The sequence below is a fragment of the Vanessa cardui genome, chromosome 7, assembly GCF_905220365.1.
Source record: "Vanessa cardui chromosome 7, ilVanCard2.1, whole genome shotgun sequence".
NCBI classification, from domain to species: domain Eukaryota; kingdom Metazoa; phylum Arthropoda; class Insecta; order Lepidoptera; family Nymphalidae; genus Vanessa; species Vanessa cardui.
Window position 1 is genome coordinate 13,876,334 of NC_061129.1, and position 66,495 is coordinate 13,942,828.

Here is a 66,495-nt window from a genome sequence, read left to right on the forward strand (position 1 = left end):
CAAAATCAAGTAAATACAAAATTTTAACAATCATTTAACTTCAATAATTAAAAATATAGAGGGTAGTTCATAGATTTATTTGTTTTATTTACTATTGTCAAATAACAAAAGTGAAATGTAATTTTTGGACGAAGCAAAAAAATGTTTACATTAGTTATCAAAATTTTATTTAGAGACTTAGATAATATACTAACTGATGGTTGTTTAATGAAACAAAAGTTATATCTGTATTTAATGGTGTATATACATATACAGATATACTTTCAACCAATGATTGTAAAAAAAGCAGTATGAATATTTCATCCGATGCAACGGATCTCACACGAACGGAGAAAGATCACACGTAGGAATTTATGACTTACCTTATTCTTGGGATACGGTTATGTAGATATTGCAGTAGCTTAATAAAGACCATTACTATAATTTAACTTAGAACCACTGTTCTCATTAGAGAACACGCTGTATAGTCTCACCTAACATTACGAGAGGGTACGCTTTGTTTATGTTATTCCACCGTATTTCGCTCATAAAAGACAGCCCAGTTGTTTACTTTCTGCCAAATCACTACCCTAGTGCCAGGCACAATGATACCTATCAGTGCATATTTTATTAAAAAACATAGGGAGTCTTGGAGCCTACTGTATATACATCTGCCAAGGTAAAATAGATGTTAATTGTACACACATAAGGTTCCAACATGCATATGTTTATAAAGGTGCTTTATTATTTTAGCGAGCTTAAAAAGCGGAATGAGTGATAATGACATAATAAATAAATTATTATTTCATAACGTCTATGATCCTAAGTCAACATTTGATTATTTTTTAATGCTCGACGCAAAAATAATATGAAATGCGTTCTGATTCGGTTAGTATCACTGTGTGACAATATTCTATAGAGGCACGGTATGTTTTGATATAAAACTTCAATCAATTAGGAAGTTGGAGGAGATTATTAATTACTTTATTTCCATAGACAATTACGCAAAAACAACTTACTAAATAATAACAAAAAAGGCCTGTAAATTTCCCACTTCTGGGCTAAGGCTTCCTCCCCCTTAGAAGAGAAGGTTTCGGACATATTCCACCAGGTTGTTCCAATGCGGGTTGATGGAATACACACGTGGCAGAATTTCTATTAAATTAGACACATGCAGATTTCCTCACGATGTTTCCGTTCACCCCCGAGCACGAGATGAATTATAAACAAAATTAAGCACTTGAAAATTTCATGGTGCTTGCCTAGGATTGAACCCGCAACCATCGGTTAAGATGCACGCGTTCTAACCACTGGTCCAGTGGTTAGAACGTTAGTTAGTTAACTTACTAAAAACATAAACAAATGTATTTTTAAAGTCTTACAAACGTCCATGTGAATGAATAAATAATTAAATTTCAATTTATCATAACACATAAGGACGTAAGTAGCAAGTATTCCTTCAAAGGATATCAGACAATGATAGAGATTTAATGAGAGATGCTTATCAGCCTTCATTTGGTATAGAAAGGACTTTTTTGAAATTTTAATTTATATGATTTGATCCAAGTTAACACTCTCCTTCGCCGCTAAGCAAAAAACTCCACCTAAGATTGTATCAAAATTGTTATGTACTCGCAATCATCTTCACGTGCTCTTTGTTGCTGGCTATTATATAAAACTAGCGGCCCGCCCCGGCTTCGGACGGGTGCAAATCTGACACTAAATATTCAACACAATTTGATTATTTACGACATCACATTAGAAACATCTAAAATTGACAATGTTTATTTACTATATTCTCCATGTGTTATATGCAAAAACCTTCTTCTCCGCACCAAAATCGTATCAAAATCGGTTGTGTAATTTTAAAGATATAGACATACATAATGACAGACAGATATAGACATACATAATGACAGACAGCGAAAGCGACTTTATTTTATATTATGTAAAGAAGAATGATTGTTTATGTCTGACGCTGACATTTGATTAGTAAAACTTAAAATAACGTTTAATGTTTTCGTATCTTTTGTTATTTTTATTTAAATCATCGATTAAGCGTTTAACTTCTAAAAAATACAACAATATTTACATCAGCTGTAGCTATTACATTGCAAGTTTTACAGTGGATGCAGAGTAGTCATTATTCTAAATTGTTCACCCGACACAGACTCTTGAAGATACGAAACGAAAGCATTATTAATATTATTCTAATTAATCTTTTAGCAATTTATTGCCTTGCACTAAACGAAGTCAATTAGAATATTAAGGTGTTTTTTGTGTTTACTTTGCTAGGATTACAACATAGCTTCCTTGCAAACAACAAACAACAACAACAGCCTGTAAATTCCCACTGCTAGGCTAAAGGCCTCCTCTCCCTTTAAGGAGAAGGTTTGGAACATATTCCACCACGCTGTTCCAATGCGAGTTGGTGGAATACTACACATGTGGCAGAATTTCTATGAAATTTGTCACATGCAGGTTTCCTCGCGATTGCGAAACTAACTATTGAGTATTGATAGTCGAGATGGCCCAGTTGTTAGAACGCGTGCATCTTAACCGATGATTGCGGGTTCAAATCCAGGCAAGCACCGCTGTTTCATGTGCTTAATTTGTCTTTATAATTCATCTCGTGCTCAGCGGTGAAGGAAAACATCGTAAGGAAACCTGCATGTGACAAATTTCTTAGAAATTCTGCCACATGTGCATTCCACCAACCCGCATTGGAACAGCGTGGTGGAATATGTTCCAAACCTTCTCCTCAAAGGGAGAGGAGGCCTTTAGCCCAGCAGTGGGAATTTACAGGCTGTTGTTGTTGTCGTTGAGTATTGATATTTCACGGATGCTTGATTCTACTAGAATTATTTTATTTATGAAATCAATATTGGGAGACTTTCTTTAATTGTGATGGTGTAACACATACTTATCATACATGTTTATATAAAGAGTTTTCTATATATACTACATACATATAGGCAACGTATTCTAGAAATGACTGGTGGCTTATTGACAGTGTTAAGCTAACCTGTTGCAATTCCTTGGTGAAGTTTATCATCAGATTAATCATTAATTAATTCGCCTTCCTAATATAAATAGATAATCAATATAGAAAATGTATTTACTTTATGAAAAATACTTAAACACTTCTTATTGGTTACTTTTTTGCATTTTTGGAACGAGTTTCTCTTTGCTTACTACTGGAAGGTCTAATTACCTAAGGGCAATTTTTTACTGACCGGTTTAATATGAATATAAAATTAGTGGATCTTCCGCGAAAGTTAGCGACATTTATATATTTTCTATTTGTTTTTTAAAATATATCGAAATCCACTTCGAAAAACTCTTGACCAAAATATTTGGTACTAATTGTTTAATTGTAGGCTATTATTACTATTAAAATATTACTGGAATAAATTGTACATAAACGTAATGTAAAAAAATTAAACAAAAGATTGCGATTTTTCAAAGATTTATTTTAATTACGTAATTTTTCAATAATTATATATTCTAAGTCTCATTGTACATATCATATCGCTATACAGAATTAAGTCTATAAATAATTTACATAGAACGATACATCCTAAAGTCACTGGTTAGGTATGTTTTGATATTTCGTATTGAAAATTAACTATTCGTAAAATAAATGAATTTTAAACATTTAACCTCTTTTTTAAAACAGCCAGCTTAAAAATCATTACATTTTACGTTCCAATTTGAAATAAAGTAGTTTTAAATTCAGAATAATTAATTGGTTTAAAAAAGTATACAACAATATTTGAGTCATGATTTATTTCATAATGTGTTAAAAATATTTTAATGGCAACACTGTACTGTCGTCATAAATTGGAATACAGCCAAAAAAAGCATTTTTGCAACTGTCGTAGGTATATTTATCCCAAAATTGGGTAATTTAAAATTATTTTTCTTATAGTATTTATTTCTATATATTTTTAATAACAATGTTTAACAGAATACAAAAAGTATATCAATTAAAGAAACATGGTATTACTTTAAGCTCCTATTTCATTAAAAAAACTTATGGCATCTTATATTAAATGCAACGTTGAACGCCTCTGCGTCATTATTAATCGTAATGGAAAAAATAATTTGTCTATTTTCGATCTACTTATAACGAAACATTAATATAAATTTACTTTACAATATTAATTGTAATCCAAACAAAATATTTCAAAGCGTTTCCGATTACTACAATTTAAAATAAATCAGTCTAAAGATCTTGATATAAGCAGCCTACTGAAAAAAATATCATTTTTTTTTATAATAATTTTAATATTAACAAACATTAGTTCCTATTTTTCTTAAGGCTAGAATATTCGTCTATATACAGTATTTAAATTATAATAATTATATACGTAGTCGTTGTAGCTTGGACTTTTTTTAATTACCAACAATTTTAAGTGCTCATGACTGATCAAAACGTTCGGATACTTGTACAACATATTACAAGAACCGTCAGAATACTTCAACTGTACTATTTAACATAGTTATGTTTTAAATCGTATTTGATGGCATAAACACTTATAATCACTTAAATATATTTTTTATTATATTTACATAAAAATTTACAGTTAAAAGCTTTCATCAATGTTCTAAAATTACAATATTATAATTTAAAACTATAAATGAAATCAAGGAACTTTAGAAATCGTCACATCGTAAACACAAGTGTGTGCGTGTGGTTTTATAAAATTTTGTCGCGAAATAAAAAAAATACTATTAACAATATACGTCATATATGTAACACTTAATTAGATTCTTAAATCAGAAAAAGTGTAGGCTGAATAGCTACTGTCTATTTACAGAAAAAAAAATCTCAAAATCAACATTCGAAATTCGAATTCAAATTTCCGAATTAAACGTCAGGTCAGAATATGACAGTCAACGGTCTCCGAAATTCCGGGCCGCCTTGCGTGCTTTGGGGATACTGACCCGGATATTGGGGCATGAGGAGGCTGGACGAGGTCTGGTAGTAGGGTAGAGATGGGGACGGATTCGACCCTGACGAGGAGCTGCCTTCAGCGCGGTCCTGGGTCTTTTGGGTGTCTGGGGATTCAGCAGGGGACCTCGGGGATAAGCTGGACGCTGAATTAACCGTTGAAGTGAGACCAGCCATGGCGACTGAAGCGTCCGAGTACATCTTACTGATGTCCATCGGGTAGGAGCGTTGTTGTTGCTGGTCCATGTACATGTACGCTTTGGAGAGCGCGGCTGAATCGAGGTATCCCCGCGACGGGTCAGGGTACATGCTGTAGCTCCTGTACTTATCCTCGATTGAATACTTAGACATGTCCATCGTCGAGCCCACCTGTAATCAAAATGATTGGTTAGATAGAATACAACACTAATTGAGTATAAAATTAAATTGACTAAACATAGTTTTTGGTATATTTTCATTAATCAAATAGAATTTGTAAAATGCCACTCATGTATAAATTATTTAATTTAATTATAAACATTTCTAAATCCTTAAGTAAAAAGCACAGAATGTAGATTCTACGAGGTTTCTTACTAGTTTGTCTCAAACTAGCAAGAAACTCAGTAACAAATCATACTGTTTTTCAATAATTAAATTTTTATGCATCTACATCTATCTGAAAACCAACAAATAAGAGCTTTCTGCTTAACACGCCTTATGTATACACTAATATTATAAATACGATCTGTTTGTCTGTTACGGCGAAGATACTGAACTCAATTTGATGAAATGTATTATGACAAGTTTGAACCCTAAGGCAGGATATCCTTTGATTTTCATATCTAAGCCGACGAATTCCTCCTGCGAGAGACGACTATTTTGCAAGAATTAAATTTACTAATTGGCTACGTTTAATCACTGCGAAATTTTACATAAGAAACATACCTTGTCAAAGAAAAACGTATGCCTTTGTAAAGTATTTGTTACTTCAGTCACGTGGTTGTTATAAGCTTATCTTTACGTTTTACATTCTTTGTAAAAATATAATCGATAAGATCGAATAAGTGAAGCGAGATGCCGTAAATCAGAATCAAATGTAAATTCGATCACGCATAGCATCATGTTGATATATAATGCTGCGTTCACGCTTTTGCATTAAAAGGACTAGTAATCTTACTATTAGCTTCGTCGTAAGTAGGTATAGTTACAGACACACGGCTTCAACTACTCTATATTTTACCGTACGCAAAAACGTTTCAATAAAGACCAATATTTTAATAAACTTCATATGATAATATTTTGCATATAATTAGTTATTCCCCACGACTTAATTAGCGTTCGTTTCCATTGGTTTCGTTGTTTAGCCGCGATGAGTTAGTTTATAAACAGGCAAACAGATTTCCAATCACATTTATAATTTGTATTTCACATTTTTTGAGTTCGAATATAAATAAAAAACCGGTTTCAGAAATCTATATTCATATTATAAATGTGAAAGTAACTCTGTCTGTACGTCGCTCTTTCATGACCAAACCGCTGAACCGAATTTGATGAAATTTTGTATGTAGCGAATTTGAACTCTAAGAAGGGACATAGGCTACTTTTTTCCCTGACATATGACAACCAACACTCTAAAACGCAAGCGAAGCCGCTCGCGACTTCTAGTATACTATAAATGTGTAACAACAAAAAAGTCGGAGGCTATATTGATTTGAACTTGACACCATGTCGTCAAACGCGTAGGCGAGCAATATTTTACAAAACAATTATCTCTCTATGTTATAAACATCACAAGTCAAAATATTGACAAATCAGCACCTCTATTGATTTCGTAAGCCGATTATGATATTTGTAATCTATCCACAAATAAATCGAATCACTGAAAATTAAATACACTTTATGACACCGTATTGTCACTTAAAATAGAACCTTAAGCTGTTGTGATGTGAATGAGAATCGTATGATATATAAATGGACATGAAAACAGCGTATTGTGCTTCAAACGGGCAGACACACAAATCTAACGTAACAAAGCGTTCGTATAATACTTCGGAGTTTTAAATTTTTTAATGAAGTGAGTCGTACACAATATTGTGAGGAAAATATGCTTTGTGGGATACACACGGATTCCACCGCTTGGTAGCTCTTTGTATCATTTAAGTTACTTTTTAATTTAGTCGGATTTAAATTTAAGATTCTACTTGTATATATTAATAAAGTCAACTAAAATAAAATATTATCGAGTCAACGAATATAACAAGGTTAATCTAAGGCTTAATAGTTTTATGATTTATCATAAATGTACTGATTACCACGATCCTACTAATATTATAAACGCGAAAGTTTGTGGGGAAACATGTATATTTGTAACCCTTTCACAAAAAAGCTACTGATACTAATGAAATTTTGCAGTAATATAGGATATAACATCAAGACAACACAGGCTAAAATTTATAATGATTTTAGGTTATTTGGTCATAATATATATAAAGCCGCTAATAGATGTTACATCTATTATCATTAAATATCATAATGGATGGTTTTAAAGAAAACAAATAAGATATATTTTTTTAAATAAACGTTCGTATAAATTGATGTTCTCTATTGATATGAAAGTTATTTATTCTCGTATAATTCCATGCAGTTCTCCGATGCGAGCGCTCGTGTGTCGTTAAGGCATAACGTACGCCGGCGGGCTCGAGCACGCTAAATCAGGATTAGCCGGACACCGCGACATCAAGCTTCGGGTTTACGGCCCTCGCCCTCACTTCGCCTGTATTTTATTACACTTGTAAGAGTTCTTCCAATAACTATGTTTTGTAAATAGTCTATGATATATTGATGTGTATGGTGTAAATAATTTTTAAATTTATTTATGAATTATATAAAACCTCTTTAGTTCTTTATATGTATGGTGAAAATACTTTTTTTTATGATTAGGACTTAAGAATTCGGTGTTAAAGAGACTCGTCTATAGTAATTTATGAGTCGGTATATCTTATTTGTCATGTTGGTACTACGTCAATAATTATTCATTGGCGTATTACCCAAATCAACAATTTATTTATCGATACCAAATATATTGGTATTGATTTCAGTTTATTATGAAACGTCATTTGTACATTATGTTTGATATAATTTATTTTTTCATTAATTAACAAAACCGATTTTTTTGAAAATGGAACGTCTGAAGTATAAGCGTATCATTTAAGTTACGTATAAGACATCGTGTAGGTTTTTTTATTAGATTTACGAATTTTTTTTTACATTTTACCGGTATATTAACCGTGAAAGCTCAATAAAGCAAACTATATAAATCATCGATCAAGATAATAAAATACGAAAATCACAATGGTTCGTTAAAACGCTTCCATACCTGCCCGCGAAAATGCACTATCACCATTTTTAATATCGGACGAAGACGACGCAGACAACAGACAATACGTGCGCTGGTTTCGATTTACTTACGCCAACTTATTTATAAACATTATTTTTTGTTTCATATTATAACAAGCTTTCACTTCTGTCATTCATAGATCTTTAATAAAAAATAACACGTATTTTTATTACATTTTTTACAGTACTAGTTATTTCGACGTATTAACAATAATACAATTTAAATATATTCATAATTCAGTGTTTCTCTCTGAAGTAGGGTAAGAATAATTGTATTTATATGAGCCGATATAGCCCAGTGGCGAACAGTGTAGAACGCGTGCATCTTAACCGATGATCATGATGATTCATGTGCTTAATCTGTGTTTATAATTCCTTTCGTGCTCGGCAGTGAAGGAAAACATCGTGAGGAAATCTCTAATTTCAAAGAAATTATGCTACATGTGTATTCTACCAACCCGCATTGGAACAGCGTGGTGGAATACGTTCCGAACCTTCTCTTCAAAGGGAGAGGAGGCTTTGACCCAGCAGTGGGAAATTTATAGGCTGTTGTTGTTATTGTTGTTGTTGTATTGATATTATTAAATGTCAACTTAATTTTTTTCAGAGATATATCCATGCTGCATGTATGTTTATGTATCGTTTTTGTCTTGTCTATAGTCTGCGCCGCCCAAATAGTCCACATGTTGATACCACGCGTTGAATGGTAGCTGATTATATTGTTTTCAAGCGAGTTTGGGGTTCGATTCGACACGTTAATCGAAAAAATGCGTTTCACTACAGCCGGGAGTCTATTAAGGTAGCACAATGATCCTGATGGATCGGTCATCTATTACGGAGGTGATAATGTATAGATCGCTGGACTATTAGCTAGGTAGGGAACTGTTACTGGTATATATAGCCTTTGTACGACTGAAGTTTTGTAGAAAATTATGTTTCCAATTTTTTTATACTAATTAACTTATACTGCTATACTATAATATTATAAATGTGAAAGTAAATATGTCTGTCTGTCTGTCGCTTCTTTCACGACGAAAGCAATGAACCGAATTTGATGAAATTCGATATATAGCAAATTTAAACTCCAAGGAAGGAAATTTAATACTTTTTTGTCAAACACTTGAAAAACGACTCTCTAATACGCGAGTGAAGCCGCGGGCTACAACTAGTTTAAAATACTATAAAATACTTCAATCAGGTAAGGTTATAATAATTAATACATTGTAATTATACAATATAAATTGAATTTAAAGTTATACTGTTTCGTAAAGTAGAAAGTAACGACAAGAGTCATCAAGTACTAACTAATTTTTTATAAAGGCAACTTAATACTAGTTTTTATACCAAACTGCGAAATACTTTTTACTTAAAATTACATTACTTTGACTAGAAAATCCTTTCATCAGAGCTCTTTGGACACGTTAACCCCAAAGAGCAAAACGACACAGCTAAATATATCTCATTATTTTAACAAAATTGTATCAAGACATAAAATACCACGAAGTACTTATAAAACCCCATATAACATTCAATCAGTATTGGTACAAAATCAACCCTATAAAACGTAATCGATTAAATCTCTATTTGACACACAAACTTGAGCAATTAAGCTCCCCTATCCTCCCTTCCCTGGACCTCCTCGATCTTCCCCTGACGTTTAATCTGCAGTTGACATTGATGCGTTAAATACTAGGTTGCAACCTATCGTGAATAAGCGTCTCCTTTAAATCAACTTACATGTAATTTTTATGGAAAAGCAACGGAGAGAATGAATATGAAATATTATTCGTACAGATATTCATTTCGACTAGAAGTGAAAATGTCTTTTCACAAAGAATAAACCAATAACTATACGACCTTTTAATAATAAGCTAATAATAAATAATAACAAAAAGTTATAACGGCATATATTCCACGGCGCAGACATAGTATTTCCAAAGCAACCAAAATTTGCGTCAAGCAGTTAACCTAAGCCTCTGTATCAGACGATCGCGAGCCCTTTTTTTTAATGTACGAGTATAACGCTACAAGATATTTATGTATTAGGCAGTAATACATATGTTTTATAATATAGTCAGGTGCACAGAACAATATGCCACCTAATGATAACTAAATATACATTGTCAAATATTAACCATTTCTTACATCGCCAAAGCGTCACCGCTTTTGGGCAGCTAAGATATTATGCTTGCATGTTTTATATTTGTGCTTGTTTAACTTGCAAACCAGGACCCAACAATATTAAGTAATACGGGTAAAAATGCATAAAACTCTATCCAAAAAGTACAGCGTTTTTGTTAAATAAAAAATTTTAATCACTCTTTTGAAATAATACCTACTATACTATTAACGAATATTTATCAAATTTATTTTTTGTATCTCCCTCATTCTATCAACGCGCTTCAAAAGAGAAAACCAAATATTAATACAAAATTTAATATAATAAAAGAAACTTTCAATTAATATATAAAGTATTTTTTAACAAATGAAATAAAAATAACGTTAAACATAGATAGAGAACGCCCGTACCAGTATTTTAAAATTTCTCATTTATATAATTATTTTATCATAGCAATAAATGCCTTATAAAATAATTTCTTTTTTGTTTTAAATAAACATTTCTTTATAGGACTTAAACTCTTTAATCTATTTCTACCGTTTTATTCTAATCAGCCATTTCGTGGAATAGAAACCTGCTCGGTACCGGAAGCGACATCCTTCTTATGGGATATATTATCTTATAATACAGCGAATATAATAAACGAAATCACTTAATATTTCGACAACTGTTCGAACAGGTATCTATCTTGATTCATATCCTTAATACAACTTCATCTCGTCCGTGTTATTGGATAGGGTGACAATGATTCTAAATAAAAGATTAAACTACTACTATTAACGATACAGGTTGTCTAACTAACTTAATAATAATAAGATATATTAAGAATTTACTATGCTAGATACAAAGTTTATATTGATATCTTAGAAATGGTTCCGAGATGTGATTTATTGTTTAAAGCAATCGAAGTATGACATATGTGCAATCTTCTTTAATTAAAATATTGTACACAATTAATTATTAATCTAAGTTATAGAAGTAATTAAATTATAAAAAAACCAATACGCCTCATGTCTCATGGTGTCCCTATGGAACGAATGGTAATCTCACCGTACCAACCCCCACTCACCATTGTTTACGGTCGGGAGCGGTGAGTCGTCACAAAATAATTAGCGGGGGATGGTACCCTTGCTTCGGATTACATCGCGTTTGGTGTGAAGCCGCTTTACAATATGGGGGATAGTGCGACTTAATTACTTTGATAGTATCTCCAAGTATATATGAATTGATATGTCAATAGTAACACTATATGTTGGTATAAAATAATCTTACGTTTGTGCAGATTTTCGTTTCAAGATTACTATCTATATTAATCGTGGACCTGGGTTCGATTCTCGGCCGAGTCGATGTAGAAAATTCATTAGTTTTCTATGCTGTCTTAGGTCTGTTTGTGGTAACGTCGTTACTTCTGATTTTCCACAACACAAGTGCTGTAGCTACTATCATTTGGATCAGAGTAATGTATGTGATGTTGTCTCATCTTTACATTTATTTGTATTATATTAATAATTTCGTGCAAGAATACGATAGACCCGAACGAAACTATCCACATTTAAAGATCGTTGAGAATATTGATTTAAGACTTACAACATATATCCACTAATTCGTATAAGTAATCGAGATATTTCGATAATGAAACTATGAATTCAATGACATGACAGTTAAGCCGCCATGTTTGACGTTTACGGCTGCGTTCAGAAATTTTGTACCTGTGTATATCTATTATTCAATAATCGCTACTATAAGAGCATAATCTTGTATATTATATAATGTAACGTGGAGGCTACATCTTTGTTTCCAAATGAGCAGACGTTTTATTTAGGGCTGGACTGACAAATTGCTAATTAAATATACATAAAACTTATACCGTTGGAATGTCAAATAGGTCACAGATTTTATCAAATTCGGTTCAGTGATTTGGCCGCAAAAGAGCAACAAACATACAGTCATAATTAATCTCGCTCTTATAATATTAGTACACATATACTTAGTTACTCTTGTAGTGTTTGACGTTAGCCCTGGATTATATACATTAAAACGTTAAATTGAATTTTAAAGCGTTCTAAAATAAATATACAATTTCTTTTTATTAAATCCGTGCTAAACTTTTATGGCTTGTAAAATGAAATTACTTAGAAAATGTTGATACAGAGAAGAGTTTTGTAAGTTAACTTCATACTTGTAAATTATTTTATTGTAATTATCATGTTTATTTTCACATATAACTTTATGGATTAATGTTAAAATTATTTTTATAATTATTCAAAAGTTTCCAATGAACCAACTTATCCCAATTAATTTGTTATTAATATGCTAAGTATAATGAGCTACAAATGTTGTTATTTATTAAAATAACCCTTATTCATATCCATATACAATAATATACTGAAATCAAGTAAGCTAGCGTGGCGCTACTAACAAATACTCATAAGGAAATCCCCTAACTTTTTCTACTTAATTTAGACGAAGGTTCGAGATTTGCCGCCTAAAATTAAATTAAATAATTAAGCTACCGCCTTCGTAAACTTTTTTACAGCATATGGGCACATTACGAATCAGTTTTCACGCTTCGGTTCGGTAGGCGTATCGAATTCGTTTTTTTTTTACAACATCGAAATTCGCTAATGCAAAGAGTAAACTCATTGCCGCTTCATTACACGCGTGTTATTTTTTAAGCCGGCGCTTATTTCAAAATTGGAACGTATTAGATCACATGTTTTTAACGGTTTCATAATTTTTGAATTTCGACGTCTTATTAAAAGGGATGTTCGATTTTTTTGCGTACAAATTGAATTTGATTACCTGTTTTAACGGTCAATTTCGAATTTTGAAAATTATTTGTCTGTTTATGTTTCGAGGTTATTAGGATGATGATGAGGATTTCTTTACGCATATTACACGGTTATTGCAACGCCGTCTTTTAATTTCATATTTATTATATGTTATAAAGTTGTTGTGATATTATGTTAAATTCTTAATGTTCATTTCAGAACATAAACAACATTTGTAATTTTATGAAGAGATATCTAAATCTATATATTTTTAACGACACCAATTGAACTTGAATAAGCTATATTCGGATTATAACAAAAATGCATAACAATATATTACATATATAAATAATATAACTAGTGTAACATTTACCTGAGCATTTGGTGTGAGTGCCGCCGATATGGCATTCTGTTGTGCAGCTGCAGCGGCGGCGGCTGCCATGCTGGCTCCGAGCGGGCCGTATGCTGCGCCGTAGTAGCCGCCCATCGCTTGTGTCATACCACCACCGGCCATTCCTGGGGAAACACAATATACTGCAAACCTTATACATTTTTACAAATTAAGTACATGTATAGTGATATACTGCATCATTCGCAGTGTATTATAAATGTGTAGCACAAAGTATAGTGCAATATGTGTGTGCATACTAAGATACACTCTATTCCATCACTGTTCTAGTCTGATCGCTGATGAAACGGAAATCAAATGCGAATTGTAATCAGGAAGTATTCATAGTCATGACAAACAGCTTTAAGTGTAACGTGTTAGTAATGCTGACTTCCAAAATCGGATCCAACCAAAATCCAGTAACATTTGAATGGAAAAATCAGGTGTTTGTGTATAATAACTAACATACTGCTGTACTATTCTAATATATATACATCTTATTACGTAACACAATGTAATCTTTTAAAATCATAAAGGAAGCCTCTGTATTAATCAATATATGAAAACTACACGATTACAGAATAGGTAGCATAGGACCGGATGAAGACTTGCAATAAAATTCTTGGGGCCTTCCCCCCGTTAAGTAGATATATATATGAGTTGCGATCGAACCAAACCAAATTTCAATAACGGGTTTATTAAGTTTCAAGTTTCAGTAATAAAGTAATGTAGATACAATTGTTTAACTTTATAAAAATAAAGAAATAAGAAAAGACATGAATCTCACAAATATATATAATGTATTAAATAACAGACATATGTATTCTTATTTTCTAATTAAATAAACGACAAGAAATGAAATCGTTATTTATAAAAAATATGTGTGAACTAAAACGATACCTAATCAAGACAGAATATTTAAAAAAAAAATAAACAAAATAAGATGAGAAGAGATATTCTATTGGTCTGCCTGTCTTTTTGTTTCTTACGCTTCCACAGCCAAAGCACTTAATTGACTTTAATGAAATGAGATAAGAAGCAAGCTTGAACCCCTGAAACCTAACTACTGATGACCAACCCCTAAAACGTGAAAAAGCCTTGATTGACACTTATCTACAAATCTTCTGCATGATACTCTTAATCTATTTCATCTGTACACTCGTCCCCTCATTCTTCAACCCGGGATTATTATTATACATATATACATACTTTAAACTGACATTGTTTGCTAAATTACATAACCAAATAAAATTATTTGCGTCAGAAAGGTTTCACCAAAACGCTACACCAAAAATTGCATTCAAATTAGACTTAAAATTTTACTCTCATTGATTCCATAAATATTAATAAGAGTAAAAGATATCTAACACAATTACCAACTGAAAGATAACCGGCCATATTTCATCCCGTAACGGAACTAACCCCAAACTAAGGCGCATTTAATAAACACCTCTAAGGAACTGACCGTCAGTTAATAGCACTCGAGGGCCGTCGGATTATTCATGGCACAATGAAATAATTAATTGGTGCTCAAATCGGAGTTCCCTGCCCGCCATTATGAATGTGCCGAGCCGGACTCAATAGACCTCTGTCCATTACGGAGGCCACTTGCACACTGGCTGAGGTGTTAAGTTGAATACATAGTCTGAACCTATTCAACTATTTTGAATAATGAATTCGATATTACAGATACATAATTACGCTACATTGTTCGAAGAAATATTGTATTCGAATTTTAAAAATAATGACGTTTAATTAATATAGGTACCTACCTAATAAATACAGGTATTATACTTTTATTGGAAAGGTAGAACTTAGTGCAAGCCCATCATATAATCTAACGCCAAGTAGCTATACTATAGTATGCTTACTGTTCTTGTATTCCGATTTGAAGAATTAGTGTGTCAGTGTAACTAAAGGCACCAGGAACATAACATCTTAGTTCCTAAGTTTGGTGGCGCATTAGCGACGCAACACGCAAGGAATCGTTAATATTTTTTCAAGTGCTAACTTGGGTGATGGTGATCGTTTAAAATCAGATGGTCTATATTTACGTCCACCTAACTAAATACATTAAAAACAAAAAAGGTCTTATATTATTATGGCGTCTGTTTGTAAAAGGAACATACATATATTTTAAGAAAGTAAATACAATTTACATAAAAATGATGAGGGTAAACTGATAAAAGGAAACCGAAGGACGAACGTTTGCTTTATTATTACTTTTTTAAATTAGTATCATCACAGATAATATCTAATATCAATTTAAAAAATATGTAATGTTATTCACACAATACAGGTGAGTAAAAAAAAGTAACGAATTTCACTACAAAATACTTTACAGTTAATTTAAATGTGATCCGGAAATCGTTCAAAAAATAATTTAATAGTTTGATTAATTGCGATCCACAGCATCCATTCCATATTGATTATAAATTGATAGACGCAATTTACGATGAATGTAATTCAATTAAATATGTAGTCGTCATATAACGTTTTGAAAATTTGAATTATTAATGTATAACGCGTTAACATAATCTGTGACAGCAATCGCGATGTCGTTACGTAATCGAACACTCGATGTCTTCCCGCGCAAAAGATTCCAATTTTAAATAAAAAAAAATATATGAGACACCCTCATTGTAGTGACGTCAATCGGACCTACAACATATTATAAAGCGCACAAATCTTATTCGAAAGCTTTATAATACGACAGGAGCTGTATTGTAACGGAATTGAGTTCAAAATCGCTTAGCAGTTCTATTGTGGACTTGTGGGAATAGCGTGGCTCTGGAAGGGCCGATGGAGATTTTTTTTTTATTATATTTATAATTAAATTCGTTGTCATCTCTCGCCGTATTCTGATGTCTTCGTCTGGTATTGGCGTGAATAACGATGAATTTTCTCCCCGGACTTTTTCAAGAGTTTTATTAATTTTCAACACACGCTCGACTCGGTGTTTTTTTTTTAAATATTTTTTAAGAATGACAGCACCATATCCTAAATAATGAAACCTCGTTTGGTGAGTGTAGATAGATGTCAATGGAAATCTGTTGAGGGATCATTATTGAAGCTTTTATATTATATTATTGATTGAGCGATTTGGAAAACCATAAATTTACACACGAACAAGAGGATGTACCCCATAAAAATATAATTTGCTCTTCGCCCTTTAATTTACCGTTAAGTACCTAAAGTTACTTATAAAGAATTGTAGAATGACTTTTAAAATACATATATTGAAGGCTAGAGGCGGCACCTTTTATTTAATATTGGAAGGCAGTTGGACCAATGGCCTAATAACTAATTGATAATAAGTAGTAACCAAAGCCTATAAATATCGGTGGTTTGTAAATTGTAATCATTTATATAGTGCCAATGAACTAAGAAGTAATATATTATACACACTATGATATACTGGTTAATTCACCAATCACAGCAAGAATTATTACTATTAGAGAGATTAATAAACGATAAATTGTAAGTTCGGAAGTTTATGTTAATCTGATAACAGTACATTTCAAGGAATGAAAATTACTGAAAGGTATCAAATGTCGAATTTCAAAAATCGAACGTAAACAAACCCTTCGGAAATCTTGAAAGTATAAACTGTAATTTCATCCGTCGTCCACCCTAAGTCACATACAATGCGTCCATTTTCGCCGGCGCCCATTCAAGTCCATAATGACCTTCCACAAAATATATTAATACGTGGATATAGCCAGGTATTGTGCATACAAGATCGATTCAGAAAGGTCCGACACGGAGAAAGGGATTTTCGTTCAGCCCTCGTTTTGTATATTTCAATGTGTTAAATTTCACGGAAAACTAGTCATTCTTTTGCCTTCAGATGTTTCCATATGGTGATTTGGCGTTACTTTAACGCTAAAAGCGTTTCGTGTACGTTTTTTGTCCGGATATCATACAAAAAATATCCTTAAGGTTTTGCGCATCGTTTATTATTTGTAATAGGAAAAGTAGCTTACTTTATTGTAAGGATATATGCATGTCTTGCGTTCTTATTCCAAGGCTTTATTGTTGGCATCGGGAATTATGTAATTTATAAATTACTAGCTGTGTCCACGATATTGTACTAAGTTACTCAAATGGTGGTCAAAATCGGTCTAGCCGTTCCAAAGATTAGACAGAACAAACTAACTAAAAAAGACAAAAATAGTATAAAATGTTATTTTGGTATACATATGTACCGTGAATACATTCATATGCATTGAGTAAAAAAAGGGCTATTTTAATATTACAAACCGACACTCTAATTTTATTTTATGTATAGATTAGTCCTTGAAAGGAAGCACTATGAGAAATAATACACACAAGACGTGAAACGGGTAGAGATTTTTGTAACCGTTATCATCAACACAGATATTACCTATATAGGCTATTTAAACAACCTTAATCAAAATAGGGAAAACGGTAAAACTCAGTAGGAAACCCATGTCCCTTTGAAGAAACTTTTTCAACTTCACATAGAACTTTCGAAAATAAAAAAAATACCGTTTACAAAATCACAAAGCTATTAGAGGTAATAAGTTGAAAGACGTACAATAATTACACAGGTAAGTTAAGTCTAGCGTTAATCAAAGCCAAAGGTAAGGTAATCTTAAAAAAGGCCACGAAAACACCGATCGAACGAAACTGACTTAAACTTTTCGCCGAGCACTCTCCCGGGCCCTTTACAAAGTCGGAACACAAACTTGCCATCGTTCTTGGCGAAGTCTGAAGCGTTTAATTAAAATCCTTTGATGTAGCATTTTTGCGGCATCGTCTATAGTAAATAACCCTTTATTGAGCGAATTAATTGACTTTTTGTTGCGTTCGCTATTTTCGGCACGGTAATGGGAGTGACCCGAGCCGATACGGCTTCATTGATTACATTGTTAAAATTGATGCAGTTTGTATAAATAAACCATTTATATAGTTAAAGTTATCGTTAGCTATATTGTTTATAATCATAATAGCTTAACATAAGTTTCAAGAGCATTTGCGTGATTATTTTGTCTCGTTATTTTACCGGTCTCCTTATTTAGTTTCGATTTGAAGTTGTTATCCAAAATTAGAACGACAACAAGTATTCTACGAAGTGACGAGGCGTTATTTATGCTACATCATAGATACACCCTACTTGTATACACGGTCCGAATTAACAAACTGTGGTTAAATTGATCGATTAGCCTCAGTTTCGCAAATCACCTGGCTCAAGTTTTAAATGGTCGCCGACCCTTCGTTTTTTTTGACGCAAAGTGCTAATTATATCTGATCTTTGTTAAAATAAAAGAACCTTATTACCTATATAATAGTGTCACTACGTTATCAAAAACCACACGATTTATTTGTCATTTATTTATAATTCAACGCTTTATTTATTTTCTAAAGATACTTATTGAATTTTTACTTGGTGATAGGGCATTGCAAGACAGATTGAGTAAATTGTACTCAGACTGCCTTGACTTGATTCTGAGTGGGTACCATCAGATATTCTATAGCTAAGCTGTAATATTTAATATTTTTGTATTCCGGTCTGGAAGCTGAGCCAATATAACTAGAGACACAAGAAATATCAGTTCCCAAGGTTGGTAACATTGTTGATATCAAAAATTGTTATAATTTTCTACGGCGGTAATGTCACTAATTAAAATCTGGTGGGCCATTTCATAGTTCGCCAACTGAGGCAAAAATAATAAAAATAAGTTTGTGTTACATTTTTAGATAACGCTTGTGTATCTACAGACTCTATGAGAACCGCGGTGGTGATCAGGTCGATAATTTGAAGTAAACCGAACTAAATATAACATTAGAAAGAACATCGTTTAAGTAGTCTAAAGCATTTTAAGTCATCGTTTCATAAGATAAATTAAATTAAAATGCCACTAGCGGATTAGCATATGGATTATAACAAGTTTTTAAGAGTCCCAACTAAAAATTATTAAACCAACCCAAACTATAAATAAAATTAGTTAATAGATTTTATTACCAATTACCGTAAGAAGATAATAAACGAATGTATTGTTGGATTATATTTATAGTTTGATTTGATATCATACTGTGTAGTTACATACACACATATATATATATATAATTTTCAAAGATTTATAAAGACCTCTTTTTCAATGCAATTATAATATTCAGTATAATATTTTCTATTTATCAATATTATGATGACACAGAAATATAAAAGTACAGCAAGTCATTTCCCGAACCAACAAATCGAGCGTCCACACTCTCGTGGGCCTTGCGCTCGACTGTCATGTAAATGACGTCACGTGACCGGAAGCAGTTCGGCGCAGGGGTGGGGCTTCCGGCAGCGCACGCGATTGGTCACTTCCGTTCAGTAACAAACTACTGGTATAATATGCTAATCGTGATGCAGCGATTTATTGGATTATGTCCATGTATTAAGAACGATAACAACAACTGATACAAAAACAATATTTGAGCGTATTTTCCTACTTTATTATCGAAAGAACCTTCACATAAGTTTATACGGTGATTTATTTTCATTTACATGACGCAATAGAGTATCAAGATTTTTTTTACAAGTAGCGATTACAAAATTAATACAATTTAACATTGCCTTGTAACAACTTTTATATATATATCTCTTTCTTCAATTCCTAAAATCGACACTACCGCTACCTTTATATCAATAAGAAAGAGGGGAATTTCAGTTGGGTAGCTATAGCTGTAAAGTATTATGAAGTGAGTATGAAGCATTTAAATCGAGTAATGAGATATTAGACGAAGAAATTAATGATATATGAATTTATTAAGATTAAATATAGACAAGTCGGATTCTTAGCAGAAAATACAAGTTATATCTTGAAAATAATTGTAATGTTTCCAATACTCGTGAACAAAATAACCCAATGGAAACGGTTATTTTATATTATAGTGTTCAGTGAAGATGGTTGTTTGGATTATGTAAGTAGTTTTTTTACGGTACGAAAGGTGACTTTTAGATGTCTTGTATTTATTGCGTATGACACGCGAACTGGAAATAACAATTGTAAGTTCGACATTTCACTAAATGCGTGTTTTATTATACGCATAATTTTACCCGAAATAAATTGACCTGAAATATTGGTCGATTATTTAAAATAGTGTTTTTTTTTCAATAAATAATTCTCTCGTGAATTGGTCTCCTTTTAAGTTTTATAAAAAGTTTTTTTTACAACGTAATTTATACTAAAATTAATCGGTGTTAAAAACGCTATGTGACATTACACTAATAATGACAATAATATTCTCCTAGTTTTCCTTAGAAAGACAAATTCATACACAAAGGAGATCATACGTACTAGATACAATAAGATTGAAGGTAGTGAAGAAGGATGTGAGAAATTATACATGTATATAATGATTAAAACTAAAATTTTGAGGGATATGAGAAAGTTCGATATGAACGATCATGTGACGAATATTAGAGAAGAGTAGAAGAATAGAAGAACATGCTGACCCCCCCCCCCCCTTCCAAAACATTGGGACAAGGGAGAAAAAGAAGCGCAATTAAAAGTAATAAATTATTTTTATAATGTCACGATTAAGAATGTAAAACGTTGGCAATATTAAAAAACTGTATTTTTTGTAATGTTTTCGCTTTTAAAGGTTATTTTATTTAAAAAGACGTATAAAAATCCATTATGATATCGACAAATATTTACAAAGTTGTAAATTACTTGTTACGTTATTACTGCAATAATATATTATAATAATATATGTATGTTTTACTTTAATTCAAGAAACAATTGTTATAATACGAAAGGCGATTACAAAAAATCGTTATTTTTATGACTATTAAACATAAAAATATTTTCGTTATACATAAGAATTGTTAAAATTAAAGTCATATTTATACTTATAACAAAATACGTTTCTAATTATTATATTCATTTAGAACTATTAATATATTAAGCAGCGCCACAACTAATATTCATATGTAATTAATAAATTATTATTTTCAACCTTGCATCCTGCAGATATTCAATCAAGATTTCTCTCTTTCTAACCCAATTGAATAACATACAAAAGAAAGAGATACAAGATTGTTGTTGATCATTTCTCATTTACTCATTTCAGTTGTGATCTTACGTATTTTTCACAGTAGCAGTCCACTGCTTCGGGTACGTTATTTTTGGTTAAAAAAAAACACATAAATAAAACATTGATTTATTGACGCGATATACTAGTCCTGCCACTTTATGAACTGCGAGGTACTTAATGACAATACTTAATTTGTAACCTTTGTGTGCTTAAATAAGAGCATGATTGAATAACTAATTAGAAACAAAACTTAGGGGGTACATATTGAAATACATAGCATTGAATGTACTATATCAAGTACTGGCTGCGGAACAACTGATAAGGAATAACTACGTAGCTACTATGTATATATGAGCAGAATAGCCTTTCGTGTCATTAATGTTTTTTTTGTAAATTTCATAACTCAACATGTTATAATAAGTAAGTATGTCGTATGTTAACCCAATTATGTGGTATGTCACAATACATGGCTGTGTGTTCAGTTGTTCCTACTTGTGGAAATAATAACATAATTCTAGTACGGAGCCGTCTCATGCGCGGTGAGCTGTGAATAGAAGATTATTTTATAATCATTTTGAATAAGTTACATTAAAAGTATTATATATAATCTTAATAATTTGGCTTCGTTTGATTGCAATGATTCTAGGTATTTTGAAAAATATGTTGATATAAAAATAGTATCTTATATTGTTGTGCAATTTTTTTAAATCATATTTAAAAAAAATCTAGTTGGACTTTTTCCTTAAAGCATTAAAAATTGACTGAAAGAAAACGTAAAGTCCACGAAACTAATTGCGTCATTTTAATATAATTTAATATTTTACATAGATTTACATTTTTTTTAAGTATGAAATCATAAAAATATTTTAATACATGCGTTTAATTATAAATAAAATAAATAATATATCAATGGCAACCCTAATCGAGTAGTCGAAACAAACAAAATTTTTCGTACGTGAAAATGTTTAATCATCTGTGTAAACTTGTACAAGTTAGCTCGGAATACAATCACGGGGACAATAACTATTGTAATATTTGACCAAACCTTGTAGGTAATTAGCATAATTATTAAATTCTTTACTTTATATATTTAGACCTCGAGCTTCGTCGTTGTAACATTTACAACGCAATCAAGGAGAGTTATGTTTGTAGGTTATTTGACATTGAAAGGTGGGTTGGTAATTGGACCAACCGATAAGTGGGCACTTTAATATATTAACCATCCCTTCGTCAAAGCGTCACCAATGTTGGAAACCAACACATTGTTGGCGTAGTAGCACTGGCTTACTCGCTATTGCAACCGAAACAAAAATGCTAAGTTTTGCTGTTTGGCGACAGGATTTAGTGAGTAGGTGGTAACTTACCACAACTTATACAGACGTTTTGTACAAACAATACCCACGTTTGCATTCGGTACTATGAATGGATGTTAGCCCAGTTTAAATGATGTTGATTAATGTGATCCATATATCTTTAATATATTATTATTGTTATAGTCAATATCGTATAAACCTTAGGTACATATACGATTCGGTCTATGGTTTCGAGTAAAATTTCGTATCATTGTATCTTGTAGAATGGCTTTGCTGATGTTAAGACTTGGTGTATCTAATATTTGTGGAGCGCTGGAAGTTGATTATTAGTTTAAACATAATTTTTACTAAAGTTTTTGGGGAAAGATTTGTCTTAAAGTGGGAACTGTATTAGAGATTTGAAAAAGTCATAACATTAAATGGTAAGCTCACATTATACTGTACCTATTTTTCTAGTAACTGGACGGTAAGTTCTGAAGTACTGGTATTTAAAACTGAGGTTAGGCTGATAAAGAATTATCGAGTTCTGATTTGTCAAAAAAATCTCAATAACATAGCGTAGTATGAAAGTTGGAAGTGAGTGAACGCTCGTAACTCGGGAAACACGTGAATTTGTCACATCAACTTTTCATATTTATAAAAATATAAATATAAATATGAGACAACATCAAATACATTACTCTGATCTCAATGTAAGTAGCTAAGCACTTGTGTTATGGAAATCAGAAGTAACGACGGTACCACAAACATACCAGACCCAAGACAACATAGAAAACTAATGGTAATCTACATCGACTCCGCCGGGAATCGAACCCGGGACCTCAGAGTGGCGTACCCGTGAAAACCGGTGTACTTACACACCATTCGACCATGGAGGTCTTCAGCCTACCCCCCCGGATTAGGACTATACAGTACACCTGTGTTTGTTCTCGTTTGTACTATAATTAAAATTATTCGTTACTCGGACGAAGTCAGGACGGGTTGCTAGTAATAAAAATCTTTGCCGTTTAACCAAAATAGGATCATTAGTCTAAATTAATGTCACGAACGTTACCCCCGATTGGCAGTAGGCGGAGACGTTAAGTGTGTCGCAACCCTGTTTGCGGGCACGTGACCGCCGCGTGTTAAGCCCTTTAGTAGACCTCTCGACGACCTCTTATATTTGAACTTATAGATTTTTAACAGACTATTGTTTTTTTTTTATATAAATACAATGTACATTAAAATGTATATTTTTTCTTTTAATTTGGTTATTAACAATTAATGCTGGGTCTATTTTTCGAAATTATCAAATCTATGTACCTACATATATAAAAATACCCATCAAAAGCAATTGTAGGGGAAGGTTGCTATCATTGGACCGGCTCTTTCATTGGACCACCTAATTCTTTCAAAAACTATGCGTATTACGACCAGTTCAATACCATGCTAGGCAGCAGTACCGCACCCGTTGCCCACCCGCCAAACTTCATTGCGTTTGCGACGTGTCGCTCGTAGTAATGCTTACACCTGTGCCTGTGGCGACCATGATATAAAAACCGAGCCATCAACAAACTGATGTAAATAGCATTGTATTTATTTATGTTTGATGATTGTAATAGATCAATCAGGATAGCAAATTTATCTGCTTTTACAGAGATGATGAAGTTTTTTACCTTATTTTACATATTTTTAAATACCCGCATTCGTTCTGTGGACATACCTAGTTGCCATCAATGGACCACTATGGTGACGCCATTATTGGACCGCTCCAATCAAAGAAACTCATCGAATTACTTATTTTCACTTAATAGAATTCTAAGAAATGTTTTTGTGTGTATGTATTTTCCGTATGAAAATTTGTGTGAAATTCAATATGATTTTTTTTCTATGAAAGTCCCTACTCGAAATTAAAGTCATAATGACTGGTAAAAGTTGTTGATCTCGTGTAAATTTCCTAAACAGATATTTATAATATTCGTTTACAAAGAAAAAAATATATGTGATTATTATAAAAAAGTAATTCTTATTTTGTGTTTCACTTGAGTCACCTTCATTGGACCGTTAATACAAATGTTTCTAAGTCCAATGATGGCAACTTAGTGGTCCATTCAAGGTGACGGTGGTCCAAAGAAAGCAACTCCTCATTGAAAAGTTATTTTAGTATATTTTTAAAATCTACCAACCGTCATTGCCAATAATTTAATTATCATTAATTTACATAAATAGCATTACATTAAAACATTTGGTTTCTGTTTGTCGATAATATTTCATGAGATATGATGTCATAAAGTTAAGTGGTCCAATAATAGCAACCTTCCCCTAAGTAATTATGATAACATATTAGGTATGTAAGTATATCACAAATATTCTCACTATATAAGCAGACTTTACTACATAGTTAACGCAATATTAGATACGCCAAATATTACGAGATATAATCGAGGATGTGTAAAAAGCATTTGTATTCGTTTAGTTTTATAAACACATATAAAGAAACCTTCCTGAATAAAATATTTTTTTTTTATTTGGACCATTTACACATAAACACAACATACACAATTTACCTTAAAATGTAAGAAACAGAAACCAAAAAACCACATATATTTAAATTATTTGAACTTTGTCCGAAATCGCGGACAGTTAGTCCACCAAACTCAATAAAACTGTTTTACAATATCAAAGCCGTGTTTAATTCACCCCATTTTAATTCCACCATAAATTCGCGGTGGTAATTACGTTAAAAGCTATTTGGTTTCGTGTGTCGCGACCCTTAGTTAAGGGTAGGTCCACACGTGTCGACCACGCCTACGTTTAAACCGCAGGAATAAAACTAAATTGTTGAGTGCGAAAATTTATATCATGGAATTGTTATTTTGGGAATCAGACTCGCTCTAGTTGATTTAGACAATTTCTATACCGGTGAGATGAAACTATGGTCACAAAGGTTTTGAGTTATACCTACTATCTATCATTGTAAATATTTATGTCAAGAATGGGAAGTTCAAATATTATAACATATTTAATTTCTTTAAATATAATTATTATTTATAGTTTTTACTACGCTCAAACAGTTCTAACAGTTGAAATAAGAAATGAGGTTGTAAAATTTTGTTAAACCTTTTTTCTAAAAATTATAGAACTCTATCACATCCATCTATTTTGAACATCACCATCACGCCTTAAAGGCTTTAATAAAACTTTAATACTCCTAAACATTGAACACAGCACTAAACGCTTGAATGATTGCACACAGAGCATTATTTATACCGTGCCTACAATACCACAAAACATCCCTTAAAATTCAATAACATCCCTTAAAAGCGGCATCTTTCAATAAACATAATCGCGTGTCAGCAGCCTAACCCCGCGTAAGAGCGAAATTTGACGCACCCCGAAGTAAGGGTTAGTTTTTCCTATTGTCGCCTCCACTTTGACAGTGAAAACTGTCAACTGTCAAAAGCAGTCAAGGAGGTTTAAACTATGCGTTCTATTTTCGAACGCGTCTCATATTTGAATCTTTTGTGACGAGCGACGGGGGGCAATCTCTTAGTGCGACCGTTGGGTCAATTTATTTCAAGAACAGTTTTAAATCTATATTCGTATGTCTAATGCAATTTTAGCGAAAAATCGATTTTTGATTTCGAACTTGGGCGAGTTGAACTACATTTTTAAATCAAAACACTATCGAGACAATCGCTACCAAAACAAAATCGACTTTTTAATAGGTTTCAATGACAAGTACGAACAGCACCACGGGCACTTGTCACATAGATTATTCGATCTCTTACAGTCTCGATGCTATAATCGAATCACGAGCCTATTAGTAAATACATCGAATAAGGAAAAAGGCTCGCTTTTATAACAATAATAATAAATGTTCGTTACAATGAGACTTTTTATAACTTGTCTCCAATACTTAGTTTAGAAGTCACGGAAAAAAATCGTGACCGAGGGCGTTTTTGTCGCGGGGCTAGTGACCGTGCTCTCTTTACACGCGACCACTGCTTGAAACCTTAGCTTGCCTGCACTCGCATCACATTTAACATTACAAGATTTCCTCAGTGATTTCACTCTGGTGTAATATGACTTAATTTTCAAGTCAAATCTTAGTGCAGATTTTGATTCAAACTATTCTGATGAAAAGGTTCGTTTGTGGTAGATCACACGAGCTTGCACGCACTTTATTTATTAAAGTAATAAAATTATCTATGCATTTTAATGTTAGGATAACTTTTAATAATAGTAGTCGTATAATACTATGCAATCATTGGCTATAGTAGACAGTAGCGTCACGGCAACAAATTATATAAAAAACGACAGAAGTGAAAAAAAAAACATCAAAATCACAATTAAGTAATTTTTTAATTGAAAATTTTGTTGTGAATTTTTATCTTATTTAGTGTTGTTTATTTATAATTAATAAAAAACCAAAGGACATGTACCAGTATAAATATTATTCGTTTAACTTTGAAATGTGAAATAATATCGATTTTTTTTATATCTATTATAAGTGTTGTGTTTTTTTTTTCGGTTTTGCAATAATAATATAATAATAAGAAAGAAGGCGTCACACAGTCTTTATTTTTAAACAATTTTAAAAATAGAATCAAACGAAGCATGACTGTTGGGTAAGTGTCGGTACCACCGCTGTTATAAGATCAGTGACGTCGAGTGTCATCGTTTATCGATTTGATATTTTTATTGTCGTTTATATTTCGATATCTCGTATATAGTAGACAGTAAATAAGTTACAAAAGCATAAATTCAACAAAGGTGATTTTTTGTCTATATGTTGGTACAGTGTAAATTGTAAGCGTTTTAATGCAATGTATAAAGTTTGCAGATTCTTCAAGGTGAATTTTCAAAGTTGTTTAATTTATAACATTTGCTTTTGGATGTAACTCACTCTCTTCTTTTTACAGACTTCATTTTTTTAAGCAAATAGATTCTCATTTGGAAACAAATTCTTTAGATTATTTGTGAGAAAAGTATTGGAAAGATTATTATTTTTTTGCGAGCCTTACGATTCTTGATGCGTCTATCGGACACTATAAAACATTTTGTACATTAAGGAAATTGTGTCAGCCAAATTAGAAATATATTTTAGTTCCAATACCTACCTGTGTATCAACGGTGATACTTTATTATTCCTAACAATATATATTTTGTCTAGTAGCTTATTTACACAAACCACACGATTTCCTATCAACTACAACACATCATTGTTTAAACAATTTAAATAAAACCAATCATAGCAAATCAAAGTCAAATTCAGATACCGAATTTTTACGATTTCTAATTTAACGGAAGAAGAATAAATACGTCATATTATCTGCTATTTCAACCAATCACGTCGAACCGTCATCAACAAGTGAGTTTACGATCACTAATGATAGCTTCGTAAAACACTATGTATGGTAACATTGTATTTAGAAATTGGAGTGAATTAAAATATTTGATATAACTTTGTTAATGCAGTTCTTAATCCCAGATTATGATATGGTACGCCTACCGGTTTTGTCTGATGAAATTGACGATAAATCTATATATCCTATAAATGATAAGACCATTTTTGTAATGCTCGACCGATAAAAACTGTTTAACAACTATACATATAAGTTATATAGGAAGATGCAGCACGTTTCGGAGACGGTTTTAGTAGTACAATGTAAGTTGCGCCACGCAGCGTGATTCCATTTTCTTGTTTAATATATAATAAGACCATGAAGTCTTTTTCAAAAGGAAATTTTCAAAGGGAATTAGAAAAAACATTTAATTTTCAGAATTTTCAAAGTTAAATCATAAGATCGTCTCAATATTTTAAGATAAACTTGCTTTGAATACGCTTTAAGGACAAAATCCTAATATAATAATTACATTGTTTCAAGATCACAATCACCATTTATATTAAAGTAAAGAAGAATACATTCACATAGAGTAAGTAGGTACATTCTTTTTGGTAATAATTGAACCCAAAATAGCAGAATCAGTTTTTACTATTTTATATTACATAATAATCTCGATTTTTTTACTATTGTGATATAGACGAGAGAACAGAGTATTCATTATTAATAGTTTGACAATAAGTTTAATGGGTTTGAAAGTGACTTACCAGCTCTTAAGGCGTCCATGGGCACACTGGGATAGGGAATGGAGTAGGGGTATCCCTCCTTCCTCAGGGTCTTGGGTTTCCTCCGCGGTCGGTACTTGTAGTCGGGATGTTCCTTCATGTGCATCGCCCTGAGCCTCTTGGCCTCATCGATGAACGGTCTCTTTTCATCTTCTGTTAGAAGCTTCCACTCGGCACCTGGGAGTTAATTTATTTATTTAAAGCATTGTCTTGGAAGCTAAGGCACTATAAAATAGGAAAAAGAAAGTAAAACATGACATCCGTGCATTTTAAATTAAAATTAGAATTCGTCTTCAAATTATTGTTTGTATTAAACCTTTTTTAAGCATTATGATATAATTAAAACGAGAATAGCAATGGAGTAGTATCCAGCATTGTCACCAAATGTTATCCCAAACATTTTGGCGACAAACAGTCTGAATGCGCCATTCAGTTCGCAACTATTATGACAGGGAGACAAAAAGAGAAAAGTAATTTGCTCTAACCATCCCTCATTGCGGAGACAAAGCCTTTGATCGATACAATATAATCGAAAGCACGAACGACCTGTCTCCCAACTCGATTCAAGAGACCAACCCTTTGTCTCCCCCCATTTATAGAAGGCTGTATTCATCGCATCGATACCGTGGAGGGGCGCCACCGACCATTCAAACAGACAAGACAATCCTGATTCAGCCGAGTATAAAAGCGAAAACAATGTCGCCAACATAGAAAGGAACAATCCGGTCGCAGGACCAAGTTTCGTCCCGTTCGCGCACGTCCGAATTAACACAAGAGCGAGCAGGATAGCGAGAACAATGGCGGAAAGCGCCGCCTAATGACGAATTTGCGCTTTTCATTCCGCTACAGAAGTTTTTCCCGGTTCCTCATTATTGTCGATACTTCGGGGAGGGTACTGTTGCTTTTGTCGGCGGGAATGATAAGAATCGTGTACTTGCCGACTTATTATACGTTCTGTCAAACGAGACGCAGCTCAATGATACCGAGATGCGGAGGTCCTTTGTAATTTCCTTTCAATGACGTTCATATGTACCAGAATCAGATATTTATATTAAATTTCTTCTTTAAACTTTTGTACGTTTCTTTCCATTTAAAGTATTAAATTGAATTTCGGTGCGGAATTATTGTGACAGAAAGCAACGCGATAAAACACAAAGCCTTAGAATATTACGTTGGACCAAAAAACACGTTACAATTTCCTATATTCCAGACCATGGTCTCTGTGTGCACTTGTTTATATTACATAACTTTTATGTATATAATTTAAGAGCCATTTATTTCTATTACTCGGATCGCGACTGATATTATAGTTACGTAATTATATCGTAAATAAGTTAACATTCGGAAAATGAGCTACTTAAAAGTCTACAATCTGCAAATTATTAGGTTCTCCTAACAGATTTCGATCAAAGCGGCCATATTCAACAAAGATTAACCTGCGCAAGAGTTATTAAATGTGTGAACAATTAATGTATAAATAAACCGAGGACCAACCTTCTGTGTTTTTTTGCGCGGCGAGGTAAGTGCGGCCTCTTTCAATTTTCTTGTCAGAAAAATCCAACAACATTTTATTAAGATTTTCGACATGTTTGATAAGTTTACTATATAAGTACTTAGCCAATGCTAACGTACGTAGAAACAAAATAATTCACTTGACCCTTTTAAACAAACGAGGTATATTTAAATCTAAAAGCATTCGGAGCTTATAAGAGAAATATTATTTTTAATTTAATTAACAATCACCGATCGCGAGCGGCACGTGCCTCGAGTGTTGCCACTCTACAATAATTATTTCCTACATCCCGCCTCTACGATAAACAAAAGCTGGCAACATTGAATAATGATCGCAGTATGCAGTAGAAGCAGAATATGAAATGTGTTTCATGTTGTTTTTTTTAAGAAAATAAAATATTGTTCAGAATTCAATTTAAGTAATTTCGTTTGATTTGCCTACATTTAATCAAAACCTTAAGGCTAGTGTAAATGGGCAGGTTGTTAATATATCAGGAATTAGGTATTGAATTCACACACTTAAAAGAAACCTATGATAAGGCGACCAAATTTCACATTAAAATTGTAATGTGAAAATGAATTTAAAAGCATTCCAAAATACGAGTCTTTAAAGAATGAATATTAACGTAATGAAACCATCCCGTCCCGTACCATTAAAACTCATCAAGAAGTCGCAGAACAGCGTTAGTTACGTTTTACATTACGTACCATTGTCAACGACAATCGTAAAAACAAAAACGCGAGACAAAAAACAACGACGCATGTGACACACTCGCGTATACAACAATACACATCGCGACAAAGGAGTTTCCTCTCAGCGTTGTATTAAAACGACCATTGTGTTCAGAATCGGACGAAAATGCTCTTCATTACGCTGAAAGCTTGTGTGCCTTGCGACAATGGGGTGGGGGGAGTGCCCCAACAAAGACGAAGGAGCCCACCCTTTCGTCCGGAAAATTGAAATGGTAAGATGTTATTTAGGTCATGATTTTATTAAATCTTAATAGATTTTTTTTCGGGTGTCTCATCGAGGGGATATTGTGTTCAAATTGAGGTTTGCATTAGTAATGGACGTCAATGGATTTGTAATTTCAATTAGATTGTTATATATACTCTGATTAGCTTTTATGTTATATTAAATTTTGTTTCTCTTTTATATTGAGTACATAGACTTGAATTAAACTGAACAAGGTTTACTAGCTTCTATCTTTGTTATCAATTAATTTGTATTGTATATTTATTTAATTGTATATGTATAGAATACACATATATATTAATTGACTTTTTATAAGTTAATGGCTCGCGGGTTTATCTGCGTTACATGTGTATTATAGATAAGTAATAAATAGTAAATTTTACTAGATTGATTTATACTTCGAACCGTCGAATTATGTAACCATCCTTCTTAAAAAACATTGCCTAACTCAAAAATTATAATTATTGACGATCAAACTGGTCGTTCCTGAAGTATATTCGTTCAGCCAAATTCTCCGCGCGGTTACACCCGCCAAACGATCGTACTCCGCCCTCGTGAGTCGTAGCGATGTGTTATTCAGTCAATAAGCATATAGGCTATTGTATTTCAATTCTACATTTATAGAAATGTATTTAACCACACATAAATATGCTTTAAGTCTGAATGTATTGCTTTCAAAACACAATAGGTAAGTTTGTTGTAAGTAATTTTACACATAACAACGTGTGCATTTGAAAAAGGATTCCGTCGAAAATAAATAGCTTAAAACGTCACTTTTAGGTTTAGTTTATATTCATGAGCGATATTAAGAGAATAACTGTAGTTACTTTTTAATAATACTTGAATTAAAAAAAAATGTGTACAAGTATTTAAAAAGGCCTGTAGATTTGCCACTGTTGGGCAACGGTCTTTTGAGGAGAAAGTCTGAAACACATTCCAGCACGCTACTCCGAAGCGAGCTGATGGATACACTTGTATTTTCCTACACCGAAAACGAGACGAATTGAAAAAATACTTATTCGTTTTAATACCGTATCTTCAATTAAAATCCTCGCTCACTATTCACCCAACAATCGTTTCTATATAACAATGGCTGAAAAATATTTAAACGAAATTCATATACTTTAGCAGTCGGACCACGTCAATGTAAGAGAATACAAAAGGCTGTAGTAATTAAACAAGGGCAAACAAACGCCCCTTTTAACAACAAGGAAACAACAGTATTTTTGTTGCGTGCCCCTGACAGCCTGCGTCGGCGTGATAACGCGCCCTTAGTTTGAGTACCTATGTTACTGAATACAGTAATAGCTGTACTTGTCACGGAACTATAGATTGTCGAAATAGCATCAAGCGATGTCGGGAAAACAGAACATTTTTATTTATTTTCAAATTTCATTTTGTTTCATTTTTAGTGGTCACTACCGCTCATACATGTTAGAGCTGTAAGAAATATTGACCATTCCTTAGATCGCCTATGTGCCTACAATCATGTAAACTAAAATGTTATGTCCCTTGTGTTCATGTGTATATGTAATGTAACTATGATCCATATAGGTACTATGTAGGTATATTTTTGATTAGTTAAATAACTACTGATATTCTTATCGATGGATTTAGATGACCTTTGATGGATGATTTTAGACCCATGAATTTTGTAAAATGGCAATTTGAAAATTTTAGTAATGTACGTAAGCAAATTCTAGGATCTATCAATTGTAAAGATATTTACTGACATAAAAGAACATGTCTAAAAACGGACGAACATACTTCCATGAAAACGAATAACTAATGTAATTCATACTTTGTTTTGGTACCAAAAAATAATTAAATATAACTTTTTTTATGAGCATTTATGATACCTAACATAGTCATTTTGAGTACTGTTTCAAACAAATTTGTTATTAGCCTTTCCCTATCTACTAACACTAGTCTATTAAAATCTGTTTTATAGACAACAATTACACTTTTAATTGTTGTTTTGTCAATGTATGAGAAGTTATATTCGAAGCATTTCACTTCTGAGGTTCCGTCTCATCTGTGTAACGAATACATGGTGTTTTGATGCAATGCTCGGTCGGAAAAGTTACAATACACTTTTATTATGTCCGACTACAGTTTGAATGTTTTAGTACTACTTGTAATTCAGAGTAGATTAAACATGACATTTTGTTGAGTCTTTTTAATGATTTTAATGTAGACTACATTATAATTTCAATGTATTTTCAATTTTTTATAAGCGGAAGCCTTTGTTTAGTGAAAAAGCTGGCAAAATCAATGTATATTTTATTCAAATAGGATTTCACAAGTATCTTGAGGATTTAACATTTTACAGGATTATACTTAATACAAAGTCCCGAAAAGTGAAATGTACATTCAAACGGGAATAGGTAACCGGCAATAATATTCGGCTACGATTTTAATTCGACAGATCACTTGTTAGGTAACCGGCAATAATATTCGGCTACGATTTTAATTCGACAGATCACTTGTTATCCTGATATTAGTGGCAGTCTAGATCGTAGATGTTTGCAGTGTCTAAGGAATAACACTTCTTTATAATGTTTAATTTCCTTATTGATTCATGTCTTATCATAAATCGCCTAATGTAAATGGGTAGATATATGTAAATAGATGTAAGTAAATTAAAAAAAATCCTTTATTTTGTCGCATATTCGTAGACGGACGACCAAATGGGTCAACTCACGGTTAACGATCGCTGCAGGCCTTAAAAAAAGCATTCCTCATATCATCAATTCGCAATCGTAATTACACTGACTCACTAACTCTTCAAACCGAAACACATTAACTCTAAGTATTGCTGCTCGACTGTAAATATATGTAATATTTTAGTCTATTCGAATCAAGGAAACATCTTTATCGACACCTTATACATAATAGCATGTAAGTACATGACAGATTAGACGCATTCCGATTACAAAAAAAAAAAACATATTATAAATCGTTTCGGTATCAGTTACCAACATAAAAGTTCATTATACCGAAAACAGCTCCCGTTCTTACCAAACAAAACATCTATTCTATCAGAACATCCGCTATAGTGTATTTTAATAGATTCCTAACACACAATACCCGGTTATTTGAGTCGGCTGTACATTCTTTACGTAAAAAATGAGACTTTTCAGAGATGTTCACGGGTTTCTTTATACGATTATAAGCTGGCTCGCTATTGGACATGCCTCTGCTCCACATCGGATAATAGCCAATGACGTTTGTGATGCCACGGTGTTTTAATTACTGCATCTGTTGTAAAAAATCGTTGAGAACGTTTGAAACAAAAAATCGAAAGTAAAAAGCTACATAGAGCGAGGAAAATCGTCGTAAATTGGAAATCGACATGTGTTATGTGGAATTATACGGGGCGCGGGTGAACGTGTAACTTTATAACGATGAAAAAGTTTACACAATGAGAACGAAGTCTTGTTCGCGTATTTTATATTTGTATGTATGGAATTATTTTTTTCGGTGTCTAGCCAGACGCTGTGATAATGTTGTACATGTTGTATATTATAATTGGAACTGCTACAACTGTTCTTTACTAATATTATAATTGGAAAAGTGCCGTTTTAAGATTTTTTTTTAATAGTAGAGGTACAAAGTAAACGCCCATAGACATTAGCTCAGATATATTAAGCATTCTTTACAGCGGACGAGCGTATAGGCCACCTGATTGTAAGTGGTCACGATTTCCCATAGACAATGACACTGTAAAAAATATTAACTATTCCTTACATAGTCAATGTGTCACCAACCTTGGGAACTAAGATGTTAAGTCCCTTGTGCCTGTAGTTACGACGGGCTTGCACAAAGCCCTACCACCAAGAAAAATTTTAAATATTGATTTTTGGCGTTAGTATATCTGATGAGTGGGTGGCACCAATCCTGGCGTGTGTGCACAATGCTTTGTTTAATGGTAACAACCATTAAACAAAGCCCTACTACTAAGTTTGCTCCAGGGACTTAGAAAATGACATTGCCCCCCCCCCCCTCACGCAGGTATTATATAAAACGGGCAGGATGGAAACTACCAAATAATCTAAACAAAGAGTTTATTATTTATTAGAATACAAAAAAGTGGTTTCAAACTATTGGAATCACAGAAATCAATAACATATGTATATATGTAGATAGGTACATTCGATTCGCAGAAGTGATACAGACAAATGATACAATGGAATCCTAATATAACAACGGCTATGTAATAAATATCCTTTTATGTATACCGCTAACATATGTACCTACCTAAAATTTACCACAAAAAAATTAAGGCATACAATGACACGGGCTCACCGTTATGTAGCGATCTTTCAGATAAGTCAATACGATATAATGTAATAATTACAATAAATTATATGCAATATTAGGTATGTATATAGATTTAAATACATATTGACGGCCCTCTTGGTCTAGTGACTGGTTTAAAATTCTGCAGACTCCTTATCCTGGATTGATATCCACTCACGGCAGCTTTGTATATATTTTTAGTAAATATATATACAAAGCTGCCGTGAGTGAATAGAGAATGAAGTTATAGGTTCATAGGGTACTCACTCTCAGTAATATCTCCTGAACATTAGACCAGTCTTCGTTGAGAGTGATTTGATAATCAAATATTTCAGAATATACAGTAGGTACTATAGTATTAAGTGTGACGTAACAATTTACTATTTATTAGTAACTTTAAGTATTATATACTCCGTTGAGTTTCTTATAGTAAAGGCTGTATCTTATCCGAATTGATATTTAAGTGGAATGCTTCTATATTGAAGAAAGGAATTTGAGTTTGAGTTTATACAACAAACATTTTCGATTATAACTTATGTAGCCCCAAAGTAGTTAGCAATTATACCCACTGCTGGGTTAAGGCCTCCTCTCTCTTTGAAGAGAAGGTTCGGAACATATTCCACCTGTACCAATGCGGGCTGGTGGCATATATATGTGGCAGAATTTCTTTGATATAAGACACATGCAGGTTTCCTCACGATTTTACTTTATCGCTGAGCACGAGATGAATTATAAACACAAATTAATCACATGACTATTCAGTGGTGCTTGCCTGGGTTTCAAACCCGTGATAATCGGATAGGATGCACGCTTTGTAACCACTGAACCACCTCGGCTCGTATAATGATTATAAGAAATTATTTATTAACTTGACTCCAACAAGGGATTAAACAAAATCGAGCATTAATCGTAATCGTCTCACGTGCAAGGGTTACCAGTGTCGATAAATGAAAACCAATTACACGAACTACAATCACCGCCCCCGCCTTAATTAATATTAACTAGTAGACGTACGTGTAACGCCCCTAACAGTTGGCAGTACAATCGTTGAGGGTAGGTAAATGCAACAGACAGCAATGAAAACAAATACCGCTACACACGGCCGTCAAGAACGACGAACTAAATGTTTGTTGCAATTCGAGAATATTTTATAACTAAGAATTTTTGAAGATTTTTTTTTTCAAGATCAGATAAGCGTGATACAGTTTTATTAATGACTAGAAATCACTCAGGTGTAGTAACAAAGAAAATTATAATATAATTTATACCCTTTATCACTCAGGATTAATGTAGGTTTATACAAGCGTTTTCTTTTGGATTGGAACGGAATGATGACGATGATTCCTGAGATTACCCCCAACATACAAACAAACTAATTTATACTCGTTACAATATAAGTATAGACGACAATTATTTGTGTCACATAAGTGTACTCATGATTATAAATCTTTTAACAGTCTGTAATTTTCTAGTATGATAAGACTTTAGAATTTAGTAAGAAAGACTTTAGAAAGCGTTGTTAGTTTGTTATCGGTTATGTAAGGTACCTCCATATATACCTAATGGGTTTCAATAGTAAAATATAATTAACTATATTTGCTAATTTTATAGGATCTTTGTCTGGTAATAAAATTTGATAAGTAAGCGAAACCCTCCAAGCATAGTAGGGCACTTTTGTTACCCTTCAAGGGGGGAAAATTGTAAATAATGTATACACTTTCTTAGAAGATTTTTATCACAATCTGAATTTAACGTGGGCGATTTCGTTCAACTTTTCTATAAATAGGAGTTAATATGAAAAATATATATATCTGAAAGTAGCACTGAGTTAAATCGCATTGTTATTAGTTTCCCCATTTATGTATTAATATTATATTATTTTACTTTACAAACGATCCGTCCGTGTATCTCTAACGTGCTCGGTAAAAAGATACGCCAGCATTGTACTGCGATACCTTTGTTGAGCGCATCGACATTTGTCGGGCGACATTTCGATTGGTTTCGTAAACAAAACGCGTTTTGTGCGTCGATTTATTAATGCCAATAAACAATGAGCCGTACGCAATACGCACCCGATTATTGACAGGTACCGAACAAAAGCACGACATTGTTTAGCTGATTTTATACTAATGAAATATCCACCAATAGGGGCTCATGGATATTTAAATTCAACAAATAATAAAACAAGCTTATAACGTAACATAAGAATAAATTAAAAATGAGCGTCACCATTGGTCAATTTGTTTGATAAAGAATTAAATATTAAAAGTATACGTTTATACGTTGGTAACAATATGAAAGTCTTTCGGACAAAGTTTTCCAATTCGACCCATCCCTTCAGCTTTCAGCAGAAACAAGTAATTTCTGCCTACAAACGTCGCTATTCAGTATCCAAAACACATTGTATGCATAAAACATGCGCTGTTTGAACAGGACAATACAAGCACTGTCGCCCCAGCTCCGTTCGTTAAAGAAACACAATACTCCATTCCAACTACAGTTAGAAAGAGTACAATGTTCCGTAACGCAGGGTATTTTTGCAAGACAGTACCGACATGGATAATTCTAAGGAGACTACACAAAGAGATAAGTAGGTACGTATCGTGAAACAAACGAATTAGATTTTATATAATGTAAAATCTAGATCACTTCACTTTTATATATGAGAAACATAAAACGTCTTTAGACGATGATAAATACAGTTATGAAAAATCATTGTCGGAAAGAGAAACAAAAAGGTTTTATTGCATAAATACTTTCCTATGTAAAAAAATGTGGGTGAATTGAAGTTTTAATTATGTAAAGCTGTTCTAAAACATATACATTGAGCTTCACGTAAACCTGCGAAATCATGCTACATAAGAGTAGGTAGTGTTAAAAAAGGAGGGAAAAATAGAAAATGGCGTTTCCTCTCGCCGTCACCGCCAGAATGGCGGCCGCGGTAGGTTTTATTTTTCCATACTCTTCCGCCCGTGTCTCCCCTTTTCTGAACATTTTTAAATTCTCTGTTAGACGGGATTTTGCTTACTTTTGGTCGTTGATTAATTCGGTGGCCGGTACCCCGCTGTGTCGCTTCTGCCGGTTGATTGCGCCTTCGCTTTTTTTACGGTGAGCACATTTTTTTTTACTCTCCGTGTTTTGATCACGACTTTAGAAGACATTTGTCAACTGTGCGCGTCTACAGCCGTTCTTTATACCTTTTAAGCATTCATTGAGTTCGCAAAAATATTGTCGCTTTAACCATGAAGGTCAACTGTATCGTAAAAGTTATTGAACTGCGCGCAGAAATACACGTCGCCTTAGTTTGACTCATTGAGGTATTGTTATTTTTGTAATAATCAATTACTTCGTTACATTTCGTTTACGATGTCATTTAATTATAAATAATGACTAAAATTATTTCATTCGATAACAATGGCAGAGTCTACTCGTAACTCATTCCGAGCCGACGAATCTTTGAAAGAATTCAATTTAGATTTTATGTTGACAGTTTTAAGTGAAAATTATTTTATAATAAGACAAATATCGGATCGTAAATGTCCTTAATTTACATATATATTGTCTGAGAGAATTGAACTGGGTGTTCTAAGAATCCTATTCAGCACAAAGGTGAGATGTAAATGATCAATTTGCAATCAAAATGAAGCCTATATAAACTCGAGTACAATGAAGGATGTTATTCAATTAAATTAAACCAATTTATGAATATAACTTCTCGATTTCAAAGGATCAGTAGCTTTGATTGGTATTGAAAACTGGTAGGATAGGTTTAACAATTTATACATCCGTTTTGTGATAAGATGTCTCCGATCGTAATTCCATCTATGGATGTTGGGTGTGAAAACATTACCAATATTCCAACCTTTGGTACCAATCTGAGCATCAATTTGTTCTAGTCTAGTAATATCGTCCTCACCGAATTTCCACAATGACAATCTTATAGGCTACCAGAATTATACTGTACGAGTGTGACTAATAATCTGCGGCCGGCATACTGACACGACCGGAAACAGTACAAACCCAGAAATGAAACACTGCCAAATTTATATTTTTAAACTGGAAAACAAATATACTAAACATCCTTGTTTGGCATTGGAATGTATGATGATAAGATTTATCAGGATGAGATGGCTTCAACAGAGCCCTTAACTTAGTCAAAATTTGGTCTACTCAAGATATTTTTACAAAGACACTTAATAAAATATATCTCACCCAACTTAAAACCTGTGACTTTCCTGTCTATAGCCTTAGAATAATGAAACAGTTAAAAAAAAGCTTTTTTACTCTAACAAGAAACATTTAGTTATAAATGATGCTTAGATTATTTTCACGCATCACGAATGATATAGGAACCTATACTAAATATATAACATGTTCATTATATTAGGTATGTTCAGTTGTATTTATGTATTACAATAAATATATTGAAATCCAATTTACCAAAGATGTAGACAATACCACGGTATAAAAAATAAGCAAAATTAATTTATAATATTGATAAAAAAACAATAATAAGCTGAAATTAATTTAAAGTCAGCGAAGCGGTACCTACTGAGCGACATTTTAAAAGCAAATAGTTTTAATACAATAAGAAGTAATAAAACATATAAAAACGCGTCTGGAAAATATTTAGGTATTTACGATTGTCTAGTTTTATTATTTAACTATTTACCTGACCCGGCTCCGCACGCGTACTTTATTTATGAATAAAATTATTTTATAATGTTGATTACCATTAGTTTTCTATGTTGTCTTGGGTCTGGGTGTTTGAGGTACCGTCGTTACTTCTGATTTTCTATAACACAAGTGCTTTAGCTACTTACATTGGGATCAGAGTAATGTATGTGATGTTGTCTCATATTTATTTATTTATATAAATATTATTTATATTCTTCACAATTTTATACCATTTAGAACACTCAGGAATAACACATACCTCTTACTTTTTCTCCCTACATCAATCTCAGCAACAATAATAGCAACAAATATGATATTGAGCTGATAGGTTACTGAAAGGTGTAGATATCTGCTAAGAACGAATTTTAGGAGACTCCACTCTAAGGGGGTAAAAAGGGCTAAAAGGGGGGGACGCTGGTTAAGCTACTATTGCTATATGATAGAAAAATAAATAAATTAGATCATTAGCTCGGCAGATTTTCAGATAATACCTACATACAAACAGATATTAGCTCTGTATAAAATAATTATACTTATAATATCGAAAAATCTCGTTCAAGGTGTCTCTGACATTCGTTTTAGTGTTTATTACCTTCGTCTACTGTATTTTTATGTATATAAAGACATGTCATTTGTCAGGAGTTGATTCAAATACTCGGTACATATAGGTATGTACCGAGTATTTGACTCAACTCCTGATGGTAAGTTTTAGTGAAGTACAAACGCGAAGACGCCGATTACAGTACAAGCCAGTATGAATTTATACCAATTTATGATATAAATCGCGGAATATATCAAGTACCAACTACGTTTTCATGTGTTTATAATATACCATGTATTAAAAACGTGAGGAAACTTACATGTGTCAAATTATATTCCGCCAAAACTAATCTTAAATTGTTTTTGTAGTTTAACATTGAAGTCTTAAGAAGAATGTGTGCTTTAGGAAGATTATGAGCCGAGATGGCTTATTGCTTTGAAGGCACTAATCATCTTGATCCATTTTATCATGTTGATTAATTTCATTTGATGATGAGATTCGTATGTCGTATTCGTGTAATTCGTGCTCGGTGGGAAGGAAAACATCGTGAGGATACCTACATGTGTTAAACATTGGAATAGCGTGGTAGAATAAGCTGCTTACTTTCTCCAAAGAGAAAGACCTAAGGTCTAACAGTGGGACAATTAGAAACTGTAAGATAAAGATAGATAGATAGATAAAACACTTACCTAATCTTTTTGAAATCTCAGAATTATGCATTTTGGGATTATCCTGTGCTATTTTCCGCCTTTGCAGCCTCGACCACACCATAAAGGCATTCATGGGTCGTTTTATATGTTCTTCTTGGGATTTCTTCTGATGCGTCTGTCCGTTCATGGCGGATATCGCTCCCATTGTACCAATAGCTCCCATAGCCGACATGTGGCCCATTGGAAAATGACCCATGGTGCCTCCATATCCAGCCCGGTCGCACATTGCACCAGCGGCACTGTGAAAATAATACAATTTAAGTATTTGTTTTACACATATTATTACAGAATGTTCATGGAATAGAATTTCTACCTATTATTATATTTTTACTATAAATATATTTACATAGTAGGTACTACCTATAAAAGAAAGTCACTTCCCGTCATTTGGCTTCGATCGTTTAAACTACACAACGGAATCGATATCCATGAGTAGGTAACATACACGGAGTATATTTGAGATGCAGGTAGATTTTATATGTAGGTATACATTCATAATATAGTAGAGAAACGCTGAGAATTTCAAAATGATGGAAAAATAATATTTTCATGTTTATTATTCAATCTAAAGCTATAAATAGACAATTACTGTGCCCGTGTGAAAACATTTCGAGGAAATATGCACGAGGCGTAATGTGCCGAGATAAAACAAAAAAAAAAACATTTCAACTTTTATTTATTTTTTAATTTAAACTTATTTTTTCATTAGAACATAAACTAAGACCTTTTATCTTAACACAGAATACCTACTGTTTTTCTCCTATCCAAAACCATAAAAACATAATTTTATCATTTCGTACCTAATATTGTAATAAGAATTAGAAGCAATAATTATTTGTTCATTTATTCTTTACAATACAGGTGGCTATAGGCATAGGTACTTCAGCTGGATATCGCGAATAAATAAATAAGTCAAACTGTTCGAAACCTCGGTGCAAATTTCGAAATCCATGGTTTTAAAACGATTGAAAAACTAATAATCCATTACTGATCCAGTACACGTTTCGGGCATTGTCGGGAGCCGGCCCCCACACTCTGGAGATCACCACGTGCGCCGTAACAATTGCAACTTTTAATATTCCAGCGACAATTACTGTGATCATAAAAGTGGAAAATATTAATATCATACGCATTAGAAAGAGGGCCCTTTACAAATTGGCTGCTTATGACACGGGAGGAATACTTGTTTCTGATTGGTCGGATTTGCGTTTTAATGATTTACCTGTTGGGGACTCTTATTCTAATACCTTTAAGTAAGTCGAGTTCTCAGATTTTGAGGGTAAAGTGTAACTTAATTGAGTGAAAAGGGCAGAGCAGAGAAATATGTATTTATACTCGTTTAAGTAGGTACTTCAGTAAAACACGAACTAATGAATAAAAAATAGCCTAATAATAATACCTATTTCATGTTAAAGTCACTAATTGGTTTATCGTTTCACAAGATGTAATAGAAAATCGTAATCTTCGTTTTATTAGTTATAATCTTAAGTGAAGGCCTCTTGAAATTATTTCACAAGGCAATTCCAAATTTGATTATTATTAAATTATCTTTAAAGAATCATAATAAAATTTGGCCCTCACCGGATAGTTATGAATCAGCGTAATTGATGAAATCCGTAAATTAAAAAAAAATGTTGAGTTCCATAAAATAGATATACCTATTCATCTAACTATACGATAAAACAAGACTGCATAAGAGAGCGTCGTGTCGTTTGCCGTCACGGCATACCAGTCAGTGCCCCAAAACGCACCAATAAATCTTTCACATAAACAAAACTTAACTAGTAAAGATTAATATAAATCACTTGACAACCCTAATCGATGGAAAACAATCAAAAACATACAAAACAACATATAATACTTAAACATTAACATCTTAGTAGGTATCCGTCCCGATTCCTAACTAAAAGTTCTAAAAGTTCCAAAATTTCCAAAAATCTACCCATGTAATCTTTCTTAGTCTAACTCTCGAAAATAGTAACTAAGCTAAATTCCAAGTCAATCGAGCCTATGTTTCCGATATCTTGTGATGAGTCAGTCAGAGTTATTTCACTTATATAATACATAGGCATAAATTAGACAATCAAACCAAACCTCAGATCGCTAATATAAATCGGCACACCACTAATTAGATTAGCGAAGCCATCAAGGATATTATAATTAATTAAACAAAACTAAACAAATCAAGTGGTTAAGTAAAACGTGTTATAACTAAATTAATGTTGAAACCGTGTGGGTGTAATAAATCCCCTGTGGGAGTCGAAGGCACAGGCGCTACATAACAACCGAAATGTATTATAGCATATGCATAAATATCGTCACCCTTCAAGGGTTGAATCAAACTAATTACTCATTCCGAGGGAATTACTATTTGATACGTTATGTTTTCTAATAGCTTTAGGAGGTAAATTTATATTCTGGTAACTTCAAAGTGTTTATTAAGATCGTATACGATCTATTTAAAAATTAAGCTTGCGAAAGTTGATCAAAAATAAAACAGACGAATATATATTATATATTTAAATAGTATAGATGTTTTAATTATTTTTTGACAGTTTCAAATAAAATGTAAAACGTTTTCGAATCTGGCAATACTCAATTAAACAAATTGATTTTGAAAATCGAATCGATTCTAATTAGATTCGAAACGTGTAGGTACATCTATAACACCATAAACGTTGCGTGTATCGTTTGCTCCACAATTTCCTTTTTGGACTTCGTCTACCCATTTTACTTTTCTGAGAATAATGTATTTGGGTCAAAAAGGTTCTGTTTGTCCACGGAATATGTCAATATTTGTCACCTGCCTCCTGTGCGATTCCGTCCCATGCTTATGTTTGGGAATATGAAATGGAGGATAAAGTAACTACGACAGATTCCGTAGAACGTACACTTAAAATCTTCCATAAATACGTATATACCTAAACTAAATCTAATTTGTAATTGAGGGCGCCTTGATATGTATTTCTGTATAGCCCGTACATTTAAACTTTTGCTTAAAAAATTTACTGACTAATATTATGGAATTTGAATGAATCTTATCAGTTTACCGTTTTTATATTATACAATACGATTCAATTGTAATAATTATCTATTAATTATCATATGTTACAGTTAAAAGGTCCAAGGAACCCTGACACGAAAACAAAATGCGATAACTACTCAAAGGCCGAGTTTGATTTTCAAGACAAGGCACGTAACGATTTTACAGTAGTCCGTGAACTCCTGGGCAAACATTGACATCGAGTGACGCGAGATTATGTTTATATTGTAAAGCAGGAAGATGTTTTGTTTTAAACTATTATTATGACATAATTATATTATAGAAATAACTATTGTTTTTGTCGTGTTCCATAAGGTTGCTCATATAACTGAGATTTTAATCATTGTCTCTTAGGCTTTAATACAAATTAATACAGGTATATATATTTAAAACCGTATTGGTTCGCTACAATTAAATCGTAACTCATTTGTTTAAAATATTCACTAATTGCAATTCATGTAAACGAATGCCAATAAAATATCAAAATATTACACAAATTATAAACAAAATCATACTTTGATTTTATTTATGTATGTACATCTATTATTTTCAAGTTGTACATTTAAGGCTTACAGAAGAATTTTCTTTGAATCGACTTTGTATTGTCATTTTACAGAACTATATTAAAAATAAAGCTACCAACAGTTCGTAGTGTAGATTCTACTGAGAAATACTGGAAAGAAACTCATTTCCAATATTTGAAATAAAAATATATATTACTTAAATGCATTTAAATAAAATATATACTGCCTGAAACACGCTCGCCTTTTTATCATCTATATAATTGTGTTGAATAACATACCTTACTCATTTAAAAAACGATTTTAATTTACGAATCGGCAAAGTTCAAAGTTAACCAAACACATTACTGCAATCCTGATATACATCTAAACAAAGCTAAATAAGGTACAGATGAGGTACGTCTGCATTGAAAGCCGTTTAAATATGCTCACAGTGAGTCTTGTGACCAAACAAGCTACTGTAGTTACTGAGACAGCAGACGCCGCCTTCGACCGCTCTCTTTATGTAACCAATTAACAACCTCGACATACCTCAATTCTGGATACGAAACATTCGTAATTTTTTATCAATATTTATTTATCTCATTTGGATCTGTTAGTGTGGACATCATCGTTTTCTTTATGGATTCTGTTTTACCGCGGCTTGTTAACAATTTCAATTCAGGTTACTCAGAAACAAAGATTTTTGTATCATAGTTAGTTGAAATTATTATTAATATTTGAAACATTATTTTTTCTAACGACAGTTAAGTACATGATGCAAAATTATGTACTCACTATGGATGATATACAATTTGAAAGACAATTTGTTTTAATGATAAATGCTGTTGTTAATGAAAATTCAAATCCGGCTCGAAGGATCAATGTTAGATGACGAATGAAAGAATTATTGATCCAGAAAACTCAAATTTTATTTTGAACAATGCCTTACATATCGTAACAAAACGAAGACAACTATAGCGCGATTTAAAATCCTACTAATGCCATCTATCAATGACAACTAATAAAAATAATTTGATTAACATACGAACACTAACAATCAATCTAACGTATTATATTAACTTTTAATTAATTTAACTTATGCATAGATTAAAACCCGCAAATTTTCTCATCACACTGGAATTTCTAATAACCATTGTTGGTTAGCGGTAAACTATCTTATTGATAATTTGAATTAAACAACTAACATCACTTAAATAAAAATACTTAAACGAAAAGTAATTACAAATATTAAACTTTCACTAAAGTAACAGTTGGGACATATCCTATCCTACTATTAAGGATTGTGTAACATTAATTACATAGGATATAAAGGTGTATTTCGGTTTGAAGGGTAAGTGAGTCAGTGTAACTACAGGCACAATTGTCATAACATCTCAGTTCCCAAGGGTCGTGACGATGTAAGAAAGGGTTTAAATTTCTTCCATCGCCTATACTTATTGGCAGTGGTGACCACTTACCATAAAATGGCCCATTTGCTTCCGCCTACCTATGCAATAAAAGTTATCAATCTTTTAGTTAAATCTCAAGATAAATGAGAGCAGCAGTAAGTGTATTTGTTACAAAAATATTCCAACACGTGCTAGGTTTTTTGCTCTCAAGTGAAGTTTTTTCCATCGCCGATCTAAAAGTAACTTCAAGACTTATTAGATTTGATACATGAAAAAGTAATTGCTGAATATCATGAAATTTCAATTAAGATACAGTTATATAAACCAATAGGTTATTTATTTCTGATAAGTAATAACAACTTGAACTGTGTGTCCAATGATCAAGTCGCATACCTAGTTAATGATTGATATAATGTAACAAAATTATTTTCAGATGCTTTCGGGGATTCCTTGTGGCATTTTTATGTAGGTTCTAGATAATATGATAAATGAATATTCATCCTAATGGTTCATCTAATTCAATAGACTATTAGGATCAATCTCGGATGACAATTAGAATCATCCGAGATTACCCAGCAAGAAGTACCCAATAAGAACATTATGGACAGTGGAAAAATCATTGTAATATATAGAGTACTTATGTGTGTGATTATAATTTATATTAAACCACGTGTTTTTCTACCTAAAGCCAAAAAGGAGACGCAGTCTTTCCCCAGCAGTGGGATATTTATTTCAATATGTAGTTTCAATACAATTCAAACAAGATTATATCCAATCAATCAAGTTGTTATGACACATTGTAATCGTATGAACGTTGATCGTATTAGTGAGTTCGAGTTAAATCATGTTGCTGGTAATCCGATGCGCAAACGCAGACACGATCTATCGATGTTTGCTTTCGGCGAGTACTGAAGCGGCGGCACACAGATTATATCCACTAATATATGTACTTATAGCAATCTGGCTCGGCTACACATCAGTGAGATTTCGTGAGAAACTTACCAACTTCAAGTAATTGGTAAAGCAATAAAAGTATAGATGTTTTTGTAACTATTGAATAGTTCCAATTTTATATTGTAAATAGTTTTGATTCAATATATACCATACATTTGAGTATCTATTATTCATATCTAGTTAGTAAAAGCCCTTAATCCGGTAGGCAGTGGGTAGTAGGTACAAATTTCCATTTGAATTGGCTTAAGGAAGTTGAGATGTAACCTGATGATTTTTATCCCGAATTATAATTTGTTAAAGATGTTTTAATAATATTTTTTTTATTTGTTATTAAGATCGAAGGATTTATTACAAATTACGTCATATTATTAGGTAAACTACAAATGCTGCACTTGCATTTTGTACTTTCTGTTCTGTTTTTATTTTTAATGTAATATGTCATTTATTTGTATTAATTTTAAGTGGAAACTTGATTGATTTATGTTGTTCTTTTATTTGTTTTTAATCTTAGCTGTTATTATAATTGTTTGTTTCCCAAATAAATAAATAAATAACAATTATTCTAATGTAATTTTTAAAAATCGATTTTATATATATTTTTATTTAAATCATTGAAACAAAATTCTTAAATTTACAAAACATAAATTCTTCGAACAATGCGTTATTTAATAAAGCTGAAGAAAGACAAAGTTTTAGTCAACATTTATTCTTCCAACAAAAGAGATTTTTTTGTTCACTCGTTCATTTTGTAACACCAGACATTACAAATAATACATTATATAACAGACATACGTACAGACAAGTAGCTGAACGAACGCCATATGTCAGTCGTGATCAATAATTATAAAATAAGTTATATATGCTCCTATTACCGTTTAATACCTTATCAGAAGTTTTAATCCTTAAACTTGTTATGAGGTCAATTTGTTTTGAGTTTCGTGTGAAACGAAACAAAACATAATAAAAAAACCCTAACTACTATTAGCTTTAACCAAATACTAAAAAACCCTAACTACTATTAGCTTTATCCAAATACTATCAGTACTATCATCATCTATCATCACCTATTTTCAGGTATTTAATTATATCATGATCATAATTATCATCCTCTGTGTAGCATATCTTCTTCTTTCATAGTTCTCTATCTAACGTTATCTTAGAAATAACATTATTTCCAGCCATGTCGTCTTTCACACAATCCATCCATCGTTTCTTTGATCGTCCCCGTCCTCTAAATCCATCCACATCCGTGCTCAAGACCTCCCTTACAACATGGTCCTCATTCCTCCGCATAACATACCCATATCATGACAGCCATTTCAATCTTCCTGTTATGTACAATTAGTACATAAAAGTACCTAAGACCTTACTCTATCGTTTCGCGTAACACCACACATTTGTCATGCAATTGTCTTTCATTCATCTCTTCTGTGGCCCATCGCTCTGATCCATATACAAAAGAAAATATATAAACATGGCGAAGATCTGGGCATATAAGGGTTGATTGAATTCGGGCAACGGCAGACATACCAGATATATATTACCAAAATAATGCGAAAATTAACTCATTAGTTCTTCACTGTAAGGGTGCAATGGGATTGCAACCCAATTAATTTCTCAACTGAGGATCCATCCCAATATGACGCTAGGGATCAAGCGCAAAACTAATGATTTGATTAGACACGGGAATTTATCATTGTCGAATTTCTAAAGTGCCTATGGATTGTTACTCCTTAACTTTTTCTCGTCAGATTTCGGAAGTGGAAATGAAACATCAGAATCTGTAATTTTACTAAAAGTAAGTAGCCTCTAAATTACCCACTGCTGGGCTAAGGTCTCCTCTCCCATTAAAAAGAGGGTTTTGGAACATATTCCACCATGCTGTTCCAATGCGGGTTGGTGGAATGCAACTTGTGGGAGAATTTCTTAATTTGATATAATCTCTTTAAAAATCAGACTAACTATTAACATCACACAATAACTCTGATCCGAACGTAAGTAGCTAAAGCACTTGTGTTATGGAGAATCAGAAGTAACGACGGTGCCACAAACACCCATACCCAAGACAACATAGAAATCTAATGAATTTTCTAACAACTCGGCCGGGAATCGAACCCGGGACCTCAGAGTGGCGTACCCATGAAAACCGGTGTACCTACACAGTACTCGACCACGGAGGTCGTCAAACTATAATAAAAATATGGGATTCAGTTCATCAATCAGTGTTCATTGTTTAAGGGTTGCAGACAAATGGTTCTTAAGGATTACCTAAGCCTAAGTGATATCTTTCTAGTCTGTAGTTATACTAGCTTACATATATCAAAAAAATATCAAAGTGGAACAAACCAATCGAGCACTCATATAAACTTGGCAGTGAAATAACTGCTGATGATATCTTATTCAAGTGTATTTTTGTGCTATGTGCTAAAACTATGTATTTGTGAAATATATCTATATATTAATATTATTAATGTGAAATTAACACTATCTGTCACTCTTTTACGACTATACCGCTGAAACGAATTTGATGAAATTTAGTATGAAGCAAACATGAACTCCAAGAATGGGCATAGGCTGCTTTTTTGTCTAACACGTGGCAAGCAACACCCTAAAACGCGAGCATAGCCGCGGGCGACTACTAGTTTAAAATAAATGGCCTAGCAATGACACTTTATCGAGTATCATAAGGGTCAATAACTCAACATTGAACAGCCAAAGTGTTACCGTCGGCGTTTCAAAGACCACTCGCCATTGTAAAAGTGTAAAAATAATAAAGGTCCTTTATGGTGGCTGCTATAAATATGCAGCGATTGTGCCTTCATTAAACGTTAAAGAACCTAATTGGTTGTATAAAACACTGGCCAATTTCGACCCATGTGAATTTTGATTAATGTTTGTTGATTTTATTTTTATTTTTAGGTTGGCAACACTCTTTTTACTTTAATATCGCTTTCCTTCGAATTGTGTCGTAGTTCCAAATATATTTCTGGGTTTAAGTAAGTAAATAAACAAATAGCAAACGAGATATAACACAACGACGGACCCAAATGTATGTGTGATGTTTGTAATGTTAAAGATGGATACTATATATATTTATATATATATAACATAAAGAAATATTGTGATAAATGTACCTAATTAATACCTATATTTCATGGTAGGTCTGTCAACGCTGGGTAGGTATTAGCCACTTAAATATTCTACCTCATAACAGGTAGTATTTATTTAGCAAAACGACCTCTTTTTCCCAAAAAGACTCGCTATCGCTACCAACGGTAAGTTCCAGTATGTGATTACAATTTATGTATTAGAATTCCGTAGCTAAGTGCAAAAGTCTCTTTCGTGTTCAATTAAGTCATCCAATTAGTAATGGGTTCCGTGTAACTGTTTCTATTAAACTTACTTACGTATGAAAATATATTGCCTCACATTTTCGTTCCTTTCGTGGTAAATATTTTAGACATTAAGTACAGTAACAGTTTTATAAATGACTCGTAGGAAGACATAAAGCAGATTCTCATTTAATACATGAAGGTTTTCTCTCCAAGCACGAGATCAATTCGAAATACTAATTTAATAAGAATGAGATACATTTCTTGCACGACGGGGCCGGTACATGATCTCTGGCTACGTTATATAATTAGCTTTATTTAAAACATTCATAACTTTGTACATAACCCTCGTTCTATCGGACATTAAAAGCATATAATAAAACCTATAAAGAGAAAAAAGCTTTATAGGAATTCCTCAAACCATTTGATATATGAATTTAAAAATATCGTTATCGTAATACTTTTATCAGCAAATAAGACACTCCTATTTATAACAAAAACCTCTTTGATAATTATAAAAATCTAATAAGATACGAATAAGAAATTACAAAATCCTTTATTGAGAGAATGCTGTACATTATTGATTTACCCTTCTAAAATGTCCTTCAAACTTCCTCAATCATAAACCAATACAGATTATAACTATTGTTAGGTTTTCGTCCGGAATGAATAATAACGGTTTCAAATAAATACGTAAAAAAAATATTTCTAAATCACAACAAATAAGAGATCACGCTGTATAATAACATATAATTATCATATATAATACATTAATCAATACATATTAAGTTTTAACCTTAATACTACAGTATATAGTCTTACAACTATATATTTATATAAAATAGTGGTGCACTGGTTATATATGTATAATGTATATATATCCAGTACACCTACAGTATAAAACACAGATACACTTGCCGTTGCTTTCTTTTGTTTTCACATACAATATTCTATATTATTGCATTTATAGATAAAGGAAACAATTGTTATTGTAAAATGAAGGTAACTTACTTATTTTACCGATGTGATACATTTATTATGTAACTAGAATAAATACGTGTTGACCAGACATAAAAAAAGCATTTTATTTTCGTTTAGTATAATGCATTTATCGAAATTGGCATTACTTTCATTTTGTCATAAAAGACATATTAAAAAAAGGAAATAATTCATTTCAAGTTCATTGACACTAACCGAATCAAATCGGAGGAACACAATCAGGTGTATCTAAGAGGCAACTCAATGATTCTTAAATATTTTCAAGTACTTTACCTCATCAAGTGGCCGCTGGCACGTTGGTGTAATTCTAGATCCACGATGTAGCCTTCAAACAACTATTTAAAACTGAACAGTTCGCCTGCACTGCACACGGTAACAACACTGTTCAAAATTCAAAACGAACTCAACTTTATCATTATTTTATTCATAATTTAACAATCGAATAGCTCAATTATTAACCTTATCGATAAGAACGCGTATCGCGAATATACGGCCGTCGTACGTACGCCGCTCGGCACAATGGCGACAATCGACAATCGTGCGGCGCGACTGCGGTGACGGCGCTCCTAACAAATCGAGTGATAAACCAGCGCGAGCCGACCAATCGGAGGCCGCCAATACGCCCACGAAAGCGGCCTGAGCTCTGCTATTGGCCAAGCAACTGCCATTGCCTTACGGATGTTATTATGCAGAAGAAGACCAACTGTTCGAAATTCAAAATAAGAATTTAAGCGTTTACCAGCCGAGTCACAATGCAAATTGGTTGCGCGCATTGCGCGGTGTGGTCTTCCTTCGCTTTGTTTTTGTATGCTTCTCGTTTTGTTATTCATAAATAAATGCATGACTCTTACAATTATATTTTACATTTAAGGAAATGTTATATACACAATCGTGTTTGTTATTTATAATAAATAATAAAGTAAAATAACAAAATTTTGCAGTTTTATTTTATTTTACTGGATTGGATAAAAATCCTAAAAATAAATAAATCGAAGAACAATAAATAACAACATATTTATTAGTTATCTTTCGAAATAATTAGGTTCGGTAGGAAAATACTTTAGTGTTAAAAAAAAAAAAAATGGAGAATGTTTAATTCGAAATACTTACCTACCTAAATAATAGCAGATAAAAACATACAAAGGGTAACAAATTACATTAACGTTAAAAATAATTTAATTAGGTATCTAAAATCGCGAAATGTCTCACTGGCAATGTAGGCCTCTTATTTTCTTATAGTTAAGGTTTCGAGCTGATTGCAATTTGAGTTAATTTTATTAGGATAATAACCCGCTATCTTTGTTTATTATATTTTAACTTCTAGGCTATCTCATTATTTTCAAATTACATAAATACATAATATATATTATAGGCCCCCAATTACCTACCAGAAAAAAATCTTTTGATAAACTAATAATCTCATGCCAAAATACCTAGGTATAAAATACCTATAGCTTTTTCCAATCGGAAAAAAGTAAAGATAAACAAAAATTTAGATTATCAAATTTTATACCATGTGCTTTTAGCTCTGCTTTATTAGGCACAGCCGATAATTCTATTTATTAGATTAATATATTTTTAGATATACTACCACACTATTCGACTTCACTACTTACCTATATGTCTTTAATTTTACTTCTAGAGATCCTTACCCAACATTTGAAACGCCCTTTTGGACTGAATGTATATTGAAATATCACACTTAGGTATATGTTTTACAATATTTATCTATGGTATCCTTTCAATTTAACATCGAAGTTGTTACTTAATTTTTTACTCCTTTCGCGATTGGAATAGATTATGGGAAAATTATTTCTTACAAGAAAATGTTTACTTAAATCAATACTCACACGTAGGTAATGCTTTTACAAATTTACTATTTTAAGAAATACAATAAATAACTATTCTTTGTAACGACTAAAGACATAATCGTCAAGTATTTTTTTGAACAATAAATAAGTATCTTGCCTTATAAATTGATTGCTCATAGATTAATTGTTTTAGTTGCATATTTTAACGTTACGTGGTCAGCGATAACTGATGATGTCGCATATCATAATTGTTATCCTTAAATTTCATATTGATAAAGAATTTAATGTTTTTAATGAATTAGAACTATACAGAAACATAACATAAAAATAAAAATAGGAATTGGCGCACGAGGCTACGTCGAAACCGCTCTTAGGCATAATAGGTACGTACCTACCTATTGTAGGTACTTAGTTTTTTTTAAATAATAAATACATGACACTAAGATGCCTCTAAATAAAAAACATAAATTATTCTGTAAGCGATTATTTTAAAAAGATTTTACTTACTATTTTTACACTTAGGTGTATTCAAAATGAAAAACTCAAAAAACTTAATTTATACCTACCATGATTTATATGCATATAGATACATATATAGTATTTGCAAATACTAAACATAGCTTATTCAAGTGTATATATCTATTTATATAATATAGGTATATAAAGTTGAATAAGCTATGCTTTCATAATAATCTGACTACGAGAATTGTAAATTCTTTCACAAAATTACAATAAAAAACCCTAGTATGTACCACAGTTTGGGTACGGTACTCTGAGATCCCGGGTTCGATTCCCGGCTGTGTCGATGTAGAAGGTTTTCGTTACTTCTGATTTTCCATAACACAAGTGCTTTAGCTACATTGATATTAGAGTTATGTATATGATGGTGTCCAATATTTATGTATTTATTTAATTGCATATATCACGCAGCCATTTGTCTTTGTTGAGTTAAGTATATTTTAATTATTAAAATAATACGCAAGTACATATATTGTTGGAGACGAATAGAAATGAATGTATGTGTATGTGATATTCAACAATTTTAAAGTTTTCAATTTGAATACTCAAAATATTTTCCCACAGCGCTGAGAAAAAACATCCTTACATTGAATATTGAAAAGTTCGTTATTACATAAGAGGTCAAGTAGTTTCTCACAAAGAAGTATTGAAAAATTCACGCATCAATAGACGTCACATCGGAAGCTAGATTAAAGAATAACATCTAAGAATCGATCCACCCATACGTAGAATAGGGAGCGGAGACAACTTGACTGCCAACCGTTGAAGACACAATAAACACACTGAAGAAATATTAACATATGTCCATCATCCAAAATATGATCCAATAAATTTACAAAGCCTAATGCAAATGAGATATCGATACGAAATACCATTTCAAATTCAGAACACCGAAAACGTCATTCGTTTCAAATTGAAATTGGATGTTATAGAAAATCGAAATCGCAATATGCAAGGCCGTTTAAATTATGAATATTACACAATCGGGGTCGATAATTGAATTGTAACGTGAAATGTTCGCGACATGAGGGCACTGGGTCGCGCCCCACGGCCGGAGGTGTTTTCGACAAACCGTCACAATGTGCGGTCTACAATGCACCATACGCAAATTAACTGTGCTACTATACAATTTTTATCGTCAATAAAAAAATATCTATTCATCGATTATTCACACACGGTACATGTGCCGGTATAAAAGAAATTTAAATGTTACTAAATGATTTTTGCATATGGAACGAGGCATTTTAGTCTTCTATACGAATGTAGATTTCGTGACATGTGTAAGTTCAGGTGGGTTTGAGATTTTTATTGCTATGTCAATGTGATTTAAATTCGATTGTTGTATTAACACTGAATTTAACAGACCGTTACGAATTTGGTTATTGATCATATGAAAGGAATAAATAAATTAACAATATTAAAATGACTAACTTCGTATACTTTACGTTTGTGATAGTATGAAGTTATATTATGTTTAAGGGTTAAGTACTATCTTTGTTCAGCATAAATAGAATCAAGTCACATACGTTTCATTGAATTTTGCAACAATATAGTGTAATTATATCCATTTATTATTTTCAATAAATTGACATATTAATAATCCAATTAATACAAATTCATATTTGATGTAAAATTTATTTTGTATTTATTATACTGGATTTTTTCTGGTCAAAATTATTAAACAATTTAAGAATGAGCTAATAATAGCTTAGATGACAACAAGATTCAACCACAAAATTTAAGTGCATTATAGTTACGGACTTACTTAATTTATGACAATAATGTATAAATATTCGACTCGATAAAGAAGAAAAATATCATAATGACTTGCATTTATGGGATAAATCATACAATATAAAAATGTTATACTTATTACAAGAATAAATTATAAGTAGTGAAGACAGGTTCAATGGGCATTGGTAAACCACTGGCTCTGGTAATGTATATTCTGGCAAAATTAACCATCACGAAACACATTTCGTCCTCGATTCACTTAAAAATACATATTCGAGTAAAAAACAAATTAAAAACTGAAACTATGCTTTTTAACCATCTTTATAATATTGTATTGAGTAATGCTTATAATAATTTAATAAAATAAATTTTCTAAAAGGAAAGATTCTATAATTTTACCGTATCAGAAACTTGGTGATATTGATGTTATATGTTTATTATCGATCTGTTATAAGCGTCTTCTGTTAAAAAAAAGCTCTGTACTATATATACAAATTACAATATTATTTATTACTGAAGTAGGAACTGTTATTGTAATTTAAATAATTTCAATACTATCATTAATATTTGACAATTTTTTGATACAGCTTTGAATAATTTATAATTAAAATATATTAATATTTATATAAATTTAAGACATTCTGATTTTAAAAATTAAGTTCTAAGTTTTGTATAATTTCATCAAGATAATAATATTCATGGTTTTTAAATAGACCAAATAATTATAAGTTTGTATTGTAACAATCAACGTGACAAATAAAAAAAAATGAGCGAAGGTACATTTATGAACAGATTCGATTAAAAAAAATCTATTCATAAAATCAAAAATTTATGATAATCAATACGAATCGATTTACGAATCTGTTGCGCATTGTGTACCATTATGTACTCCAAATCCGTTACAGATCGCCTTTTAAATGCTAATAAAAAAATAATATATACGATATTTTTTTCTTGGCTCTTTCTTGCATAAACGGTTACAAGTGATGTGAAATTGATCGTTTTGTGTTCTATTTTTTATGATAGGGCTTCTTGATATAAAAATTATAAAATCGATATTACATTCGAATAATTTAAATGAATAAAAATTATTCTTAAATGTTGTGCAAAATTTGAATATGACTTCTCCTTTACGATAAAATATTGAGAAGGACCTTACTGATTATATAGGTATACCTTACTGATTATCTTAAGCTACGTTCCTAATTAAATTGTTTGCTGATGTTTCACGATTTTGTTTGTAATGATTATTGAAATTTTATAATATACACATATAATACTTTTAGGTATGTATCGATATAAGATAAAATATGTAAGCATCTAAAAAGAGTTAAGCAAACTTGAAAATGCTGTTAAAAATTTTTTTACGCAGTAGCTGCCACAGAATCTTAATATTATTCAATAAATTTGACACAAGTATAACCGTTGAATACCTATATTTTTTATATTTAGAACAATAAGGTACTTATTACCTATTGGCTATTAGGTATTGAAATAAATGACACACATCATTGGAGGCAACAGAAAATTATTTTAAACGTATTTACATTGACCCATGTCGATTAATAAACCGACATATAATATAGTCAAAACAAGATTACGCGCGAATCAGACACTATTATTTACTTTTCTCACACTAGTGTCGCGCGCTGTCGATTATCGATTGTCGATGGCAAGTGGCCGTGTCGTGGAGTGGGCGTGCGATTGATGCATAATCTGTGACGCTGTATCGAGTGCTCTTTATCAGATATTTGTTTGTTGTCATTGTCATCATTAATTTAGTTTATTTTGAAAATCGAATGTTGTTTCTGTGTGTGTCTAATATTGATTTTATTTATCTATCTGAGTTTAGGTTGGAAGCGTGACTGAGATAGTGCTAGTAAAGACACAAGGGACTTAACAGTTAAGTTCCTATATTACATTGACGATGTTTGGAATGGTTAAATGGTTATCAATGCCCGGTTCATTTGTCATAAAATGTATAAAATAATATAAATCTTTTTTTTTTAATTAAATTAAACCATAAAGCGAAGACCACAGCATCTTATTCCAGAGACACCACTACTGGTTATCACAGGCGAGTGAATCGCTAATTCAATTAGTAAATAACAACGTCAATAGACAACGCAACGAGTTTTTGCGTCACTCCAATTTTATTCATATCCGTATTGTGGGCCCCCTTTAAATTAAATACCTTTTGATTGTCGATAGAGCGTAAGATCCGTCGCTTAATCTCGGTTGATCATTTAACGTGTCCGTTTGAGGGGCTTCGGGTAATGCTCGCAAAAATAGGGGGCTGGTGCAAGTGAGAAGCTGTTAATATGAATGATTGCGTGTTTATCGCATGTACTTGTAAATTATGACAAGTTAAAACTGTTTAGTAATTAAACTCTTTGGTGGCTTAATTTTTTTTTATCATAACATATCGGTATATTCTTATACCTAATTGATTGGAATTTTAATCTAGAGTGTTCCAAATTTAAAAATTAATCTTTTTAAAAGTAGCAGTTACGGAAAGGATTTTATCAAATTCAAAATTGGAACGTCGATAGAGACGTATATACGAGTCATTTACTTTCCGTATTCGTTTTTGAATTGAACCAAAACCGAATGATATTGCGAAGGTGGAAATAATGAAACCTTATTACTTTTGTGCCAAATGTCGCTACTTAAATTTGAATTATATTTCGTGATAATAAAAATCAAATTCGTCTGGCATATTTTTTATTCGTATTTATTTGTTTAGGTGCAATGATAATATCAAGGTATCAGCCGGTAAGTCGGTAGCGATTCTGCGTGTTTAATCCGGTGGAACTAAGTGAGTTCTGTGTGAAACCAGAGAAATGAGATTGAATTGAATATGTCATTGAGTGGCTACGTGTGATTGGATATAAGCCTTACATAAACAAAGCCCAAAGTTTGCAAGACGCAACACAACTCGAAATGAGCGAGCTCAAATTACAGCAAGCAAAATCAAAATATACTTTATTCAAATAGGCTTTTAACAAACTATATTAAGTTAAGCTTCATCTTAACCATCAGAAAAACCGACAATAAACTCATCTGTTAATACTCTTTTCCAAAATTTCAAAATACGAAGTTATATTAGTAAAATACAATTACAAATGTATTTAATAAATCCTGCCTGGTCTACAAGTATCAGCTCCATGCTTTAACATCTATATCATTTTGTATTGAATATGACTTCTTTGCAGCCATAAATACTCATAATATATACTTTATTTTGTACTTATGTTTAACAAGTATCTCGTACTATATGGTGAAGGAAATCAAGGTGAAGCAATCACTACATCTCTATCACAAATGCATGACCAACCAGGGCATCAATTCGACTAACAAATGACCTATCGCAATGGAATCGAAACGTAATCGTTAGTGTTCTGTAGTTTCATTATTTTAAAAACAAAACGATCCTGTGAATTTGGTTGAAGTTGATATCTTCTATCTGAAGATAATCTTCTAATTCTTCTTAAAACATGTTTTAAGCGTAGTTACTCTTTATTGTTTAATCCACATTTCACACAAGTATAGGTGTACTTGTGTACCAGATATTTGTTATCAATTATAACTCCGGTACTTCATCAATACAATAGATGATTTCAGTACAAATAATAATTCAGAGTTAGTAGGTATATTGTGTGGTAGATTGGTACCGTTACGTTTTCACATGGCTAAGAAATCGCAGTCCATCTGCTGAGCCTTTGAAAAATACATAATGACGTAAAATCCGGACATTGAGCAAACACACGAATAATTAAAACCCCTTTGCATTCATTCACGCAATTTTATTATCAATGGGAATTTACAGCTATAATTCCACGCACATGGCAACACCAGCTGTAAATATTCAATAGATAACGATCATGTATAGAATACCACTTATCTATATCGAGAGTACTTCATTAAAAAAAAATGAAAGATATCATCGGATAGGATCACACTTTCTTCCGTTTAAGTGGTTTTGACTTGACAATAAACATTGTATCATTAACTTAAATCCTGTCCATTTAAAATCAATCAAAATACAATCTTATTTCAAAAGGTTTAAAGCTGAAAATTGAATGGTTTACAGTAAATGGTCAGTCGATACCGGATATAAAAAAACTGGTCGTATTTAAAGTCGCATTAACGAAGATAACAATCAGATTCGAAATGCAGATTTGCTTTTCTGAGACAAGGCTGAGTGCGGTTAGTCTTTGTCACATTGAAAACGTTTAAAATTCTATGAGAAAAAATGTGTTCGAAATTTAAAACTAGTTCGGTTAACAGAATACATTGTCGATGTTTTACACATACGAGAGGATTATCGATATTGTTTAATCCACATTTCTCACAGATACATCTCTAGTCGACTTAACTTTAATGCCAATTACAGATATTTATAGATATTTGGACAATTTATTTTTAGTTTTTGTAGTGCATGAATTGCAAGTATTAATTTACAAATGATTACTTTACATTTATTTAAGTTTTCATGTGCTTACGTCACTGCATATGTTTACAAAATTATCATCATTATAATTTAAAAAAATATATTAAATAATTGTTTTTGCACATATATACGGCAATGTAACTTTGTAACACGCTGTATAATAATAATATGTATTCCATTTTGACCGACAAACACTATTATGATCAATACTATGAATTCTGGCGGTACTTTATTAAAAAGAGATTACTGATACCACAATACGCAACAACACTGGGTATGAAAACGAAATCCTACTTAAATGAATCATTTCATCGTTGAAAAATGGACTTAAAACCGTACAATTAAGACTTATATTTGAATGTTTGAACGTGTAGCCGGTGTTCGTGTAATGCTTAGAGGTTGCATCCAACTTTACGGAAAACCTCATTGTAGTAGATTAGTATTCCGTCGCGAACGGAAGTGAAGTACAAATGAGTAGTTTTTGACACAATAGTGTTAAGTCCAGACGTGTGCTCTCATTCAGCATCTTCTCGGAGACGGTCAAAGAATTCGGCAGCAGTAAGCTACAGTAGCTTTGTTAATTAGAATTATATCCACCTTACTAAAAGAGCAAGGGAAATGATCTTAGTACAGTTATATTTATAAGACGATTTCAATGGACACTTAATCTTACTAATACTTATTATTAATGCAAAGTTATGGATAGACGGGTGGTTGATTATTATTCCAGAACGGCTGAACGAATATATATGAAATTTGGTACAGAGACAGACTAAAGTCTAAGATAGCATATAGAATACCGTAAATCCTTAACGGCTACACACTCACATGCCAGAGAAGCACGGTGATTAGTATGGAAATTAAAATTTATTAGCAAGTATTAGATTTAATCTTAGCTGAACAATCTAGTCGTCAATAGAGTCGAGATGGCCCAGTTCAAACCCAGGCAAGCACCGCTGATTCATGTGCTTGTCTTTATAATTCATCTCGTGCTCAGCGGTGAAGGAAAACATCGTGAGGAAACATGCATGTGACAAATTTCATAGAAATTCTGCCACATGTGTATTTCACCAACCCGCATTGGAACAGCGTGGTGAAATATGTTCCAAAACCTTCTCCTCAAAGGGAGAGGAGGCCTTTAGCCCAGCAGTGGGAATTAGGAAAGAGTAACTACTGAATTTCTTGCTGGTTCTTCTCGGTAGAATCTACTTTCTGAACCAGTGGTAGCTTTGCTGAATATAGTTGTTAAATGACAATTTAAAATTGCTTGTAAAAGCCAACTTGAATAAAGTACATTTTGATTTGATTTCATATAAGCGAGCATTATGTTAACCATACGACCACCATACAAAGGTACATGAACGTGCTTTTTGATGCACAGTACTGACATTTCCTAGCTCTACTCTACTATGTATTTATAATTTTGAGGCATAAAACCTATTTAATTTTTATCAGTCCAATTGAATGTTTGACACCATGTTTGCGGGCTTATACCTATCTATGCAGACAGGCAGGTTATTTATAACGAATTTTTGAAATTACTATCGAATTATCTTGCGTTTCGGGAGAAAACAAACTTTTTATTTTTATTTATGTACCTAGTATGTGTTTTGTTATAAAAATAAATCGGATGACGTATGTAGACTCTTTCGCCGAGTTTACTTATAGGTACTTTTTACAAATCTTCAATTGTTGTCTAGAATAAGAGAGATATATCAAGTCAGGGCTGTCAACAGTCATGTATAGATTCTGATAGTATTTGTCGTTGATGGTTCTGTCATCGCTATCAGCTGCCCAATGGAAGTTCTCACGGAACGTGACGCGCCGCCGTGACCTGTCACGCTGATCTTAGGATTTCAAACGGTTAGGGTTGCTACATACTATTTGCAAAAAAAATAAATTTTAATTTTATTAATTTTAGTCTAATATTGTATATAAATAGCGTCTCCTTTTTATAATGATTTAATTTTTATTTCTGTTAAATATAACTTATTTCATTTGTTATGAGTATGTAAATATTTCATAAATTTATGCTATTTTATGATTAATTAAGTATACCTCCCTAATCAAATAAATTGGTATTACATTTCTATGTAACAATAGATACTTTAGTAGATATGTACTATTGTATTAAGTATTATAAATATTTATTATGCATAATTACCACAATATCTTTAAAACAAAGTTTAGCTCAAGATTAACATATATTATGTAATGGATGATACATATCAAATAAGTTGACAACCCTGCGATTTGAAAACAGGAAGTACAGGGGTGTGATCATGACCTCAAGTTACCCACGTACCCTGAGCACAATCTTGTATTTTTTATACACTTTTTTACCATTGTATCTCTATATAGAGCATTACAGAGCAATGCGAATCGATTGCAAAAAAACGCAATAAATATCGTACAATTGTATTTAAAAGGGTTTTGAATTTAATATCGGTTCGATTGGGGTGGTATTGTTGATTAGACAAGGTACCAGAGAGATCCCTTTGTCATTTAAGTCTGTACGTTTCTAAGAACACAAAAGATATTTGTCGATAATTTCGCTATTGTACGTATTGAGAATTAAAGTTTCTTTAAAATATAAAAAAAAACATCGTAATTATAAACGAATATATCTGTATATACATAATTAATAATATATGTATGTAATTAAATATTTATAAAAATTGAAAATTCTATTCTTTTATTATATTTAATTGCACAGATTATACTCGTATCAATAAACAAATATCCGATATTCCCCTTTTAGTTTAAACAAAGATGTTAAAAATCTGTTTTATCAGTTTTAACAAACAAGACATAATATACAGTAATCTTTGCATTTACCTCTCGTGTTAAATTGTTAATATAAACTTTAAATCATATATCATAGGAAATATCTTATATTATATATTAAAACTTTTTCATTTTCATAATTTGAGATCAAGGTTCGATGCAAATAGTTCCTCTGGTGGATTTTTTGTGTGTTTCTCCAAAAACACAGTTTAATATAGCCTATATTTATCGAAGAATACTACTAAATATGGGAGTAGGAAATAATGTTACCAATTTATCAAATCTATGAAAATATGTAAAATCGAGTTATGTTTTACTAGAACATATCATAGATATAATTAAAGAATCAACACACCGAAACGGTTCTTCGTTCTAAAATCAGGTTTAGTAGTAATTACTGCATCATCAATATGGTAATGGCGTCGGTTAATTTTGTATCGTTTAACCAAGTTTCGGAGTTTAATGCGTTAATTTGTGAAACTTAGTTTTATTTAACGAGCGAAAGCGGATTTAACCGGTTTGAATTGGTTATAAAATATATTAAACTAGATTTTATTTCCTAACTCTGGATAATGTGTATACAATATAAATACGTAAATATATAGATGGAGTGACTTGTCTGTTCGTATTGGAATATTTTTATTTAATTTTAATTGATACAAGTAGTGTGCTTGTGTTAAATGTTTCCTTTTTCATTAAATCCTTAAACACCCAATGTCTGTTCTTCGTTGTCTTGGTGTATGGGTCATCACAGGAAGATGTTTAGTTCAAAGCATTTCGTTTGGAGTTGGTAAGAATGTCAGTTTATGGATACCATCCTAAGTATATTTGACTTCGAAATCAAATAGAAATCTATATTTAATTCAGATCAACCACAGTTAGGAAATCAGATATATTTTATTGCATCACCCCAATGATGGGTTATATCGTAAATCAATATATATATATATATATATATATATATTTAATTCCGGAAAAGTTGTGTTGATCAGGTCAAAAGATATTGACATCTTCATATGAAGGTTTACATTTTGACGGTTAATTTTATTCAAATCTACGGTCAATAAACATACGAAACGCTAATCGACGGTTTATATTAGAATAATATTGACATTTAAGTAAATGAATGCATTTATAAGCTAATCCGAATGTTGTCTTATCATTGATATTTAATTTATTAAAAAAAAAATCGTAACCAAACCAAATTGTATTTATAGAACGATTTTAAATATATTCGATTTTTATAAATATATGTCACGAATATTTTAATAAAGATTTTAAATTCAGAAAGATTTCAAAAAATAAAATTCGCTGCGTTCAATAAATATCGGCGAAAACATATACATTCATAAAGTTTATTCTACGAAACTTTTTTTTTTTAATTCTTCACAATAATTTTCGTTTCGTTTCGTTGCGAAGGTGAAATACTTTATATTTTTACTTTGTCTTTCAGAATTCGTTAAATATATAAAAGTTACCTACCTACGTGAATTCTTTAAATATTTTTAAGGACGTGAAACTTCTTGAGGCGCAATGGGAGTATAATTTCAAGGTCGGGAAAGGGTTTCTTCTGTCACGTGTACTGAGTGGGTTAGGATATATTTAATTATTAATACTTGTTTCTTTTTCTTCTGTAAAATAAAATACGTCTTTCTATTATTGCGAAATTATGGAATTATTTAACTACGCTTTTCAAATGTGAATTTCTGACACTGCTATTCTCCACGAAGCACGAAATGATTTTCCTGCTGGATCTTTGTAGTAGAATCTAAGCTCTGAACCGGTAGTATACATTTAATTAATTATATTAATTTAAATAATTGTATTTAACTAATATGAATTTGTATTTTTTAAATGTTAAAAAAGAGTAACTACTGAGTTTCTTGACGGTTCTTCTCTGTAGAATCTACTTTTCAAACCGGTGGTAGCTTCATTTAATTGTTAAATGACGATTCAAAAGTGCTTGTAAAAGTCTACTTGAATAAGGTTTATTTTGATTTGATTTGATTTAATTTACCTAATTGAATACAGAATAATTTGATTTTGAAATACAAATTATCAAATTATATAGACTATAACATTCAGTGTGTTATACTGTACCTGGCTTTCGTTTATCATAATTTGAAAACATAATATCTCAATGGCACTGTTTTGACAATTTGAACCCGAAACCCGTTCGGATATCTTCGGTTAAGATCGTGTATTATTGGGCCATATGGTTTCGTATACCTATTAAATACTATTTGTTATATAAATAAAAAAAGAAACAAAAACTAATAAATAATTCTCATTCGATCGGAAAAATAAACATTTTAATGATTTAAAAAAATCGGATATCCAACGAATAAATTTGCAATAACAGTCTCGTGTCTTCATTTCGTTTCATGGGGTTAATATTTCTGTCTCTTTCTGTTATTGTTGTTTAGACAAAGAGGTGCTTATAGTGAAAGGGTGATTTTTATTACCCTTAATGGATAGGATTTACACTAACATTAGGGGAAAGTGGGCGTAACTTGATGTCATATGTAACTAATTGCATGGAAGATATTGTTAAAGGAATTGATAAGTTAGTAATATTGGGTTATATATTCAAACGCTTTTTTTTTCGTTTAGAAGTCTTATTATTGATTTATCTTACTTATTCATGACCACATGACGATTCAGCAAGAATTTTCACTCTCGAAGTTTTGACAACCGATTTACAGAGATACGTCATTCACTATACGATACACTTGTCGTGTAAATTTTATAATTATCGCAAGTAATGGCATGTCCAGCCCATTATGATGACACCGCAATCATTGAATTTCTATTAAAAAAAAATGTATTGAAATGTGCCCAGTATGTGTTTTTTTGAAGTAAACATTTTGATATTGTAAAAAAAATCCTTTTTTTAACATATGCACATGGCAGCACATATCAAGCACATTACGGCACCGTTTTAATAAATTCGATAAAGTAAAGTAGCGGTGCTAACAGGACCTCCTCATAAAAATGATATTTGTTTGAGTAATTTTTTTTTCAAGCGGCACATCATAGCACATACTAGGCACATTTCAGCACACTTTTTTTTAATAGAATTTCAAGAATTGCTGTCATAATAACATGGCAATGGCGTATATCATATCTTGACAATTCACACTCGTATTCTGCGGTGAGTTTCA

The 66,495-nt window shown here is 32.1% G+C and overlaps 1 protein-coding gene across 1 annotated transcript; it reads right to left on the minus strand.

Moving 5' to 3' along the window:
* Nucleotides 1–4,214: 4,214 nt before the first annotated feature.
* LOC124531413 (transcription factor Sox-21-like) lies at nt 4,215–52,548 on the minus strand. The gene is made up of 5 exons (XM_047105999.1): nt 52,301–52,548; nt 41,767–42,026; nt 29,052–29,246; nt 13,575–13,717; nt 4,215–5,305 (listed from the first exon to the last, which is right to left on the minus strand). The coding sequence occupies exons 1-5, from the start codon at nt 52,303–52,305 to the stop codon at nt 4,865–4,867; spliced, it is 1,044 nt and encodes a 347-aa protein (XP_046961955.1). The 5' UTR covers nt 52,306–52,548; the 3' UTR covers nt 4,215–4,864.
* Nucleotides 52,549–66,495: the final 13,947 nt, after the last annotated feature.

What these genes read in the sequence shown, in the direction of transcription:
- LOC124531413 (XM_047105999.1), bottom strand. An exon ending in CATGGACGCCTTAAGAGCTG is followed by an intron (nt 13,718 to 29,051) that starts GTAAGTCACTTT and finishes GTGTTTCCCCAG; the next exon opens with GAATGGCCGGTGGTGGTATG. An exon ending in CACTCACACCAAATGCTCAG is followed by an intron (nt 5,306 to 13,574) that starts GTAAATGTTACA and finishes TTTTGATTACAG; the next exon opens with GTGGGCTCGACGATGGACAT.